This window comes from Miscanthus floridulus, chromosome 12, assembly GCF_019320115.1.
Source record: "Miscanthus floridulus cultivar M001 chromosome 12, ASM1932011v1, whole genome shotgun sequence".
In the NCBI taxonomy this organism is placed as follows: domain Eukaryota; kingdom Viridiplantae; phylum Streptophyta; class Magnoliopsida; order Poales; family Poaceae; genus Miscanthus; species Miscanthus floridulus.
Window position 1 is genome coordinate 83959778 of NC_089591.1, and position 71856 is coordinate 84031633.

The 71856-nt window shown below is 45.5% G+C and overlaps 3 protein-coding genes and 1 long non-coding RNA gene across 5 annotated transcripts; 3 read left to right on the plus strand and 1 right to left on the minus strand.

The window, feature by feature from the left end:
• The first annotated feature begins 5158 nt into the window (after window positions 1-5158).
• Window positions 5159-9283, plus strand: LOC136495268 (WAT1-related protein At1g68170-like). The gene is made up of 4 exons (XM_066491238.1): window positions 5159-5623; window positions 6669-6731; window positions 8076-8625; window positions 8752-9283. The coding sequence occupies exons 1-4, from the start codon at window positions 5442-5444 to the stop codon at window positions 9085-9087; spliced, it is 1131 nt and encodes a 376-aa protein (XP_066347335.1). The 5' UTR covers window positions 5159-5441; the 3' UTR covers window positions 9088-9283.
• Window positions 9284-22242: 12959 nt separating this feature from the next.
• Window positions 22243-26303, plus strand: LOC136497356 (uncharacterized). 2 transcript variants are annotated; one of them, XR_010769284.1, is made up of 5 exons: window positions 22243-22795; window positions 23460-23637; window positions 23960-24152; window positions 24874-24980; window positions 25142-26303. It is a non-coding gene; the product is annotated as an uncharacterized lncRNA (long non-coding RNA). The 2 variants fall into 2 exon arrangements; XR_010769285.1 differs by having other exon boundaries at window positions 23460-23626.
• A 6331-nt stretch (window positions 26304-32634) lies between these two features.
• LOC136495165 (uncharacterized) lies at window positions 32635-33724 on the plus strand. Its single transcript, XM_066491155.1, has one exon. The coding sequence runs from the start codon at window positions 32785-32787 to the stop codon at window positions 33424-33426; it is 642 nt and encodes a 213-aa protein (XP_066347252.1). The 5' UTR covers window positions 32635-32784; the 3' UTR covers window positions 33427-33724.
• A 756-nt stretch (window positions 33725-34480) lies between these two features.
• Window positions 34481-40705, minus strand: LOC136497039 (uncharacterized). The gene is made up of 7 exons (XM_066492827.1): window positions 40185-40705; window positions 39487-39516; window positions 36272-36367; window positions 35950-36070; window positions 35185-35512; window positions 35012-35066; window positions 34481-34865 (listed from the first exon to the last, which is right to left on the minus strand). Exons 1-7 carry the CDS (start codon window positions 40338-40340, stop codon window positions 34791-34793), a joined length of 861 nt encoding a protein of 286 aa, XP_066348924.1. The 5' UTR covers window positions 40341-40705; the 3' UTR covers window positions 34481-34790.
• Window positions 40706-71856: the final 31151 nt, after the last annotated feature.

The window sequence follows — 71856 nt, forward strand, 5'->3', positions numbered from 1 at the left end:
TCCATGCCCTCGGCGGCATCATCGAGGGTGAAGAGTTCCGACGACGAGTCCCACGGACTCACCCACCGGAGCAGGGGCTCATCCCACATGGGAGGGTGGCAGCCCTCTGATGTCAGGACCAGGGACAACTCCCCGCCGGTCTCCTTGACAACCGCCGTGGTGTCCAAGGGTCCCTTGGCCATGACCCCCTCCATCCCGCTCATGGTGGGCGTCGTCTCTAGGGCTGTTGGTGGCATGGCATGTACCATTGCCTCGGGTGCCGCCACCATGACTTCCAACTATGACCCATCCATCATAGCCACCATCACCTCCGCCTTCGTCGGTAGGACCTCATCCGGCTGCGCCGCACCCACCGTGGTCAACGCAATAGGTGTGGCCAATAGCTCCGCCCGTCCCGACATCGGTAGCGGCATCACTTCCATCGTCGGTTGAGCGGCAACCTCCGAGGGTGCCGCCTCAGCCTTGCTGACCGCTTGACCCACCGAGGGCACGGGCACCACCGCGTGCCACGCTAGACCGGTCGACGAGGCTATGATGTCGGCTCTGCTCTCGCCCGAAATGGGAGCGACGTTAGGCAGTGGCCCCCGCCTTGCCTAAAGGGCGATGGTTTTCTTGGGCGCCAGCACTATAGAAGTGCCCCGTCTGACCTGTCTCCTGATGCTGTAGAAGAAACAAAAGGTGTGAGTCACTATGAAAAACAAAGAAAAATAGAGAAATCGGCAACTTACGTTGGCGCAGTTGGGTGGTGGAGATGCTTGGGGGATGAACCCCTAGTTCCCTGCTCCACCTTGTTGGGGCGGTACCATTTTGAGACTATCCCCTGCTCCTAGGCCAAGGGGCTCACCTCCCTCGTATCTAGGGTCATGGCGGCGGAGCCACTGTCCTCTCTCGGCACCTCAGGCACGGCGGTGGATCCACCCGCCCCTGTCAGCTCTTGGGGCATGGCGACGGGTCCGCCCACTCCTGCTGGCACCTTGGGCACGGTGGTAGATCCACCCAACCCTGATGGTGCTAAGGACGGGCCGATAGCCTGGCCCGTCACCTCCTCTGGCCTCACGGCCTCACCTTCCCTTGCGTGGAACAGGAAGGGTCCCTACATTGACGAGTGGGTACCTGTCAGCGCATCCTCACTTCCTAGGTCATTCCACTCAATGTCGGTGACTACCTCGTCATCCTCCTCGTCGTCATCGTCATCACTGTCTGTCTCCTCTCCTCGCTCCCATGCCTACAACTTCAGTAGCTTCTTCTTCCTCTTGAACTCCTTTGTCTTTTTCTGCCACTCGACCGCGGTGCAATTCGCTGCCACCATGAACAGGTCCTTTGGCAGTGGAGCCACGTGGTCCATAAGGACGAGCCTCTTCGGCTAGTCCTGCTATCTCAATATCAGCATCAAGGAGTCAAGAGCTCAATTAAAAACAAGGCACGTGAAAAGAGAACTTACGAAGTCGATGTACCCCGGTTCTGACCGCATTGGGGGTGCCCCGGCTCTGGATACACGAAATCAAGAACGACGCCGACGTCGTCCTTCGAAGGCTCCATCGCCTCCTTGATGTGCTGCGCCACTTTGATGGGGGAGAGCGCTTCATCGGCAAGCGCCGTCCCATCGAGTGATGCTCCGAGCACCATCAGGTATAGGGGCGCGACTCATCAGCGATGCCACCCTCTACGTATAATAGGTGTCGATGATCCTCGACCCCGTCACGCCCCTCTCCTTCAAAATTTGTAGGGCGGTGAGATGGTCCTAGATTTTCTTCTTGTCTTTATTCAGGACCCCCCACATCCTCCATGATTTTGGGACCTCTTCGATGAGGTGCCCGGTGAACGCTGGCATGGGGGTGGCTGCGTCGTTCTTAACGTAGAACCAATGCGAATGCCACCCCTTGTTGGAGGTCAACAGATGCATCGATGGGTACTCGTTGACCCGGTTGTTGCGAAGCAAGATGTCGGCGCATCCCATCGGCACGCTCAGCTCTCGCTTCTTCTCCTGCTTCTTCAAGAGGGTGGCGGCAAAGAAATACTGCCACAGGTCGAAGTGGGGACTAATCCCCAAGAACCCCTCACACGGGGCGATGAACACCGCAATGTGCTGGACCCCATTGGGAGTAAGGTACTGCAGCTCCATCTTGTAGTAATTCAGCAGCCCCCGAAGGAACTTGTGGGCGGGGGTGGCAAATCCCCGCTTGTGAAAGCAAGTGAAGGACACGACGTAGCCTTCGGGCGGCGACGGCACGTCTTCATTGCCAGGCAGCCACCACTCCTTGGTGATAGTTCGCGTGCAAAGAAGGCCACGGCGAACAAGACCCTCCACGTGCTGGACAGTGACATTAGATATGCACCGCTGCTCCATTAGACGATGGGGGTGGTTGGACGCGAGCTTGATGGCGGCTGCGATGTGGGTGTCGGAGGCTCAGGCGATTGGCGATGGAGGTTGTAGATGCAAAGGCGAGGAGGCAAAGTACGGAACCCTAGGGGCGAACCCCTTGGTTTTATAGGGGCAATGGATGCAACAAGGGCAACCGTTCGCCTAGATCTATGTGCCTACCATGATACACTGCCACGTCACATCACGGGATATGTGTCCGTGATATATATCCTTTCCCACTAAAGTCACGTCGGACGTTTCGCCTTCCTGGGCAGACCAGGACTCTCTTCCCGCAGAGGGGATACAGGTCAAAAAGCATTTCTCTGGCCCGTCTGGGCCCAGGAGTTTGAGGGCTGGCCTGATAGTTTCGATGGCCATCCCAACGAGGGATGGGCCCCCGAGCGGCCAAAACTTAGGCGCACGAGCCTCAAGGGAGTCTCGGTCCACAATCGAGTCTCAACCAGGCTGACCCTGGACGAATCCCCGTGAACGGGATACTAGGGTTCCCTTTAAACTATCCAGTTGTCAAAACACCAAATCTCACAACCATACCCATGAAGGGTCTGAATTACCCCCTGGGCGATTCTATCCGAATCACCCGGGGGCTCGAGGGCTACACCCGACGGGTGCGCTCGCGCGCACCCTTTGGTGAATCGAAATACCCCCTGAGTGATTCTATCTGAATCACCTAGGGGCTCGGGGGCTACACCTAACAGGTGCGCTCGCGCGCACCCTCTGACGAATCAAAATACCCCCGGGTGATTCTATCCAAATCACCTGGAGGCTCGGGGGCTACACCCATCGGATACGCTCACGCGCACCCTCTGGCAAGTCAAATCACCCTCCGGGCGATTCTATCCGAATCGCCCGGGGGGTTGGGGGCTATTGTCGGGGACCAAATACCGGGGTACCCAAAGAGGTGGAACTAATAACCATCAAACGCTAATGCTTCCGAACAGACAAGAGCGCAACTACACTTCTTGCCCATACGACCGAAGGTTGGTTGCGCCTCGCCTGACCCCCAAGGGCTGGACTCTGCCTCGTCCGACGTCTAGGGCCAAACTCCGCCTCGCCCGATGGCTGAGGGCTAGCTCCGCCTCGCCCGACCTCTAGGGGCTGGCTCTGCCTCGCCCGATGTTCGAGGGCTGGCTCTGCCTCACCCGACGTCCCAGGGCTGGCTCCGCCTCCCCCGACGTCCGAGGGCTGGCTCTGCCTCTCCCGACGTCCGAGGGCAGGCTCTGCCTCGCCCAACGTCTGCACCCTGCTCCTTCATAATGATGAGCACAGGGTAAGATAGGACACTCAGGTCAACCGCAGTACCGAGGACCATACCCTGCACGCCTGTGGGAAAGTGCCGTCAGGATATGACAGGACTGACGCTTTAAGCCCTTCCAGGCATGACAGAGCCCGAACAGTGTTGTAGGCACCGACTTTTTGTCTTACAGTGTTGTGGGCGCCGCCATCAGCCCTCGGATACGAATCCTAACATAAGCATACGACAACCAATACAATTCAGGATGAAACTCATATCACCCACAGTAACGGACATATGGTCACTACCCCGTCTACTCCCCGTAGGGTCACGGCTTGGCACCCTGGCACGTCGCACCGTCCGCCGGAGTAGGATGGGACGTGACCACTTGCTGAACGAAGCCAGAGCATGGCCCTATCAGGATCACATGGATCAGCGAACGTGCTATCCCTGGCACCGTCTGCCATGTCAGCAGGCAGGCTCAAGAGAAAAAGAAGACCCGGCACCTTCGAAGGAGCTTCTCTACGTCTTGTTTTTTCATCTTTCTCCCATCTGTAACCCATGCTCCCCCTTGGTCTATAAAAGGGAAGACATGGCATCCCACTAAAGGGACGGATCAATCCTACACACCACGCATTGCATAACACACAACTAAGCAGCAACCAAGCTCTTGGCATCCTTTTGGCATTTTCATCAGAAACTTGGGACATGTCCCTCTCTCAACCGTTTGTACCCACTGCTACGAACCTTTCAGTGCTAATAATACGAACAGCAGCAAACTGGACGTAGAGACATTCTGCCCAAACCAATATAAACCTTGTATCTTTTAGCACACTATCTAAATTTAACACATAACAAATATAAATTTATTAGTAAGTATTTATTCGAAATACCGACACCGCTACTGAATTTGGAAGCGGCTGTGGGCATTCCACACCGCCAGTTTCTCACCCGGCAGTGATACTATTTTTTACTTTTTAGAAGAAAAAAAAAAGAAAATGAAAAAAAAAACTGATGCTCGCTCGGCGCTGTCAGCTGACTACCGTTCAACCTACCGAGTCCTGAAAGAAACACGGGTCCAGGCTCCAGCCACGTACGGCTGCCTATCCAAGCTGGGGAGGACGAGCAGGGACACAGGGAATCGTGGACTGGAGCGAGGGCGCGGGATCGATCGGGGCTCGCTGCATGCGCGGAAACGGAACGACCAGGACCTCTCGCTCGCTCTCGGAGAGAGGAAGAAAAAACCGCGAAGCATATATGCATGCCATGGCCATGCCCACGCCCACGCCCATGCCCATGCCCATGCGTGGAGATCTGGACTCATCTGCGGAATAATGAAGGACAAAAACCAGCTAGGCATATGCTGCCGTGCTGTTGCCGCCTTGCCTTCCCGGCCCCTGTACCCCTTTGACGGCGCATGCATGGGACTGCACGAAAACATGTGTGATACACTCCCATCCAGTCCCTATATGCGGATCTCGCTGAAAGCAAAAGCTACCTGGCCTGCTGGCCTACATATACTCTAAACCCCTTGTTCGGTCGCCGGAAAAAAAAAAAAAAAAAAAAAAAAACCCTCTCCGGCCGGCACACAACACGGTAGCCGATCCATCGGCGGCGGCCCAACCGGACGGACTCAGTGCGCGAACGATCGAGTAGTCTCTCTCGGTCCCGGCCACACCTATACGCCCCTCTTCTCCGTCGAGATCAGAGGGCGGGGAAGAAGAGCCGTCGTTCGTTGTTCGTCCAACCGCCGGCGGCCCCGTGTTCTCTCCATCCATTCTGATTCTCCAACGCTCCCAGTCGTCCGGCGGCCGTACGTCCCGCGCAATGGCGGCCTGTGCCGGTGCCGGACCTGTGCTGGGGATGGTCGTGTTCCAGATTCTCTTTGCAGGCCTTAACATCTTTTATAAGCTAGCGGTGTCGGACGGCATGGATCTAAGGGTACTCATCGCCTACCGCTACCTCTTCGCCTCGGCCTTCCTCGCACCGCTCGCCTACTTCCTCGAGAGGTACTAGATAATGCATGGTAGTAGTAGTATTTCCTCTGTTATTACCCTCCAAATTAAAAGAAATGGAAGCTCTCGTGAATCACTCAATTGTGCGCGTTGGAATACATAATATAATATGGTAGGGTCCTCGTGGTTTTCTTGATGTGGACTTGCCTTGTGTACGGCCGGATCAGGCAATTGTGCACGCGCGTTACAACACTAGGCTAACGCTATTCCAGCAGCTTCTTTTAGGCGTCTATTTTTTAGTGACTGTTTGGATTAGAAGCTAGCGAGTTTTAGTCAAACAAGGTTATTTGTTGGAATTATTATAGGAAATCCAGTTCGTGGTCGGTTAATTTGTTAATTACTTCGTGTTTAATGTGGCTGTATTTTTAGCCGTCTCTAGAAATCGATTTCTTAGAACGGTTGGACGGCCGCTTTTAGAAATCACATGTAAAAGCAGACGGAGCGGACAGTCTTTACAAATGCTTTCTATAGTAGTGGATAGATAGTGAGGGAAAGACTCAAATTCGAGATATATGTGGGTTGATTGCTAGATTTGTTGGATGTTGGCAATAGAGATACTGTACATCATCAGGTGATTCTTTGAAAACACACAAAAAAAAACTCATTTTTGTTAATGCTCACTTGTCTAGGTTATGGATAACTTGTTTTAGATAATCCCAAGTTAGTGAGCGCATCCCAACATCGTTTTGCCAGTAGTTGTTGGGCTAAAACTTATTTTCATATAACATGGGATCCAAACAATCTCTAATTTTGTTTTGTATTGGTAACTCTAGTGTCTACTATGTCATGGGGCCGCCATAGAGCCTTTATTTCTTTATTTTTTCACATCATAATTTCCATCTTCATGTATGTATTGTTGGTCTTTTTTCTTTTTTTGGAACCAACATGTCTATCTATCATTCTTCTTGCACTAACCACACATGTGCATGCAAATTAAAACAAAAAATTCACTGACTGATCAGTTACACTGCTCATGCACGCATTGTTTCACTTGAAGCTTATGTTTTATAATATCTACCACACCATTTAATAATTTCAGGAAGAACCGAACAAAGCTGACATGGAGGGTGCTGATTCTGTCGTTCGCGTGTGGCCTCTCAGGGTAGGTTTAATATGTGTTACGTTATGTCCCATAAATGTTACTTTCTTCCAAACAAGAAATTAAAGTATTGATTTTTACCACCCGCCTGATCCTAAACTAAAACTTAATTTTGTTTATTTTAATCTAACTATTCATTGTTCACTTCGGAAACGGTGGTATGGGTTGAAGCTAGCACTAGAGTCAAATGTATAAGGGAGGATGGGACCTAACAATAAAGAGATGGCGGCGATGGATCGAGTATGAGGTGAGGCAATGACGGTGCTACCTAGTGTGTTGTGGAGGACAACCAGTGAGCGAGATAGATAGAAAATTTGTGAGCATCCGAGTGGTTAGTGAAAGGCAGTGGTGGGGGACATGGATGGCACAGTGAGGTCACCCCTCGCCATCGCTGACAATGGAAGAGCCTCGCGAGAAGTTGTGGTGCCGGTGTAGCATATATCAGAATATGTCGTGGCCCTGTTCGCTTCGCTGAAAAGTCAAGCTGAAAAGTACTGTTCGCTGATTTATTGTGAGAGAAAAATACTGTATCAATGGCTGATAAGTTCAAGTGAACAGGGCAAGCAAATTAATTAAGGGCACGTTAGAAACCACTAGTGCTAATAGTTAGCAGCTAAAATTAGTATTATTAGGTCCTGTTTGGATCCATCCAGCTAAATATAAATTGTGTTAGTTAGGAGAAAACATCTCATAGCTAATTATTAGATAGGTGGTGGGTGAGACATTAGTTAGGACTTACTAGCTGATGATCCAAACAGATCCTCATCTAATTTTTAGCAGCTAGCTATTAATTGCAGGGATCCAACAGGCTATGGATCCAAAGAGACCTGCTAATATACCAACTAACTATTAGCTTATGAGTTGCTAACTATTAGTTGTATTAGCGGAAACGGTCCCCTGTTGATAATTAGCTGGCTAATAGTTAGTAGATATTTGCTATTGGCTAGCTAACTATCGGTATTAGTTGATCCAAACAACTCCTGAAACTACCTTTATTTACTGGTATATATCCCTGGCGTGGTCTTTTTTTGGCAACATGTTATACATACATGTGGAAATTCAAAGTTAGTTGGCCGTAGACACCACGTGATATCCAACCACCAGCTGAGATGCTAGCTCCTCACCTCAACATCGTATCGTCGTCCATGCCTGATTTACATGCATTTCTCGTTTAGGTCCAGCATGTCGAGATTCGGTATCGTGCCGTTCCTGATTCTATGCATTTCTTTTATACACTGGCAATGGCATGGATGAATAATATACGATCGTCGAAACAAATAAACCAAGAATGAATGTGATGCTAGCTAGCTCGCTCGCTGGTTGTTGTGCACCCACGCATGCATGCAGGGGCACGGTGGCGCAGAACTTGTACATTGCCGGCATGAAGTTCACCTCGGCCACTTTCGCCTCCGCGACAACGAACCTCCTCCCGGCGTGGACCTTCGTCATCGCCCTCGCCTTCCGCTACGAGAGACTCGACATCCACGCCTTCTCCAGCCAGGCCAAGGTCACGGGGACCTTGCTGGGCATCGGCGGGGCCATGCTGCTCACCTTCTACAAGGGCGTGGACATCACGCCCTGGCACAGCCACCTGAACCTGGTCGCCACGCTCGCCCAGCGCCACCACCACCACCACCTGGACGGGCACGTGGACGCCACGGCCACCACCAACTACGCCATGGGGTCGCTGCTGTGCGTCAGCAGCTGCTTCTTCTACGCGCTCTGGATCGTCGTGCAGGCGAAGCTGAGCAACGAGTACCCGTTCCACTACTCGAGCACCGCCCTCATGTGCATCATGACCTCGCTGCAGTCTGCCGTGTTCGCGCTCTGCTTCGACAGGGACGCCTCGCAATGGCGACTCAAGTTCAACATCAGGCTGCTCTCCTGCGCATACTCGGTCTGTACTTGTTCTGCTAGCTGCTACATATACTGTACAATCTACAGAAATTATAGAATCATGCTGCATATATATGATCTGACTGCCTGGATGGCTGGATGTCGTCAATGGCATGCGCGTCTGCAGGGCATTTTCGCGTCGGGCGTCGCGCTGGTGATCATGGCGTGGTGCGTGAAGCAGCGCGGGCCACTGTTCGTGTCCGTGTTCAGCCCGCTGATGCTGCTGATGGTGGCCGTGCTGAGCTCGCTGCTGCTGGGCGAGAAGCTGCACCTCGGCACGGCGTTGGGCGCGGTGCTCATCGTCATGGGACTCTACGCCGTGCTCTGGGGCAAGGGACGCGAGGCGGCGGCCGAGGCGGCCAAGGTCAGCGTCAGCGACCACCCCGCCACCACCAGGGACAGGGAGGAGGACGACAAGCAGCACGTCAGCGTCCTGGTGCCTCCCGTAGCTAACTCCATCTGATCTGATGTGATCGGCCGGCCGGCCTAGGGACTAGGGAGGACGGCGTGACAGCGCTGTGTTGTTGTTGTTGTTGCCTGTTGGCGCCTTGCAGTTGCCGGGGTAGTCGCCATGGAAGCACATGCACCCCTTTAGTGACGCATGCACGGGGATGAACAAAAATAAATACTACTGAGTATATACGATGATACTTCCTCCATTCCCATCCAGTCTCTGCGCGCGGATCTCGCTGAAAGGTAGGCAGGTACGTATGCACGGCACACGTGGATACGGTTTCCATTCTTTTTTTTTTTTCCGGCAGGTGCATGGCCATATGCGGCACATCTAGTGTCCGGACGTCTAGATGGACGTCCATGTCCGGACGTCCGCGGCTGCAGACTGTTTTCCCGCATCCACGCATGTGCCAGTGGCGGCCCAATGTTACTCGCTTGTGCTTGCGTCTCGCGGCCACGCGGGGGCCCACGCCGTGCGCCCGCGGGGACCGCTCGCGTCCCCTCCACCTTCCCACATATCTCATGTGCAACACATGATCTACTTTAAAATATTCGGATGCAACACTTGCAACATAAAAAAAGACAGATGAAACACTTCAAATATACGTCTGAAACACTTGCAAAAATATTTGAAAAACACTTAAAAATCATTACAAACATACATAATATCTAAATAAAACACTTGATACATATGTGTGAAAACATATGCAACATTCAAATAAATGCGCTTGCAACATACGTTTGAGAAACAGCTGAAACATTAGAGACAAACTCTTGCAACATACGGGCGCGCAGAGCAGCGGGGCAGGCGGAGGAGGAGCAGGTAGCGCGGGACCAGCGGCAGGAGCAATGAAAGGAGGCGGGCAGCGAAGGAGAAGCAGGAGCAACGTAAACGAAAGAGGACGGATACGAGGTTTGTTGGGCCGGCTAGTGCATAGGCCCAGGCCGGCGCACGGTGTCCGGTTGGGATCGATATATATGCTGCCGCAGAGGATCGGATGGGCGTTGCGTTCGGCCGCACACCAACAAGGCAACAACCCAACCATGCATCCCCTGGACGACGATAGCCGATCATCCCAATCACATTCAGTGCCAGAAGAGTCACGTCCGGCTGTGGGTGTGGCAGGCCACATAATTTTTTTCCTAAATAATATTATTTTAATAAATAATTGCAGATCTAGATGTTGTTAAAGATTGCAAAACTAGCATTCTGTCGGCTATCGGTGAATGAATTGCCGACATCCTTCGTGGCAGGCCAAAACTGCACGGCAGGATGCAGTCGGCAATTGGTTAGCCGCCTAGAGGCCTATCGGCAATCAGATGGCCGATTGGTGCCGGCAGTTGCTAGGCCAATGGACCTATCGGCCAATGGGGTCCACCTACAAGGCACGAGCAACTCACGCTTTTTTTTATCCTTTACTTTTATTTTTAGATTTTTTTTGTCAATCCCAAAAAATATCTAAAAACCTCAAAAAAATTATCTCTATCTCTATTCCTAATACCACTAAGAGTTTCTTGGTCCTAGCTAGTCCTTTTCTATCTGTTTATCAAGAATATATATTAAATTATATTAGACGATGGAAAGCCTAGATGTTGATGCAACTTCCGTTAAGAACAAAACTTATATCTTATTTAAACATGGATTAATTGATGGTCCAACTAATCAAACATGAACTAATATCTTGAGGTGTTTGTTGTAAAGTCTTGTCCAAATAAATTTGTCTCTGTACTCTACGCATGCATCAGTGATTCTATATTTGAGTTTTCAAGGAAGCTGTTTAGCCCTAATTTAAAAAAAAATCATGGTTTTAAAAGTAGTATTTTGTCATGTGATTTTTCTATATTCGCAAACATACCCGTGCGTTGTAATAGGAGGGGAAAAGGCTACTCCATTCATTCTAAATTATAAATCGTTTTCGCTTTTCTAGACACATTGTTTTCTATAAAAAATTTAAAAGCTATAATTTTCTTTATGATGATCATGACATCCATAATATAAGTTAATATTGTCCATAATATTACAATGTCCTATTAATTCTATATCAAATTAAATATGTCATTTTAGTATCTTATTATAGTCAGTAAAAAAGTAGTTATTGTCGTGTTAACAATTGTATTGGTCTATGCATATATAACTTGCCAATACATTTATTTGAACTAGATATATGCCCGTGTGTTGCACCGGAATCACAATTTTTTAGACTGAACCTGAGTACTCGAACGTAGACGTGTGAGCTCAAGGACTTCGTATTAGACGTGGGCACGTGGATCCGGTCTTCGTATTGAATCAGGATAAGATGCGAACGCGTAAGTTAATTTCGAGTGGAGGATGATTCGTATCGGATGGGGATACGTAAGCAGGATCGAGATTTGGTATTACCGGATAGATGATTACTTTAGAGTCTTTTATGTGTAGAGATAGAAATTAGACTATACCTATATGTGACCTGGGCTCATGACTCGTACTCATATGAGTTAATACAACTCGCGTATAGCAATGGTACGGAGTCTAACTCTAAGACGTGTCAAACGATGATATGGAGTTCAATTCCAAAACGTATTAAACCATATAAAAAATGTTAAATAATAAATCTGCGAGCTCTGCTAGCTAAGAATCTACTTCTGCTAGCTTCGTGAATGGCTACGTATCAAAATACGTAACCTAAAATATAGTTTTTTTTATAGAACTATCAGTAAAAAAATGATCATAGAATAGAAAAAAGAAAAAGAAAAATACATGCGGACGCTTTGTAGAGATGACGCCAGTATCTGATGGGGTGGAGGGCCTATGGGCCCCTTGATTGCCGATACCCGTATTGGCACAAACAAGCTCCACATGGATAATATCTGCGCCACGTGGGGAGACATGTCGGCAACGCAAATACTCCTATCAGCGCTTGGACAGCCGATATCCGTCCAAATATACAATTTTATTATTACAGCTCTTAATCTACGATTAGTTATTAAAATAATATTATTTTCAAAAAAAATTCGCTGCCCACACGCCCGTTCTCTATCGAGCTCGGCCCACCCGGCCTCCTTTTTCGTCGCTAGCTCGAGCAGGAAAAGAATCCGAGAAAGACAAGGTGGCCTTTGCTCCTCATAAAATTAGCTTTGTGAAGAACAATGGTCGATTTTGCACTAGTTACAATTAAGTTGGTCATAAAAGAGCATGAGTGCAATAACAAGAGCAAAAATACTAATGTATCTTCAATTAAGATTAATTCTTTCTATGTCCTTACCAAGGGTACAAATGGTGTAAAGACTAAGTTCATTGGTGCACCATGGATGGGCTCAAAGAAAAAAACCATTTAGGTACCAAGGAGCTTAGTGACTAACCTTCAAAGATCCAAGTAAGTTTGGGTACCTAAAAATAATTGATCTTCTTTTATATGTCAATTACAAAGCTGGAGGAAGGCATTGGGTTCTTGATAGTGGGTGCACTCAACACATGACCGGTGATGCAAAAATATTCAACTCAATCAACATCAATGGCAGTGATGGTTATGGTAGTATTACATTTGGTGACAATGGCAAAGGCAAGGTCAAGGGGCTTGGTAAGATTGCAATATCCAATGACATGAGCATTTTCAATGCGTTGCTTGTTGAGAGCTTGAACTTCAATTTACTATTTATGACTCAATTGTGTGATCTTAAATTCAAATGTATATTTGGGATAGATGATGTAGAGATCATAAGTGTAGATGGCTCTAACTTGATCCTCAAAGGTTTTAGATATGAGAATCTATACTTGGTTAATTTTAATGCTACTGGAGCTCAATTATCTACATGTTTGATCACTAAATCTTGCATGGGTTGATTATGGCATAGAAAGCTTGGTCATATTGAAATGAAACAATTAAATAGATTGGTTAAGCATGATTTGGTTAGAGGCTTGAAAGATGTTGTGTTTGAGAAGGATAAGCTTTGTAGCTCTTGTCAAGCCGGCAAATAAATTGGAAACACCCATCCTAAGAAAAGCATGATGAGCACTAGTAAAGTATTTGAGTTATTGCACATAGATTTATTTGGGCCAACACAATACACTAGCATTGGTGGAAACAAATATGGCTTTATGATAGTGGATGATTATACTAGATACACTTGGGTATTCTTTCTAGTAGATAAAAGTGATGTGTTTGCAATATTCAAATCATTTGTCAAGGGCATTCACAATGAGTTTGAAACAACCATCAAGAGAGTTAGAAGTGACAATGGTAGTGAGTTCAAAAATACTAGAATTGATGAGTTGTGTGATGAATTTGGAATTAGATATCAATTCTCGACTAAGTACACTCCATAATCAAATGACCTTGTTGAGAGGAAGAATATAACACTCATTGATATGGTAAGATCTATGCTTAGTGAGTATAATGTGAGTCAATCTTTTTGGACCGAAGCTATTAACATGGCTTGCTATTGTAGCAACCGCCTCTATTGTCACCCATTGAAAGAGAAGACACCATATGAGCTTTTAATTGGTAGAAAGCCCAATATTGCATATTTTTTGGTCTTTGATTGCAAATGCTATATCTTGAAGAAATGCACTAGATTGAGCAAATTTGACAAGAAATATGATGAAGGATTCCTACTTGTATACTCAACTACTAGCAAAGCATATAGAGTTTAGAATTTGGATAGTGGTACTCTTGAGAAAGTTCATGATGTTGAATTTGATGAAACCAAGGGTTTCCAAGATGAGAATGAGAACTTGGAAGATGTTAGAGGCATTTAACTTTTAAATGCTATGAAGAACATGGATGTTGGTGAATTGAGGCCTAGGCAAGTGAATGATGATGAAGATGATCAAGCGCAAGTGATCTCTAACTCAAATGTGTAAGATAATACAAATCAAGTTAGTACAAGTGGCTCTCATGATAATGAACAAGATCGAGTGGCTAGTACATCATCTCAATCCAATGATCAAGCAAGTGTAAGCAATCAAGTTTCAATACTCCAACCAGCCAATATTGTAAAGGATCATCCATTGGACACTACCATTGGTGATATTTCAAGAGGTGTGTAAACTAGATCAAGATTGACTTCATTTTGTGAGCATTTCTCATTTGTGTCATCCATTGAACCAAAGAAGATAGATGAAGCATTGAAGGATGTTGATTGGGTGAATGCTATGCATAAAGAATTGAATAACTTTATAAAAAATCAAGTATGTGAATTGGGAGAGAGACCAAAGAAATACAATGTAATTAGAATCAAATGGGTCTTTAAAAACAAGCAAGATCAAGATGGTATAGTAGTAAGGAACAAAGCAAGATTGGTAGCACAAGGCTATACATAAGTTGAAGGTCTTGACTTTAGAGAAACATATGTCCCGGTTGCTAGATTGGAAGCAATTAGAATCTTGCTAGCCTATGCTTGTGCCCACAGCATTAAACTCTATCAAATGGATATCAAGAGTGCATTTCTCAATGGTTACATCAATGAAGAAGTATATGTTGAGCAAACTCCTAGTTTTGAAGATGACAAGAAGCCCGACCATGTGTGCAAGTTGAAGAAGGCATTGTATTACTTGAAACAAGCACCTAGAGTATGGTATGAGAGATTGAGGGACTTTCTACTTTCTAAAGGGTTTATGATGGGCAATGTTGACACCACTCTTTTCACCATGAAGATTGGTAAAGACTTATTTGTGTTGTAAATCTATATTAATGATATCATATTTGGATCAACCAATCAAGACTTTTGTGAAGAGTTTGGAAAGATGATGACTAATGAGTTTAAAATATCCATGATTGAAGAGTTAAGTTACTTCCTTGGTCTTCAAATCAAGCAATTAAAGAATGGTACATTTGTGAGTCAAGGCAAGTACATCAAAGACATGCTCAAGAAGTTTAGCATGAGTGATAGCAAAGCCATTAGCACACCAATAGGGATAAATGACAACTTAGATAGTGATGCAAGTGGTAATATGGTGGATCAAAAATTGTATCGATCTATGATTGGAAGCCTACTCTATATGACCGCATCAAGGCCGGATGTCATGTTTAGTGTATACATATGTGCAAGATTTCAAGCCTCACCAAGAGAAAGTCATTTGAAGGCTACAAAGAGAATATTGAGGTACTTGAAGCATATACAAAATATTGGTTTGTGGTATCCCAAAGGAGCAAAGTTTGAGCTACTTGGTTACTCCGACTCGGATTATGCGGGATACAAGGTTGAAAGGAATAGCACCTCAGGCATATGTCAATTGTTGGGAAGATAGCTTGTTTCATAGTCATTAAAGAAGCAAAATAGTGTTGCATTATCAACCGCCAAAGCCAAATACATATCCGCCGGTAGTTGTTGTGCATAAATACTTTGGATGAAGGCCACTTTGAGTGACTTTGGAATCAAGTTCAAGAAAATGCCATTGCTATGTGACAATGAGAGTGCAATCAAGTTGACCAACAATCCGGTTCAACATGCAAGAACAAAGCACATTGATGTCCGTCACCATTTCATAAGAGATCACCAACAAAAAGGGGACATTTGCATTGAGAGTGTAGGTACCTAAGATTAACTTGCCGATATATTCACCAAGCCATTGGATGAGAAAAATATTTTACAAGCTAAGGAATGAGTTGAACATATTTGATTTCTTAAATATATGTTGATGCACCCCCCACTTATATGACATGTCTCTCCTTCGAGTAATCCAAGGTAAAAGTTGATTGACATGGCATACATCCTTGCTAAGGACATGTTTAGTGCATCTAGACATCTTTCACATTTAATAGGCTCATTCATGAAAATCAAATGAATTTGATGATTATATGGTACCACTATTGCTTCTATACTTATTTTGATCTAGTGGTAGTATATGGCATGTTTATGGGCTTGTAAACCTAGTGTTTAATCTAGAAAATGAGCTATAAGTGTTTAACTCAACATGGTGCAAGATAACCCTTATTTGAAGATGTGAAGAAGTTTGTCTTTGGATCAAATCGAGTTAAATATCTTTGGCAAATAATCTAAATTGAACCAAATTTAGGAAAATGATCCTCATCCCATTGATTGACATTGATAATCTCAACCTATTTAAAATTAAACCTTTGTGGTCATTGATGACAAAGGGAGAGAAATAGTGTACAAAGATAGTGAAAAGATAATAAAGGAGGAGAAATTGACATAGGAGGAGAGATATGACAAAGGAAGGGGATCAATTAAAATTTTAAGCATACAAGTAGGGGGAGCAAGCTCATGAACTTGTATGGTGCATTTGAATGTGCATTTCATATATTTGCTTACATGGCACAAGTTTTTAAATTTCAATATCCATGCTTGTGTGGTGTATGCTAATTGTAGGTTTGAATGATGAAATAAAAAATTAGCATACATAGGTTAACTAGACTCATGCTCATATTATGAAGACTAGACCCTTACTTCTAATGTTGATCTCATGGGGTATTCTAGTTTTTTTTTGATGTATAGTTACTCATGGTGCTAAGGATGGTATATTGGTGCACTCTGTTTACACCAAAATTTAGGAAGAAGAATACAGGAACTCGAAGCTCCCAAGATCGTATCATCAAGGAATCGATTGCATAAAGGTCGATATTAGCTAATTCAAATACAACACTAGAATCGGCTCTCTTTGGATGACGCCAGCAGATAACGACAAAAAGCTACGGTTGGCGTCAGGAAAAACATATCGAACTCTACAAAAAGAAAAAGATGAGGGTCCAAATTATCTTAAATTAGGAATGTTTTCTCTTATGTCAAAGATTATAATGAGTCGTACTTAGGTAGGATTCAAGCTTGGGTTCCGGGTATAAATATTGGACCCTGGTTATTGTAAAAGACATCTAATCAATCAATACAAGTTACTTTTTTTGGCTCCGTGCCAACCCTTAGAAGTAGGAGTAGAGTAGATTTCGACGAGTTCTTCAACAAGCAGGGCTGCATCGGTCCGGCCGACCTTCAGCTTGTCTATAAGTACCGTCATGGCTTATACTTTTTGTTTGTATGGCTGTATCGGTTAAGTTCAACCTCCACTACTTACTCTAGTATAAGCTAGTTATCGACTTTTATCTAGTTCAAGTATGGCTACATCGATCTGGTTGACCTCTACTGCTCGAATTAGATTAAGGTCAAGTTATCGGTTCTACCTAAGGGTGGCGTCCTTTGGGTAGATTTATTAAGTTACCGATCTTGCTGGTGTTCTTATTGCTATTAGTCTGCAACAACATCAATCTGCCCGGTCGAGATCGATCTAGATTGGCCTCATATCCTTTTAACCCCTCGTTTATCTTGTTACATTGCAATGGTCCTTACTTTAGGCGACATGTTATATTTTATCGGTTGTTCTACTTCAATCTTGATCGTACATAGTACATGGTCAGGGCATATCTGATCTTGAGGAGGTTTACTAGCTAGTTGAATCTAGTCTATAGCTCACTATCATGGTTGTATCGATCCAATCGACCCCCACTGATGGCCCTATAGATTGGAGGATGTTAGTTAGTAGATTTGTTCTTGATTAGGCGTGACCTTAACTGTTTGTTATGCCTGCATCGGTTAAATAGGCGATTGCCTATGCTCTAACGCCTACAGTGTGTCTTCATGATTCTATTAAACATGAATAGATCTGTTTACTTTAAAGGTTTGATTTGTTTCTTTTATCACGGCTGCATCGATTCGGTCGACGCCCACTGTTAGAGATAGCATGTTAAGTCTTATGAGTTCATAGGTTTGTCCGTGTTAAATAGTCGATTGTTCACATATTGTAGTCCCTTTTCACCCGAATCGGCTATTTCAGCCGATTCGCTCTAGCTTTCACATATATAGCATGTCTTTCGGAAAGCCTATCGATGTATAGATGGTTTTACGAATTCTAAGGTTTTAGTTTGTTATTATCATCATAGTTGCCATCGATCCGGTCAAACTTCACTATTGATGGTAACAGATTAGATTCAGAATGTTTGTAGATCCATTCATACTATACAGTCGATTTGTTCGCATGCTATATCATTTCTCATTAAGATTCATCGGCTTAATGATCCATACTGGTAATATCCACCTAGCTGATGATTTTGCTTACATCTGCGCGCATTGTACCTGTCAACATAAAATCAATCGCGACCCACGAGCTTCATTGTCCGTAACAGCCGATTTCTTCGCGTATCGGCTATTTAGTTGATTTTTCCGTCTGGCTGCTACTGAAGCAGCACACTTGGAACTGTCTGGGCAAAGACTAGCATATTCCACCTTAAATTACTGATAATCTTTCTCTCCTTGTCAATTTAGGTCAAATTGACTAGCATGCTTCGGGAGGAATTCGCAGGATCGGTTAACCCTGTGTTGAAGCCAAATGGATCTCCGGGCTCATCCTAAGTAGATCCTTCTGGCTTACTGTGTGCCCGGCGCATTGACACGTTTTTGCGCCGACACACTCCGATTGGTATCACGCTTCAAAGATCCATCTCTTATACCTTAGCATCATTTGATAGATATTGACTCCTATATTTCTTATCTAAACATATGTGCAAGCTACTATCCAAACTCATAGCATATATGTAGGAGGAGCAATTGCTACCATATGGGATTCATGAAACTTGTCCATATCCTTTTACACATGGTAAATATGATTAGGCAAGCAACATGGATTCAAATGAATTTCAATTCATATCTTTGTGAAAGGGTTGTCATCAATTATTAAAAAGGAGGAGATTAAAAGCTCTAGTTTAGTTTTGATGAATTAATAAAATCCTAAGTGCTAACCTAGTTTATCAAAGTGATTATGAGATAGGTAGCACTACTCTAAGTGATGAAGCAATGGTGAAGATCATGATGATGGTGATGGCATGGTGATGATCAAGTGCTTAGACTTGGAAAAGAAGAAAGAGAAAAATAAAAAGCTCAAGGCAAAGGTGAAATTGATAGGAGCTTTTCGGTTTAGTGATCAAGACACTTTACGAGTGTGATCATATTTAGGATCGATAGCCGTACTATTAAGAGGGGTGAAACTCAGATCGTAATGCGGTTACCAAAGTGCCACTAGATGCTCTAACTCATTGAATATGTATTTAGATCTAGTGGAGTGTTAACACCCTTGGAGATGCTTCTAAAAAAATGCTAACACACGTGCACAAGGTGATACACTTGGTGGTTGGCACATTTGATCAAGGGTGGTGAAGTATGTGGTCAAAAGGAGAAGTTTCATATTGACCGGACTCAGCCTTGGGCAGTGACCGGATTCTAACCCCGCATCCGGTCAGTGCCACATAGTGAAGACCGCCCTCGGTCCCTTGACCGGACACTAAAGAGAAAGAGGGACCGGATGCGCAGGGGGTGCATCCGATCACCTAGTGACGTACGTTGACGTAAGCAACAGAGAGCCTGAGTTGATCAGACACATGCCTAGGTCCGGTCATGAGCCACCGGACGCGTCCGGTCGTGAATTTCTACCTCTGGAACCTTACTGGAAGTGATCGGACGCTAGGTTAGGGTGCGTCTGGTCCTATACTGCAACTTAACACGTGACGCAAAGCCGACTAGCCATTAAGATTGGGTGCTCAACATTTGAGGCTGATGACATGTGACGAGCATTGGGCGACCGGACGCTAGGGTCCTACGTTCGGTCAATCTGACTGACACATCCTGTCAGCCCGAATTTCAGAGGACTGAGGAGCCAACGGTCTATTTCGGTGGGGGCTCTATTTTGAGGCATGTGGCCGGCTCAAACTCACTCTCTTAGCTATTTGCATTGACATAGCAACCTTGTGAGCTTAGCCAAATTCCTCCCATGCATCTCCATCATTGATTCATCATCTTTATGAGATTGTAAGAGAATCTAAGTGCATTGCTTGAGTGTTTGCATTTAGAGGCACTTGGTGTTCGTGTTTTGCTATGAGATTCACTTGTTACTCTTGGTGGTTGCCGCCACCTAGACGGCTTGGAGCAGCGAGGATCGTCGAGCGGAGGTTGGTGATTGTCTCCGGCTCCGATCGTGGTGATTGTGATGGGTTCTTGACCTTTCCTCGACAAAGAGCCAAAAGGTACTCTAGTAAATTGCTCATGACTTGTGTGATCTTCATCTTGTGTTGGTTGTGCGGCACCCTATTGAGGGTTTGGCGTGTGATACCAATTAGCGCGTGAACGTCTAAGTGAGTGAATCGCAACAACGAGGACTAGCTTGCCGGGAAGCAAGTGAACCTCGATAAAAAATTATTGTGTCATCATTTGATTCCGAAGTGATTGGTCTTTATTGGTATTCATTCTTGTGATTAATTGGTTCATTCCTCGACTCGGTGGTATAACCATCTTGCTCTCTCTGTTTACATTACCGCAAACTAGTTATCAAGCTCTTTAGTGTAGCTAGTTGTGAAAGCTTGTTAGTTTGGTTAGTGTGGCTCTTTAGTTAGCCTTTGAGAGCACACTAACTTTGTGTAGTGACATAGCTATTGTGTGGATAGAGACTATAAAAACTAGAATTATGGTAGGTGGCTTGCATTTTTAGTAGGCTAGCGCAACACTCGCTTCGCCTCTTATTTGTCTAATCGGTTTGATAAGTGTTGTTGTAGAAATTTTAATAGACTATTCACCCCCCTCTAGCGATTAGGACCTTTCACCAGATTTGGGCCCTGCACGTCGGAGGGAGGGAGGAGACACGCGCCGCCATGAGCGGGGCTGCCCTCGCGCCGTCGAGAGGATGAGGGGCCACGGGTCGCGCGCTGCGCCGGAGGAGAGGGAGGAGAGGGCCACACACCGAAGGGAGGGGAGGCGCGCCGCTGTAGCCGTCCTACGCCTAGCGCACCGCCGAGAGAGGGAGAGAGATTTGGCATCGGAGGGAGAGAGAGGAGGGCCAGTGAGGGAGAGAGACGTGTGCGCCGTCGGATGGAGAGGGAAGAGCTGAGAGTGAGATTGGAGAATAAAATCTAAGTCTGAGTATATATAGTCCGAGCCAAAAATCGGGCTGGACTAGGCCTGTATTTTTAGGCGGGCTTTATATTGTGCCTGCCTTCGGAAATCGATTTATGGAGGCGGGTAACTTAAGACAACTGCCTCCAAGAATAGACTATTTTTTGAGACGGTCGTCTTAAGTTGCCCGTCTCCGTAAATCGATTTTATGAGGCGGGTAAATGATAAATAAAAAGTGCTCGCCTTCGTTAATCGTATGCATTAACCGAGGCGGTTGGATTTTGTGATCGCCTCCGTTAATAAAAGGGCACCGTCTTGTAAAATCATTTGTATAGCAGTGGGATAAATATTTTTGTGCTTTACAACCAGAGAAAAAAGTATCTAGATTGTATTTTAAATTTGATATAGGATTTATGCGACATTGTTATATTATTATCCACATTAATCTATATTATGCATGTCATAGTCATCGTAAAATAAATATATCTTTCAAATTTTATAGAAAGGATAAAACAACAAATAGATACATATCATTCTGGTCGTCATAAATGTGTGATAGTTTTTTACAATGCATAGGCATGTTTACTAGTTTAAATTAAAAGTTTGGGAAAAACTTGAGCCACGATTGGTTCTCGTATAAGAATGATGTACATATATAATCATGTTTGTTATTACGTACCGTTTTGCATAACAATGATGTGCATAATCATGTCTATGTACGTCTCTCGTTCATTCACGTGTCCTCACGCACGTCACGTCTCTTTCTTCTTGTCGATTTCTCAAAAAAAAAAAAAAAACGGCCGCCTCTTCTCTTCCAACCCTTCTCGATAAGAATGGTGGCAGGGGCTATGTCATTCGTGATGAAAGTGGCGAAGTGATTCAATCAGGGTCTGGAAGGGTGCCGTTTGCAATTAATCCGATACAAATGGAGCTTATTGCAAGCATTGAAGGAGTGAAGGCAGCGATATCCCTCGACGTCAACAATACCATCCGATGCACAACCGGTGGAGTGGGCGATACAGGGTGATGATTTCAGATTTGCAGTGGTGGGTGGCTTAGTCCATGAGCTCAAAGATTTGCACATGAACTTGCTTCTATAGGGAGTAGGAGCCATGATTTAGCGCCCTCGGTGTTGGCCGGTGTGCCAAATTGTATCATGGTTTTGGTGTCAGGTGATTTAGCCGACATGCTGGAGTAATGGAATGAAAATTCCTATAAATAAAAAAAAAACTCTTCTCCTTCTCCGATTCCTCTCTGAGGGAAAAAAGAAAAGAAAAAGAAAACGGTGGCCTCCTCCGTCTGCTCGTTGGACCTGGCGACGTACCAGCGCAGGCGGCCCACCTCCGGCGCAAAAGCCCCGGCACCGCAAATGCGATTATGCGTTCGTTTACCCGGGCATCCGTTTACCGCTGCCGTCCATTCCCCACGTGTGGACTGGATCTATTCTATCACCCTATTGCATACAGTAGCTGTGTCGGATGAAGGAGACGGGGAGGGAGATCGCTAGCGGCGGCCAGATCCCCGTCTCCGCAGCTGGTAGTCTTTTACCCTCGTCCTCCCGGCCGCGGAGGCTGCGGGCAGCTGGCCGAATAGCCGTATCCTTGCCTCCATCTCCCTCCCTCCCCCGATCAGTTCCCGCGCCCAAGTGCGGGCACCTGCGCCGTGGCCATCGGCGTGTTCTCCGCATCCCGGTCGGCCACCTCTACGGCACTGCGCCTGGTGACGGAGGCCGCCGGCGCCGGAGGAAACCCGCGATCTGCCCCGACTCTGAAGGTGACCTCGTCCGTGTCATCACCGCACGCAGCTGGACCTCCATTCAACAGAAGTTAGCCTGCATCGCCATGATCCAGCACAAGGTAATCCCTCTGAGGCACTCCGATACCCAACCAATCATATTGCTGTGTATTTAATAAAAAAAAAACATGCATCTACATCGGGAAAGAAACATAAGCAATTTGCTTTGTGCTAACTTGGTCTCTAAATCACAGTGTACATATACCGAATAGATGTTGCCTACTTGGATATAGGCATATAGCAAACGTAAAAAATTACAATGTCAATACTTGGATATAGGCGTGTAGCACAAATTGCTAGGTTCTTGCTGCTGCAGCAATTCTTTTTCTACATCAGTTGTTGTGCTGCCTCTTCTTACTAACCTTGTAGATTGTAATGTGATGGACAGAATCATTGAATCTGTACATGGGTATCCAAAATCATCTAAAGTAAAGTCTGCACTCATGTTTGGAAAAAAATGTTGCATGGCCCAAATCCTGAATTCATAAACATATTCTTCTAGTTTTATTTTTGGAGATTGGGTTCAGCAAGGCATTATAAAGCCACATTATTTTACCATTTCAATGTTTTCATTCTTTACTCCTTTAGTCCTTCAACAATGTAGACAATAAATATGTGCATATATGAACTGTACTACTTGTAGTTCCCCTAATTTATTTGTGCCTATTCCATGTATTTAACAAAAAAAAAACACTTTGACATTAATTATTATCATGCATGAAGCAGGATGAGTTGACGATGGAATCATAGACCTATGTCATCATCAAGGTCAATGGGTTCCATATCAAGTGCTGGAAGGGGAACTAATGGTTCGGTCTCAGAAAATTAGCCAAGTGAGGATAAGAAGACTGATATTTGTGAAAGACCTCCGGAAGAAGATGGACCCACCAAAGGTTGTTGTTGAGTAAGTATAGTTGTATTGTATGATTGTATGAAGATGCTGTACAAGTTCTGTAACTGTTTTGGATGAAAATAATAGGAGCTATGCATTTTGGAAGCTAGATAGAAGTTTTTATTCAATTTAATCAATGTTCAAAACAAATGCTTGGACTTATTAAGGACAGTTTGAGACTGGAGGCCAATAACAGGAGTTGTAGCCCTTGATATTATTTAGCTCCTTGTAAAAATTTCATGGTATTTAATTGGAGTTATAGTTTGTACATGGTAATCTACTGAATATAACTGCTAGAAGTCTGAATGTAAGTGGATGCCACCTCTTTCTACAGGTATATATCGAGATATTGCATTGATAAATCACAACAGCCACATGCATATGTTGGACTTATATTTTGATAATATCTGCATCCCCGTGCTCTGCACTCCTCATTATGTGCTCGGTGCTCCCGAGGATCAACACATTTCGCACAAATACACTGAATCACAACAATATCAAGTGATGATGGATTTGAGCACTATGAAGTAAGTTTCTCTTATTTTCGTGAATCCATTATATATTTCTTTTTTCGCACCTGGGGCACCATGGAAAAACTTGAGTAGTTACTACATTGTTAGCAGCAATGGATAAAAAAAAATAAAGACTTAGTCTGATATGTTAAGTGTCAAATAATGACATAATTAAATGATTTCAAAACTTTCTAAATGCCTGCACGTTTTTATTGTCATTGGTGCCTAGCTTAAGGGGAATCCAGAGTGGGAGGCATAAGATGATAAAAATATCCAATGAAATCATGGAACCTTAATGAGAATCCAGAGTGGAAGACCGGCAGGCATAATATGATAAAAAATATCCGATGAAATCATGGAACCAAACCATCTCGTGAATGGGATGTTTTGGTAATGTTGTTTATGCAGGAAAGCATGACTGCTTGGGCCAGAGATTGAGCAACAGGCGTTAAGAGGTAGGTGTAGGTTGGAAATAGTGAGTCAGTTGTGCTGATGCATTTCCTGACCTTATTTTGCTGACTTAAATGTTAAGCAAGCTGGTAAGAAAAAACTCAAAAACTATAGCACACTGGAGTAGGCTGAAAATGTCTACAACAAAGCGTCGACCAGGAAATGAATCAAGTGATGCTTCATGTGAATTGGACTAGAATTTAAATGTTTTTGACCCTATTAGAAATTTCTTGAATTTTCGTTAGGCACAAGGGTGGGAGACTGATAATGCTAGAATGGCATGCAGGGGCTAAGGAGGAAGAGGATCGGCCTCTGTGTTGGGGAGGGCCAACTGAAGGCATGAAGATATCCATTTATGAACCTTGGTGGTTGAATACTTGAAGGACTGGAAAGGTAAGAGCTACTAGTTGGAACTGATTATTTGATATATGCGTGGGGGATTTCCTCTCACCAATTGAGTTTTTTTTTTTTTTTTTTTTTTTTTTTGCGTGTGTTTTTGGAAACGGATTCTGTCGCTATGGAAAAAATAATTTATTGGCGTTTCACTTCTGTAGATGCAGATGGTGTAGGGAGTGGCAAGACTAGGGATCCTCGGACTGCGTAGAATGGAACCTAGACCGCCAAGAGTGTTGCTGGCAATTCTTGCCTTGGACCTGCCAAAAAGAACAACCTACGGCTCTGGAGTCTGGACTGGAAGATGAAGGAAGTTCCAGCAGAGTTCTCAAACCTGTTGGTGGACTACTCGCCTCATGGCTTTGCTGAAGAGGGAAAGTGGATTTGTTTTCTTCAGTGATGAATGGTGTCTGTGTAGCTACCGTGTTTGGTGTCTGTGTTGTGCCGGTTGGTTGCTGTAAGGGTGGTGTTACCTGAATGCTTAACTGTTTTTGGTCCTTGTGATATTTTTTTTGAGGAAACTGGAGGAGCCGTAGCTTCTACATAGATTTTTAATAAAAGTAAAAGAACAGGTCCGTAGGTCTGCAAGTTACAACAGGGTTCAAGAAACAAAGAAAGAAATAAAGAAAATAAGGAAGAGAACTGCAATTACAACAGACTCAGGCACCATGATTCAAAGGAGTGAAGAGAGCTTTGCTTTGCCCTGAAAATGAGCAGACGAATTTCTTTTTGGAAAGTATTCAAACTAGACTGAAAACTTGGTTGCAGCCTTTGAAGATGAGATCATTCCTAGCAGTCCAAATTGTCTATCCCATAAGGATTATTGAGTTCATGAAGAAAGGAGAGATCATCTGTAATTTAAAACTTTCCAAGATGTCTGCTAGGCTCCCCTGCGCTTGCACTGTCAAGTTCAATATGCTCCAGCAGTCCCTTGCAAAGGGGCATCCAAAGAAAAGTGAATCAATGTCTCTTCAACTGACTGCTGACATAACACACAGTTATAAGAATCTAAAACCATGTGTCTTCTTCTCAAGATGTTTCTTGTACTTAACCTGTCCTTAATGAGCAACCAAAAAAATACTTTATGTTTAGGCTGACAGAAGGAATCCCAGATCCAGTTATGCATAGGGGGTACGTGTTGTTCACCTACCGAGATTCTATAAACCACTGAGGAAGAATAGGTGCTTGAGGTAGATCCAATGTGCCAAACATCACTGGTTTCTTCCACCTCACCAGCTGACAAGATCAGGTTCAAGTCATGTAGTTGATCAAAAGCAATCGCTGACATGGGTAAGTGAAACAGTTGGTGCAGGTGCTGTTGTTGAGAGATAGCCTTGCCTACTGATAGGGCTTTGTTTTTGGCAAAAGAATACAGTTCTGGAAAGTGGTTGGAGAGCAAGTCATCTTTCCAAACATCTGTCCATAGAAGGCAGTTGTCCCCATTCTTGACAGTTACCTTGGCAAAACTTTTAAAAGTTGTCAGCAGCCTTAAATTCTCCCTCCACCAGAAGGACCCTTCATGGTATGATTAGGGAGCTTGCCATTTGGGTACAGCTTGTCCCATACCAGAGAGACCCAAGGGATGTCATACTTGTTGAGGAATTTATGTAGGTTCTTCAATAGCAGTGCCTCATTTTGTTTTTCCAGGTCAAGTACCCCCAGTCCCCGCTCCTCCTTTGGTTGGCACACTAATTCCCAGGCAGCCTTTGGTTGTTTCTTAGCAATGACCGGGGCATTTGCCCTGAAACTCTACAAAAAGAAGATGGCCTTTGTAATTTTTTGGATGTTGCTGAATGATTTGTTAACTCAATTTCTTAATTATATTAACTATATGCCCCAAATGAAGTACCCATTCTCCTTATTTCTCCATTGAATCAAGAATTCAAGAACTGAACCTAGTTCTCACTGGATTTTTGCAAGAAAGAATACACCAACAAAACCTTCAGACGAACTGAACCTTTAGAGTTAAGACTGAACTAATAAGGAAGAATACAATGCAAGAAAGAATTCACCAACAAAACCTTCAGACGAACTCAGAGTTAAGACTGAACTAAGCAAGAATACAATGCAGAGTTCATCAGAGTTAAGATTGAACTAAGCAAGAAGTTCAAGAACTCAAACTCCCGAGGGCGCGGGCTCGGGCTCACCATCTCCAGGACTAACTGACAAACTTTCTCCCGAGGGCGCGGCCTCGGGCTCACCATCTCCGTCTGCAGCGACCCGATACAGAACCCGCAGCGCGGACAGTGGTGCAGCTGCGCTGCCGCAGCCGGAGCGCCGGCGCCCTTCCCCGCCTCGGCCGCCAGCTTCTTGCGCGCGCGCGGCAACTCGTCGTCGTCCGGGTTCTGTTGGGTGTTGGACGCCGACGCCGCCGCGGCCGCCGTCTTGTTCGGCCGGTCCGGATGATGGGCTTCCGGTCCGGGTGGGCCTGTTTGGTGCTCGCTACCGTGCTTGTCTGGCAACTCGATCGATTGGTGATGGCAGGAGCAATTTGTTTTGGCTGGACGTTTGGTGGCTTGGTGTGGTGAAGATGCGCTAGCTACCTTAGCTAGCGGACAGGTTCCCTGCTGTTCATTCTATTCAGTCACTGTAAATCCAAGGAGGCGGCACACAGTACAGCGTGCACTCGAATCAGGCTTATTACAAGGTGTGTGCCCTTCCGTTTGGTGACTTGGTCTGGTGAAGATTGGGATCTCTTGCTGTCAATCACACAGAGAGCGAATCAGACAGAGTTTTGAAGGAGCACGCAGAACATTGTGACCACGCCGGCGGTGACGCGGGGCTGAACCCCGTGAGGCAGCTGCAGAACGACGTCGACGCCGCGCCAGCGTCGCACAGCCCGAACGCCCCGCACTTGGCGTAGGCGTCGCAGACGTCTCTTGGCCCCTGCCCCTTGAAGAAGGTCTGCCACGTCCGGGTGCCCCTGACCCTGGTGCAGCGCGTATCTGGGACTGTAAGCTGCCTGGAAAGGTTAAGTTCTTTGGTTGGCTCCTATACCATACAGGGTCAATTCTGGTGTAAATCTCTTCCACTGGAACATTCGACCGCTCAAAGACGCCTTCTGCAGAAGCTAGCTGCCCCAAAACTTTGGAGACGTACTGGGGATCACATCTTCGTCACTTGCAGCCGCACCCGCGGAGTCTGGGGTTGTCTCAACATCCAACTGTCGGCTGGGGATCAACGGCAGCCCTGGCTTAGCGGTGAGAGCACCACCTTGTCCCCTGCCGTTCGCATGGACATTATATGTGTTGCTCCTTTTGTGGCGCCTATGGAAATGGAATGCTCGGAATGGCTTGATCTTGAATGATAAGAATGACAGCCCTCAAGATGTGCTTCGTGCTACGGTTCGGGATATTGACTACTGGGCATGCAGGTACAAGAGGCAGAAGCCGGACATTACAGAATGGAGAAACTACATCTCTCTCTGCTGTAATTCTCTGTGAACCTCACCTTTTGTGTTCGCTGTAAGCCGTGATCAATTTTCGTTCAATGAAAATTAAGTAGGTGGAGCATGCTCCCCCGAATTGATCGAAAAAAAAGGTTTACAAGGTGCTTTTGCCAACAGAATGTCACAGCAAGCTTTGACTGACCTTCAGTCAGTGCACCCTATCATGGATGCACAGGAACCTCTCTTAATGACAGTCCGGACAACCTTCAGCCAGGGGCCGGGCTTTGGACCAAAAATCATCTTTCATATGGAAGAATGCAGCTCCACCTCGGTTACAGCTGTTTCTATGGCTGCTTATTGCTTACTCAGAGAAGAATACAATGCCGTTCAAATCTACTCAAAAAACATATACTGTAGTTGACAGGGCAACCTGTGAAGTTTGTGGCCAGGTGAAAGAAACACTGGAGCATATTATCAGTGGCTGTGACTTTCTGGTCTGCATTAGGGTCGGAGTCGACATGCCAGTTGGAAGAAGCACTGGTGAGCGCGTGTTTAGTTCAGGGAATTTGGGAATTTGGGATACTGTAGCACTTTCGTTTTTATTTGACAATTAGTGTTCAATCATGGACTAAATAGGCTCAAAACGTTCGTCTCGTAATTTCCAACCAAACTGTGCAATAAGTTTTTTTTTTGTCTATATTTAATGCTCCATGCACGTATCGCAAGATTCGATGTGATGGATATTGTAGCACTTTTTTAAAATTTAGGGTTGGAACTAAACACGCGCTGACCTCCGTTCTACTGAATGCCCGAGTCACCTTCCCAAAAAACAGTTCAGCATGCTCCTAGGGCTGTGTTGCTGCTTGCTGGCAGCTCTGGAAAAGAAGAAACGCTTTCATCTTCAGAAACGAGGTGCTAGACCTACGGCAAGTGTTGAATTAATTCCTGCAAGAGAGACGCTGAACTCTGGCGGTTCCGTTTGCCAGCGAAAGATAGGATGCTATCTCATGCTTGGGGTGTAGTTTTTGATTCGGCAATTTAGGGGTGTTTGGGACTGCTCTGCTCCACGTTTTCGAGCTCCGCTCCATGTTTTTTAGTTAAATGGTTTAAGCTCCACGCACTCTGTTCGAGGAAAGATGGTGGAGTTGTGAGAGCACCTAGAGAGGCGCTCCAAAAACACCAGTTTTTTGTGGAGCTACTCCACGGTGTAGTTTGTAGAGCAGAGTTTGTGAAGCAGTCCCAAACACCCCCCCGCTTAAGGCCATGTTGTAACCCTCCGTTTGCTAAACCTAATGTTCTAGCAGCGGGCTGTAGAAGGGGCCACAATCATACTAAAATCAGGTGGGTTCCGCCCGTTGATCGTCAAAAAAAGAAATCCACGACGTCCCTGTCGACAGCGAAGCACTTGTGGTGACTTCGTGAATCTCGAGATCTACCGGCTCGATCCTTCGGAGGTGCTCATAGGGCTAGGGTTTACGTACGTGTGTTCATAAGAGGTGAGTGTGCGTGCGTGTGTGGATGTCTACGTTGTACTGTGTAGTTCTAAAAAAATGTTTAAATTAAATGGCAAAGGAAAGAAAGTGAGTCATGATATTTTGAAAGGGAAAGTGAATTACGATTTGTTGGTTGTCATATAAGATTGTTGTACATAATTCCTTGTGTCTCTAATGAGGTTAGTATTTTTAGCTTTGGGGGCAAGGGTAGGGTAAATCCTAGACATTTCCTCCCCTAATTCCATTCCATTTTTGCATCTGAATATTTCTTAGTAGTAGTATTATCGTTTATAATTCTTGGTTAGCCATGATGGCAGAAAACTAGCCGCCATAGGCGAGAAAGGCGATTGACGCCATTTACCGCAAATTCTTTTGGGCCGGCTCAGAGCAATCCGTCCAGGGCAAATGCATGGTCGCATGGCCTACTGTTTGCAAGCCGACACACTTGGGCGGGCTGGGGATCAGCGACTTGAAGCTTGCAGGATACGCCCTTCAGACCAGATGGTTGTGGCTACAGCATTCGGATCAGGATCGGGCTTGGAGTCAATTACCGATCAAAACCGTTCCACAAGTCCAAGCCTTCTTCGAAGCGTCGACCTTCACTCAGATTGGAGACGACCGCCGAACGCTGTTCTGGCAGGACCGATGGATCGATGGTGAATCTGTTAGCGACATTGCCCCATACATTTACCAACTGGTGCCTAGGCGCGTCCGCAAACTACAAACCGTAAGAGATGGGTTGAACAACCGGACTTGGGCACGCTGCATATCCGGGGGACTGTCAATACCGGCGATCTTTGACTACCTGCATCTTTGGCATACGGTGGAGAACACCCAACTCGATGACAGACAGGACCGGATCATCTGGCGCTGGACAGCGGTGGCAACTACTCAGCCAAATCTGCTTACAACATGCTGCATGCCGGTTCCATGCCGTTCCTCGGCCACAGACTCATTTGGAAAACCTGGGCGCCGCTAAGAATCAAGATATTCCTCTGGCTCATCTTCAGACGCCAGCATTGGACCGGGGACAGATGAGCAAGGCATGGCCTAGAAGCTCGGCAACTCTGCTACCTCTGTGATCGAGGACATGAGACCATCGACCACATCCTGGCGGCCTGTCCATTGTCAAGAGAGGTCTGGTTCTACATTTTGCAGGCTCTTGGTCGATAGCTACCACAAGCTGCTGCTACAACAGTGCGCTGGTGGCGGCGACTACGCTCTCTCTTCGATGGTGAGCGGCGATCAGGTTTTGACTCCCTGTTCGCTCTTGTCTCTTGGTAAATCTGGAAGGAGCGCAATGCGAGGTGTTTCAGAGATTCAACAGCGACCATCAACGACCTACTGCAGCTCATCAAGGCCGAAGCCGATCGATGGATTGAGGCCGGAGCAGGAGGCCTGGCAGCCTTTTGGCGCAGACCTAGGGATGCAACGCTCCAACTTGAACTCATGATTGTTAGCTTCAAAACGTAGCGCTAAGAGAAAACTAACGGCCGGCAAAGGTATTCTTGTAATATAAACTCTTCATCTTCTAATATAATGAAAAAAATAATTCTTGGCTATACGTTCAGCAGGGTAGAAACGAACGGTGTGAAAGACTGAAAGTGGTAGAGGCACTGTGCACGTGCACAGGATGCGTAGTCGCAGTGTAGAGAAGACAGAAGAGGTGAGGGTGACGTCTGACACTGTGATTGACCCGGAGCCGGAAGGAAGGGACTAGCGGACAAGGCATGGCACGAAAGAGATGCTTCGCCCACGCGCCGCGCCCGATTTTCTGTTTACCATTTTACATCCCGACGGGAAAAACGGCTGATGCTGATGCTGATGCCGAAGCTGATTTGTTGTGAAAGAAAAATACTGTTGTTTCGTTGAAACGGTACGACTGATAAGTTCAAGCGTAGTACTGACTCTGCCAAGCACTTTTGCTTGCTTGATTTGACGAAGGAGTACACTGTAGTATCTGCAATTCAGCATGCATGATTGTTGATTGGTGATGGAAGCTCGCCGTGCATTATGCCAACTGAGGCCCTGTTTAGATCCCACCCAAAATTCAAAATTTTTCAAGATTTCTCGTCATATTAAATCTTTGCGGCACATACATGGAGCATTAAATGTAGATAAAAAGAATAACTAATTGCACAGTTTGCTCGTAATTAGCGAGACGAATCTTTTAAACCTAAATAGTCCATAATTGGATAATTTTTGTCAAATACAAACGAAAATGCTACAGTAGCCCAAAGCCAAAATTTTTCGCATGGCCTGATCTTGCTTGACCTGGGGAGGATTACGATAAGACTAAGACTGATGGGCAGCAGTAGCAGTGCACTTCATAGGATCTCACGTCAAGCACAGCCATTCTCGTTCACCATGACCATGAGGCAGGCAGGCAGGCAGCAGGCTTCCACTGTCCAGAAGGGACCAAGATCCAGAGCTGAGGCCTTGTTTAGCTAGATGAATTTAGATTTTGGGGCTACTGTAGCACGTTCGTTTTTATTTGGCAAATAGTGTTCAAATATGGACTAATTAGGCTCAAAACGTTCGTCTCGCAATTTCCCACCAAACTATGCAATTAGTTTTTCTTTTCGTCTACATTTAATGCTCCATGCACGGACCGTAAACATTCGATGTGACAGGTACTATAGCAACTTTTTAGAAGTTGGGGTGGAACTAAACAAGGCCTGAGATGTTGTTACCATCCATGCCATGCGTCTCATCCCCGATGGCCCGATGGGGATGGGTGGCGATGAGCTGAGCTGGTGCGTGCTGCCAAAAGCCCAAAACCAACCTCGCCCCCCGTCCTCACTTCCACCCGCGCTGCCTGCCTGCCTGCCTGCGTCTGCATTGTCCACGCCCGTCCATCCTCTTCCTCCCGCGCCGTGCATCTGTCGCGCGCAGCAATTACCAAACCAAACCGAGTCTCGTCATGGATCTGCACTACGGCGCCCGGGTCGGGGAGGCCATGGCAGTGGGCGAGGCGGCCTACATCGCCACCGCCACCGCCACCGCCGGCACCGGACCCACCACCGGGTCCACCGGCGCCGTGGTGGACGTGGTGACCCGCGAGATGGCGGCGCAGGAGCTGGGCACGGTGGTGCAGCTGCACTTCGACAAGACGGTGGAGAAGAAGCGCGCCGCCGACGCGCAGAAGCAGGAGCTGTGGCGCCTCTTCCTCGCCTTCTTCCTCCTCCTGTCCCTCGTTCTCTCCGGCGTCGCGGCCTCCCCGCCCGCGCGCCTCCAGTGCCGCCACCTCTGGGCGCCCGCGGGCCTGCTCTCGCTCGCGCACCTCGCCTTCTACGCCGCCGTCGCGCACCACCTCCGCTGCCTCAACGGATTCCGCTACCAGCGACGATGCCACAAGCTCACGCTCGCGCTCGCCGCCGACAGGCTCAGGATGCTCAAGTCCGCGGCTGAGGTCGTCCCGGCGGCAGACGTCGAGGTGCCGTACCAGGAGCCGCCCGAGGCGTACCTCGCCAAGTTCAGGAGGAGCTGGGCCATCCACTTCGCCTTCCTCATCACCACATTCGCCTTCTCCGTCGCCGCCTCCGTCGCAATCCTCTGCTTCTAGCCATGTAGCCTTCTGCTACTTCTTCTAGTTGTTTTATCTATCTAGGAGGGAGATCCTAGATCGATCTATCTCTCTACCTCCATGCATAATGCATCTAAGTAGAGTAGAGTGTCAATCAGATGACATTTCAGTTTCAGAGGAGATTACCTACCATTCCATTATTTCAGATGACATTTCAGTTTCAGAGGAGATTACCTCCATGCTACAGAGTGTTCAGCTGAGCTGGTTATTGACTGTTCATGCTGAAAAACACTGTTTGTACTGAAATGTTGTGAGAGAAAAATATTGTTTCGGTTGGAAAAATAAGCCGGCTTAAAGTGTAGCCCAACACTGCCTTGTGTAGCAGGACAGGATCTGCAGCAGCTATGAAATGAAAGAGACGTTCAGTCTGTTCGTATATGATCGTGGATTATAAGCTGAAACAGTATTTTTCTCAAATACCAAATCAGCTAGCAGTAAATAATCCATGATCGTTAGATGGCTAGATAAGATAATCCTCTCCTAATTGTGTGTCAGAATCAGAATGATGCTTTTGCTTGGCCCCTGCTATGCTATACTATCAGAGTTATCAGTCAATGTGCAAGTTTCGAGGCCTCTCTTCTCTCTTCTTTCCTTCCTCCATTTTTGTCTTGGGCATTCCTTCCAGAGTTCCAACTAGATTTGTTTTGATTTGATTTACTGTGATTGTACGTGTTAGTACTATAGTAAGCACCGGTACTTTGGACTAAAGCTGCAAGATGGCTGCCACACCGGCCAGCCTCGCTTTATCCCGGCCAAATCATCACAGTACCCTGTACCCACAACATGGAACGGCACATCACCTCTCAGATGGAGCATCAACAAGTTTCCGAAAAAAAAATGCAGGACAGAACAACAGCTGAAAAATAATAACAATACCACACCACAAGTCCACAGCTAACAATCCCATATGCAGTAGGCCTCACATGTTTGTTTCTTAGTATTTTATTTATTTCACTTTTATGAATCAAAGACCCTGTTCGGCTGGCTGAAAAAACGGATGATACTGATGCTGATTTGTTGTGAGAGAAAAACACTGTTTTTTCGTTGAAACGGTACGGCTGGCCAAAATGAAGGAATCAAATGGTACATTTGACATTAGTGTACAAGTTAGTACAACAACACTGGCTCCCATCCTTTCGACGTCGGAGCTTGGCCCTTGGCTATGTAGCTATCTATCTCAAACGAAATGGAAAGTGAAACAAAACAACAGCCGCAATCACCAGTGCCTTCCTTGCTCAGGTGTTCATCCCTTGAGCCTTTCAAAACTGATACACCAAAACAAGTTAACATCCTCCAGTGATAGAAAGATGCAATCATCGTCCGTGCGTAAGGCAGCAACGACACTAAGCAGCCTTGAGGACACTACAGAGTGAATTATACGCATTCACGCACAGCTTAAACTTCTCCTCAGCCATGGCCTGCGCACGCAAGCAAAACATGTGGTATGCCCTTGTTATCATCTGTGCCTTTTTGTATTTATTTGCGAATGGACAACAAACACGCATAATGACTGCATCAGTTTCTGCTATTAACTTTCGGGAACTGAATTTGGTTGCATACACACCTGTGATGACCCTGGGTGCCTGTCAGGGTGCCACCGCAGAGCAGATGCCCGGAAACTGCATGCCAAAGGGGTAATTCAGGTGAGTCCTAGAGTAGGGGTACAACTTATGCATACATACAAAAAAAACATGATAACAGTAAGACAAACAGCAATTTCGGGAAAGGACAACTTACGCAGTTTTAACATCTTCTAGAGTCAGTGGACCACATGGTGGTAATCCAAGGATGACCCTGTGCGCATGTGAACCAGCGCTGGTTGTTTCCCTGCTCTCATTTCCCTCGTTTTCTTCATCTTCGCTGTCACTTGGAATTCTCTGCCTGCGTGATTCACCACCACTCCATCTAAATCTGAACGATTTGTCCCCGAAGTGAAAACCCTCCCACGATATGTGAGACCAAGTAAAACCATGATGTGCACCGAAGATGGCTTCAAAGATGTCATCAGGGTGCACATAATGGTCCTCATGGAAGAAGTTGCAGAACCTTTCCTTGTCCTTTTTACCTGCAAAAGGCAACTGCTCGTCTAAGTGCCATTTTTCATGATCCGCTGCCTAACATGAAGTGGTTCACATGGACAAAGGTGCAAAATCCATGGTAATTTGTACATACTCAATAAATCATGAAAGCTCAACAGGTTTTTGCTAGTAAACAGCACCATAAGACGCATTAACTATCAGTGATGCAGAAGTGTTAGGCAGTATATGATCACACCAACACCGTTTCCATGCCATGTCACTAGATCATATACCAGTCTGAACATAGGAGCAGAGTGAAGGATGCAGGAGCCACCAGAGTAACATATGCATGACTCATGAATGTGCTACATACTGTACTACAGAATAATCCAGAAATGCTAAAAGACCACACGAGTAGCTCCAAGGCAACAAAGCATCAAATGCAAAACAATCATTGGCTTTGTTTCAGTTTAGAGAAACCTACTCTTTCTGTGATTGTGTACACCTTGCCGAGACTTCGATGACCAGTGAGTTTGAGGTCCTTTCCTAAACGTTTTGAACCTCGGAATTGCATGTGAGTTAGCAAAGCTACCTGTGCTTCCATCCTGGAGGGAACACATCATAGGTACATAACAGATTTTAGAAGTTAAAACTGATGATGATCTACTTCATTTGCTAAGTTATATAGATACACACACACATCGCTCCCTTAATAAGCTCATGGAAGAGTGAAAAAAAGTTGATTTATCCCTGAAAAATGAAGGACTACAACAGTCCAAATGACAAAAGTGAAGTAGAAAGTTCACCTGTAAATGAGGTGATGGCTTTCCATAGAGAAGATAATCTTTTAGGGCCTTCTTTCCTTCTGCTCGTTTTTGCCGAACCACATACCTCTCATAATTCTGTTGACATGTTACTGGTCAGAAAAATCTCCTTACCATGCCGAATAACATCACAAAAATAGGAGCTGTTTGTATACATTAGCAACATTTAAGACTAACACCAACGTGGTTCGTGTACATGTAACTGGAAATCTGGCATAAGACACACATGTAAGCTGGTTTGGCATTCGTCAATTACTATATACTATGGCCTGTAAGATTATTACACCTACCGTTCTGTTCTAGTCTAATGTACAAAAAATGCCTATGCCAAAGAACCCTAAAACAAATGCAAATTATGCACCACTAAAACTGTCAAGATAAATGCTCCAGTTCCGCTAACTTTTGTTTTGCAAGATGAGATTGTGGTGAAAAAAACAGAGAGGAATTTTCCCTTCGTAGGAACTAGAGGCACAAGAACCTCCTGCTTCCCATACACATAGAAACTGGTTTTCATGTTTTCATACATACGTCAGTTGGAACAGGAAAGGACTAAGATACTAAACTTCTCCACCTACAGTGCATCAAAGCATGTGAAATTAAATTAATTGATATCCCACAAATATTCCAGATAACCATAGATATAACTAGATGCTCCAGTTATTATATGTAAAGCATGGAAGAAACCTAAGGCAAAAGGTCTAGCTGATATAATAGTACATTATAGTCCTGTTACTTAAAGTCCATTGTCTAAACGAGCATGCATGAACTGTAAGGTGATACCTGGAGAATGTGTGGTCTCTCAACACAAGCTGCTGGTGGCTGACTTCCGCTTTCTGGTGCAAGCTCGTAGGAACAAACAAGCTAGGGTTGCTAGAACGAAGTGGTGGAAATTGGAAGGGGAGGCAGCAAAGGTCTTTAAGGAAAGGGTTATTGATGAGGGCCCTTGGAAGGATGAAGACGATACAAACAACATGTGGGAGAAGATGGCAACATGCGTTCGGAAGGTTGCTTCAGAGGTGCTTGGAGTGACCAAAGGGAGTGGATGCGACTCGAAAGATGCTTGGTGGTGGAATGAAGAAGTGCAAAAGGCTATTAAGGAAAATAAGAAATGCTATAAGCGCTTGTACCAGGACAAGTGTGCAGACAATATAGAGAAGTACAAGGTGGCAAAGAAGACTGCAAAACGAGCGGTGAGTGAGGCAAAGGGTCGTGCCTATGAGGACATTTACCAACGTTTGAGTACGAAGGAAGGGGAGAAGAACATTTATAGGATGGCTAGGGCTCGCGATAGGAAGACAAGGGATTTCAATCAAGTTAAGTGCATAAAGGATGAGAGAGAGCAGCTCTTGGTGTAGGAGGATGAGATTAGGCATAGATGCCAAGAGTATTTTGATAAATTATTCAATGGTGAGAACGAGAACACCAACGTTCAGCTGGACGACTCGTTTGATAACACTAATAGGCGCTTTGTACGGAGGATTCAAAAATCGGAGGTCAGAGAAGCCCTGAAAAGGATGAAAGGGGGCAAAGCGATGGGCCCGGATGGTATCCCAATCAAGGTGTGGAGATATCCCGGGGATATAGCTATAGTATGGCTAACCAAGATGTTCAACAATATCTTTCGATCAAACAAGATGCCTGAGGAGTAGAGAAGAAGCATATTGGTACCAATCTACAAGAACAAGGGAGACATCCAAAGTTGTACTAATTATCGGGGAATTAAGTTGATGAACCACACTATGAAGCTATGGGAGAGAGTCATCGAGCAGCGCCTGCGAGGAATGACGTAGACATCTACGAACCAATTTGGTTTCATGCCCGGAAGGTCAACCTCAGAACTACAGAAGCAATCTTCCTAATAAGACAAGTTATGGAACAGTTCAGCAGAAGAAGGACATACACATGGTTTTCATTGACCTGGAGAAGATTTATGACAAGATACCAAGAAATGTTATGTGGTGGGCTTTGGACAAATATAAAGTCCCATCAAAGTACGTGACCCTCATCAAGAACATGTACACTAATGCTGTGACTAGTGTTCGAACAATAATGGTAACACAGCTTACTTCCCGATTAAAATAGTACTTCATCAAGGGTCAGCCTTGAGTCTGTACCTCTTTGCTTTGGTAATGGATGAGGTTATCAGGAACATTTAAGGGGATATCTCTTGGTGTATGTTGTTCGCTGATGATGTAGTGTTAGTGGACGAAAGTCAAGCAGGAGTAAATAGAAAACTAGAGTTGTGACGGCAGACCCTTGAGTCTAAAGGTTTTAGATTAAACAGAACTAAAACTGAATACATGAGATATGACTTTAGCGGAGCTGCACAGGAGGAGGGAGATGTGAGTTTGGAAGGTCAAGTAGTGCCTAAAAAGGACACCTTTCGTTATCTAGGATTGATGTTACAGAGAGATGAAGATATTGATGCGGATGTTAGCCATAGAATCAAAGCAGGGTGGATCAAGTGGCGACAAGCTTCTGGCATTCTTTGTGACAAGAGGGTACTACAAAAGTTAAAAGGCAAGTTTTATAGAACGGCGATTAGACCGGCTATGTTATAAGGAGCAGAATATTGGCCTACAAAGATTCGTCATGTTCAACAACTGAGTGTTGTAGAAATACGTATGTTGCGATGGATTTGTGGTCACACAAGAATGAACCGAGTTAGGAACGATGATATACGTGACCGCCTAGGGGTAGCACCAATTGAAGAAAAGCTTGTCCAACATCGGTTGAGGTGGTTTGACCATGTCCAAAGAAGACCTTCAGAGACACCAGTGCATTGTGGAGTCCTAAGTCAAGCTAATAATGTGAGGAGAGGTAGAGGTAGACCGAAATTGACATGAGGGGAGGCAATAAAAAAAGATTTATAAGCTTGGGATATACCTAGAGATCCATGTTTGAATATGAGTGCTTGGAAAGCAGCTATTGATGTGCCTGAACCGTGACTAGGGACTCTTGGTAGATTTTAATTTTAGTCTACCCCAACTTACTTGGACTGACAGGCTTTGTTGTTGTTGTTGTACTTAAAGTCCACTGTCCTTTAGTAATTGAGCGTCACTCCTGTAAATGCTAGTAATTTTCTTGCATAAGGCATTAAGTTGAAGTGCTATATTTTGGTTCAACTGTTGTAAGATAAGGGATCGCATAGGCTTCAAAGCTGATATATCTTAACAGAGGGAGGAGTCAAAACATACCCTGGATGCCTTCCGTGCTCCTGTTACGCTCTGCACAACGTTTTGGCAGCAGGAAATCTGTCAGCATGTAAATTATATGCGTAGAACTGCCCAGGAAAAAAAGGAGATTTTTTTTTTTTCACATAGCTACTAATGATATGCATACCCCTACTAATGACTAATAGAGAGAAGTGTCTGATGAAATAATATCTCATGGTATGAAAGGAGTGTCATATCAATCATCATGTATTAAGTTATTTCACATTTCAGTGTCTAATGAGTGGCACCGCTGAATGAAATTATGGTGTAACAAATTGAATGTGTGATCATCGTAAGATGAAGGCAGATATGTAAAGAGTGGAGATTCATGGTTGACACGTAGTAGAAGCCATTGGCCATAAGGAATCATGACCGCTGGCACTCGGTGATTTGGAATTTGGCCACTCGAGATGCTGAACTATTGTGATTTTGATGCATCCTGTGCTGATGCTTGGTTTGGAAATCCAAAACTACTTTGTCTGGTGGAATAAGCATACGCGAGCAACAGTTTGGAGCACATTAGGCACATGATCAGTGAAAAAACACCCAAATTATAGCAACGAATAGCATTGCTCTATGGAATCTTTATCTTTCACTTAATTATAATAAATTAATTAATGTGAGATGAGGATCGTGGAGCAAAGAGAGAATGGCGAGAAGCGAGGGAGGGAGGGAAGGACCTTGTGGCAGTCCCATTTGTTCCTCCACTTGGCGAAGGAAGCGGGCGTGCTGTGGAAGGACGAGGAGGCGCCGGCGAGGCGCGTGGGGTCGCGGAGGTGGTTCCCCAGCATCGGCAGGGTCTTCATCGTCCATGGGGAGGCGGCGGCGGCCTGCATATCGTGCCCGCGTCTGTAGTTTGTTTTGCCGGTTCCCCTCCTTGGCCTGGCCGCACGCAGAAGCAACCGGAGGCGAGGAGAGGAATAGGATCTCTTCTCTAATAAAGGTGGTGACTTTCTCCTGTCGCCGCCATCGCCATCGCCAGGGATAGCGTATTGCCGGCCGGCCGCCGGAAGGAATGGAACTTTAGGCAGCGCGCATCGCGGGAGTCCGCATCTTTCCCTTGGCTCGCTTTCTCCGCTAGTATCTATGAATCTATCTCGTCCCTCCCTCCCTCTCGCCGGTCGCCGCCGCTCTCGGTTCTCCCTCCCTCTGTTTCTTGTCTGGTGCGGTGCGCTAGGCTGGCGCACGGGGAGGGAGCGGAATCTCCGCAACCGACGAGGCGACGACGAGCCGGAGCCGGAATGGTTGGATCCGGTTAGGCCTGTATTCGATCGAGTAGGCCCAGATTCGTCGAGGACCAAGGGCAACATCACTGTATTGGCCCAGATCTAGTGTAGAAGTTCCATTCTTGGGCCGAATTTGTCTCTGTCTTTGTTTTGTTGTTCCTTTTCCAGCGGAAAGAGTCTATTTTTCGTTTCTCAAAAAAAAAAAAAAAAAACTATCGCAAAAGTCACCTCCGTAAGCTAGAAAACCGGACATAACTTCTCTCCACCTTTTCAAACCGAACGTATGACCCTAGGTGGTTTTTCTTTTATATTTATTTCGACCAAATCTTTGAAAAATCATAATAAATTACAGAAAAAATCATAAAATAAAAAATCCAATTTTGTTGGACTCCACATGAGCATATCTACACATTAAACATATGATATGGTATACTTTAGTATAAATTTTTGCTCGAGCTTTAGATCTATACTTTTCTGTGATGAATTCATAGCTGTAATTTCTGTGGTCCTATTATGGTGAATTTTTTTATGGTGGACTAAAAATTGTATGCTTGAGATGTAGTAAAAATTTCATACTCATTGGATCATGTATGACTGAGTTATAGATTTATTCAGATTTATGCTTATTAAATAGTTTTTAAATAGTTAAAAGTGTGTAAAAATAGAAAATATGTGTTCTCTATGTAATATTACTATTGTTATATCTTATGAACACTTAACATAATCATGTTTTCACCGAGAAAATTACACAGAGAACATACATTTTCTATTTCTACACACTTTTTATTATTTTAAAACTATTTAATAAGCATAAACCTGAATAAGTCTATAACTCAGTCGTACATGATACAATGAGCATAAAAATTTTACTACATCTCAAGCATACAAATATGAGTCTACCATAAAAATTTCACTACAATAGGACCACAGAAAACTACAGCTATGAATTAATCACATAAAAGCATAAATCTAAAGCTAGAGTGAAATTTTATACTAAAGCATACCATATCATATGTTTAATGTGTAGACCTACTCATATGGAGTCTAACAAAATTTAATTTTTTATTTTATAATTTTTCTGTAATTTACTATGATTTCTCAAAGATTCAGCCAAAATAATTATAACTAAAAAAAGAAAAAAAAAGACCTAGAGAAACAGTCAAGGAGGTCATATGTCCGGTTTGAAAAGATGGAGAAGTTATGTTCGGTTTTCTACTTCAGAGAAAAAAACTAACTTTTACGATAGTTGAGAGAGGCAAAATAGATTTTTTGCCTTTTTCAGCTCATGCTCGACCTACATGGGCCTCGCCTCCCTGCCGCGCGCTGCAGCCATGTACAGCCTTTCACCGCAGCGTATCGCTGCATCTCTCGTGCCTCGCCCTACTGAACTAATCTATTACCTAGCCTCTCTTCTCTATATAAGGAGACTGTAGATTCATAAGAAGGATATGGGCTGAGACCACGCCTTGGACCCGAAACCACAATCTGCACCGAACCACTTGGTCTCCAACAAGATTGGTCGAGAGCCAGTGGACAGCTATATATGTTGAACATACAAGAGTAAGAGCGGACTTTGCATCCTAGTTACCTAAGAGATACGGAAAGTGTGAAACAACAAGATTTCCAAACATCATGATGAAGCGACAAACTTCATAGCTGTGCAAAAAATTAAAGATGAGGCAGGCCTTTGGATCGTGGCGGGAGCAAACATAGCTCCTTTCTCCATGAACATTTTTTAGATTGAGTTTTTCACTACTACAGAAAATCTTTTACACAACGTTTCACTTTGGGGCTCTGAGGCGGTTGGCCTGGTTGCCCACCTCAGTTATTCGAGACAGGGCAGCCAGACCAACAACCGCCTCGGTTAATGCTTATTAACCAAGGTGGTTGCCCTAACACAACCGCCTTGGTTAATATATTTACCGAGGCGGTCACATTATAAGGTTCGCCTCGATAAATAGTGGCCCAAACAGCCCATCTAGGCCCGGTAACGGGTTCCTAGTATATATACCATGACCACACCAAACCCTAACTTCTATCCTCACCTCCCTCTCCCTTCAGTCGCGCAGAGTGTGGCACCCCTCACCGAACGCTCTCGCACGTGCGACCCGGTGCCTCTCTCTCTCTCTCGCACACCTCTCTCTCTTCTAGCACCCGACGCATGGCGCCTCCCTCGCACTCTCTCTTGCGCACACGCGGAGCACGGGGATTGGTGGCACAGCACCTCCCTCTCCCTCTCTCTCGCGTGCGTCGCCTCCTCCATAATCCGGCGGCCGCGGCGGTGCCCCTCCTCCACAACACACCGGCGGCGGCGGCTCCCCTCCTCCACAACCGAGCGACGTCCCTCCTCCACATCCGGCAAAAGGTGCGGTGATGCGGCCCCTCCTCCACAACCAGGCGGTGCCCCTCCTCCAGCGACCATGGTTGTTGGATTCATTGCTAGCGGCCGGATCCATGACCGTGGTGGCCGAATCCGTCGCTGGTGGCTGGATCCACGCCCGTGGTGGCCGAATCCGGCGAAGGTGCGGTGGTGGAGGTGGTGGTGTGGTGGCCCCTACTACGGCAAGGTGGAGGTGCGAGCAGTGGTGGCTCTAGGCTGGTGCGGCATGGATCCAGCGTGGGGCAGCACAGATCTCATCCTCTATGGCGGATCTAGCGAGCAGCGGTGTGGATCCGACGAGCGGCGGTGCAAATCCAACGAGCAGAGCGGCGGCACCCCTCCTCCACAACTAGGCAGTGACAGTGGTTGTTGGATTCATTACTAGCGGCCAGATCCATGACCGTGGTGGCCGAATCCGTCGCGGGTGGCTGGATCCACGCTCGTGGTGGCTGAATCCGGTGAAGGTGCGGTGGTGGAGGCGGTGGTGCGGCGACCCCTACTACGACAAGGTGGAGGTGCGAGCAGTGGTGGCTCCAGGCTGGTGCAGCGTGGATCCAGCGTGGGGCGGCACAGATCTCATCCTCCATGGCGGATCCAGCGAGCGGCGGTGCGAATCTGACGAGTGGAGCGGCGGCACCCCTCCTCCACAACCAGGGGGCGACCGTGGTTGTTGGATTCATTGCTAGCAGCCAGATCCATGACCGTGGTGGCCAAATCCATCGCTGGTGGCCGAATCCACGCCCGTGGTGGCTGAATCCAGCGAAGGTACGGTGGTAGAGGCAGTGGTGCGGCGGCCCCTACTATGGCAAGGTGGAGATGAGAGTAGTGGTGGCTCTAGGCTGGTGCGGCGTGGATCCAGCGTGGGGCAGCACGGATCTCATCCTCCATGGCGGATCCAACGAGCAGCGGTGTGGATCCAGCGAGCAACAGTGCAAATCCGATGAGCGAAGCGGTGGAGCGTGGATGGGCTCGGCGGGCCTATGGATGGGCTCACCAAGATTATCCATGGGTTTTCCTTTTTTTGTTTTTTTATTCGATTAACCGAGGCGAGCAGGGCAACCGCCTCGGTTAAGGCCACGATTAACCGTGACCTTTCGACCGAGGCGGTTGCAAAAGCCCTTTAGATAATCCTTTAGATGCCCTAGAGAAGACTCATTGCACCCCTTTGTGCCTTGCTTTTGCTCTCTCATATCAACAATGTTTGAGCAATCAAGGTGTTCTACAAGTCAATTTGTGCCATTGTGAGTCAAAAACAATTTGAAAAGTGTCAAAGAACATATTTCAGATTATGATTTTGAGTTGTTGATTGACGTTAGAAAGGAAGCTTCAATGTCAAAAGTAGTTCAACAAGTAAGCTTTGTTGGATTGTAATTGTACTATGAAGGAAAGTTGTACTCAAGCTACTTTGGTGGAGGACTGCTTTTCGGACCTTGTGAACAAACATGGAACCATTGTAATGAATAACCTTCAGAAGCTTGTGGTCTAGTGCAAAGTTCATATGGCCTATGCTATATTCACTAGAGAAATATATATTTGTGAGTAGTTAGTTTATGATCCAAAACACTCTCCGTATCCCGAGAATGAAGTATTGTGCTGTCTTAGATTCCTCCCAAAGTAACAATGCTTCATGGAAGTCAATGAAGAAAATTCTTCAGATGAAATTTACTACGAAGAGCAAGTATCAGGAAGTTGTCTTGACCAAATTAGCCTCTCTGATGCCTGAAACTAAGTAGCCTAATGCTATCGCTAATGTTGGAAAATGGATGACATGCTTATCTTCCCTTAAAAGTCTTTCGCACCGAATCTTGGGGCGAGATTCTCATAAGGGGGAGGGCTGCAACACCCCAGGTGTTAGCCACTTTCTAAGTAGTGGGTTTGAGCTCAAATATGACAGGTTAAGTGGTAATTAGGGGCTTTAGTTCCTTATCTCGGAAGTGGTGATAAAGGTGTTGAGGTCAATTTATAGGAATGATCCCAACTTGAACTTTTGGGAATAGACAGAACACTCTTGTGTTTAATGGTAAACCCTTTTCCAAATCTATGCCTGAGTGATGTTGAAGGTGCCCCTTTCATGTGCCTCACATCTATTTCCATCTACATTGACTATTAGAAAAGTTTCATGAAGTTTAGAGCCAAGAAGTCACATGAAATGATAAGTTATAACCTTTATGGAATTGCTTCGTCAGTGGATGGAAACATGTGATGTCGACCAAACCTTGCTACCTTGCCCAAATAACCCTAATTGAACTCTATAACAAAAGTCATGAAGGGTTCGTGTTGAGCAAATATCAAGAAAATTCCTCAATCGGTCGATAACCCTAATTTTTAAGGTTTATCATGATACCACGTTGACCAGGTTAAATAATAGTTTGGAAACAAGGTATGAAGTTTAACCTTTAATAAAATTTGTAGTTTACTTTGTTTGCTACAAACTTTATTTAAGTACCAAACCTAGATTCAACTTTGAAGTGGCTCAAACAGAGGACTCAAGACTGAATCTGCTGCTATTTTCTGGGCTCAATAATTCTAAGTCTGGAATTCATCGTCGTTGGCATTAGCATTCCGCGTTCCACAAAATTTGTTAAGCAACTTGAGTTGGTCCAAAAGTAAAAGTTGGAGATAATTCCATGGAGAAGGTCTGGGAAAAACTTGGCTTGAGTTTGACCTCGTTTTGATCATCAAGTTTGAGTTTCCTTAATCGCTGTCAATGCGCTGACATTATCAGTTTGAAGCTTAATTACCCGCTGATTTAGAGCCTATTGACTAGGACCCCTTAAGCAATCTTGTAGGCCATCAAGAGAGCAGCAACTTTACTATAGGCACCTGAATCCGAATATGCCCGTAAGATGCCAAAAATCGGATCCCAAGGAGGCCACACCATCGCTCGCCACGTGCTCGATGAAATGCCGATGTGTCCTCTATGCAGGGCAGCGCCCCCCACCTCCATGTCATGTGCCCCCATGCCCCTGCAGCGATGGGGAGTCTCCCGAGCTCGCCCTTAGGCTCTCCCACTCGCTCTCACCTCTCTATCGCTCGCCCTGCTCTCTCCCTCGTCGCTCTGGTGCACAGCACACATAGCAGCAGCCATGGCCGGCGAGCTAAGCTCCTACCACCCATGTTCCTCACTGCGCTAAGCTCCTACCGCCCATGTTCCTTGCTGCTTTGTGCCTCCTCAGCCCTAGCCACCAACCCCAGCGCCCTCACCATCGCATGACGCACCTCCAGCGCCTCTTCCTAGGCCCCAACCATCGCTGGAGGTCGCTGCCACCATGGCCGCCCTACCATGACCTTAGGTGCGCATGCGGCCATGCCACCTATGCTGCCTCTGGCTAGGCCGAGGCCACCCATGGGCACGGCCCACCATCATGCGACTGTGGACCCTCCCAGCCACTGTCGGCCACCGCTCGCCAAGGCCAACCCCGAGCCTGTCCTCTCCTCCGTCTCCTCTGCTCTACGTCCGTGAAGAAGAGAGAAGGAGGGGAATGGAAATAGAAACTCTTCTCTAGGTCTAGATGCAAAAGCGCCAGCGAGAAGGTTTTTTAGATATGGGCTTAATTGATTCCTGAAAAGTCTAGGGTTCCCAATGCAAATGTGTTTTTCTTTTATCTTTTCCTTTATTGCATTTAATTGGCTAAAACTTTAGGAAATCATAGTAAATCATAGAAAAATCGTAAAATAGCAAATGAAGATGTTTTGGAATCCTTAAGGATAGATCTATGCAGTAGAGTCATAATATTAGAAGTTTGTTGTTAGGCTTTGCATGCCCTCTGAACATATCTGAATGATTGTATTGTTTGACCTATTTACATATGGAATCACATCTTGATGATAATAGAAGAGTTGTAGTGCTTTTCATAGGATTTCCAAAATATTAAAGAACACATATTTTGGGGGTTTGTAACTCCAGATATAGTTGTCCTAAGTTTAATGTCAGAATATGTCCAAGTCCGGATAGAAATGCTTGTTATAATGTTTGGCCTTGTTGGCTGTTAAATCATCTTAATATGATAATAAAAAAGCTATAGATAACTTAATAAGATTTCTAGAATGTTAAGGGCCATGTTTATTGGATGATTAGAACTCCAGTTATGCATTTCTGAAGTTCATATCAGTTTTTTATCCTAGTTTGTGCAGATCTGCTTGTTAGTGTTTTTAACCTTTTTAACCTTTGAATCAGCTCTAGGTGTAAATAACAAAGTTGTAAACAATTTCCTAAGCTTTCCAGAAAGTTTAGGATCACCTTTGTTTGATTCCTATAACTCCAGTAATGGTTGAAACAAGTGCCTTCTGTGTTGCTATCCAGATTCTAGGCATGTGCTAAGTTAATTGCTTTAGCTTAGTTTTGTTTAGCTAAACATGTTTAGTTAGTTCTTGATTGATTAATGCTTATAATAGCTAAACTTAAGTTAACTTGTGTGCCATGCTTGATATGCTTGCTATCTTTCTATAATAGATTGTGTGATATTTAGTAAAATAACTCTAGGTGCCTATACTTATTTGGTGTGATCTTGTGCTTGTCTTGAATGCTTTGTGATACATCATGTTTTGCCTCCTTTCGATTTATACATTTGCATCGTGCATCTCATTTAGGTATGCTAGATGAACCGCACGTGGACATGAAGCACGGGATGTTGGAGTCGAACCAGAAAACAGTGGTGGTGGATAAGTCCCGAAGATGGTGTGTTGGTGGACGGATCCAGAAGATGAAAGGACCCTAGGAGTACATGTCTGAACTGGAGATGCTCACCAAGTGAGTATCGTCTAACAAGCACTGACCTAGTGTTGGATCCCAGGCAAGCCCCGGAGCATTCTAAGTCTCCTTCCCTCTCTTTTTATAAATGCACACGAGTATAACTTTTGTATGATGCATTAGGTGATAGGAGTTGGATGAAACCGTTGGTGCATATTTCCTACCTTGTCCACTATATATAAATACCTGAACCCTTACTAGTATGAGTAGGACGTTCTATGCTTAGCCATGTTTAGACCGTTAGAAGTGGGTGATCCCCTGTCACCTGCAATATAGGTGGATACCTGGTCACAATTGGCTATATTTGCATCGTGAAAAATAACCATTTGGTGATAAATAAATGGAGACCGGACGAGATCTGGTGATTGAAAGGCAGCAAGACATGGAGGTCTTGTGTGCATGTTTTATCCTATCTTTGTTGGTTAAGGACCTCATTGTTGTTGGTCCTTGGTCATTTTGAACACAACCTCTCACTTAGCTGTCCGGATAACTCGTTCCGACCGTGAAGCCAAGTAGCTCAACTTAGGCTGGGAGTTGTTTTGTCTAAGGGTGCACACTGGAGGTACTAAGGATGTGTGGGGACACAAATATGAGACCAAGGGCAAGCAAGGCCTGAGCATCCTGGCAGCTGGTTGGTCCCTAAGTGTGCGACGCTGATCGAACCCGCGAAGTTGAGTCCTGAGTTGTACCAAAGGTGACCTGACGCGACCTCGACGGAGGAAGTGTGGGTTTGTGTTAGGATTTTGCCCCGCTGGTTGCAATCGATTCGAATCACCGTCTCTCCTGGATAGTGAGAAATTTGACCAGGCTTTCTTCATTCGTAGTAACACTAGATGGAACATGATGGTTATGATAATTATATGATAAACCGGATATGGTTACTATTGTGATGCTTATTAATCAAGTGATTCCTCTAGAATAGATGCAAAGTTAGCCATAATAAGCTTCACTAAACTTGATGCTAAAATATTGACTAAAATATTGAAAGTAAGGACTCATGACAGTAATGCTCTTTTTGCGAAGTTATGCTATCCAACCAGCTGCATGAAATAAGCCTTGCATATCATTGAGAGTCTTTTTATTTCTCTCCTGATAGGTAAGTCTAGCTGAGTACATTCGAGTACTCAGGGTTTATTCCACCATGTTGCAGGTGAAGTTCTCGGCCTGCGAAAGATGGTGGCTAACCGTCGGTGGGCTCGACGACACTATATTTATTTCTCGTCTATATGCTATTATTGGAGGATGTTACTTATGCTAGCAGTGTATTTGAAACTTATGTTATTGTAACCATTTTAAAGCTATGTTGTTTTAGCTATCATATTTGTAAACTTGGCAACATATTATTATTTGTGAACTCAATTGTAAACATTATTTCTGCTGCACCTCTGTGTATGTGATGTGTATTTGCTTAATCTATTATGGTCTTGGTTGTGACGTGGATTTACCGAGGTCCTTCGTAACACTCGACGGACTACTAGGTTTATATAAGTGATAGTATGTGCGCGTCAACGTGTTAAACGGGGACGCCGTACTTGATCTTGTATAAATTGGACGGTTCTGTCACAGCTTATCTTGTTCTTACATGTCTATTGATAATTAAGATTTATCTTTTTCATAGTAATTAAATTATAAAATCTGAGCATGTGAAATTTGTGCAGTAGCCATGTATGGATAACATCTACCACTCATAAAAATCTCAGCCCCAAACTAGTTGTTCTTGCATAGCACTAAAAATAATATATATGTTGCATTATATAAGTAAAGGATAAAAGTTTGTTAATAGATGCATGTGTTTATGCTATGTAATACTTCTAATAATTGGTGCTAAGTAATGTGATTGCTTGGTTATGATTAGGAGTTGCGTGGAGCTGCATATATAGCAATAAAATATTAGTTGTTAACAAAATAAACGAATGCATATAGTTGTATCTCTACTGTTGTGGCTGCCAGAGCAGTTAGCAGTGTGGTGATGATTTCGTGGCCTAAATGATGTTTTCTGTAGATATGTTGAATACAAAAGTTGTAAATAATTTTCTTATCTTGTTTATCCTAAAATTTTATGATTTTAGTCTTGATGATTTGGGAGTTATAGATTTTAGAAGTTTGTTGCTAGGTTTTGCATCTCCTCTGAATAGATCTAAATTATTGTATTGTTTGGCTTATTTAAACATGGAATCATGTATTTGTGGTAATAGAAGAGTTGTAGTGCTTTTGTTAAGCATTCCAAAATATCTAAGAGCACCACTTTTGCTGGCCTAGAACTCCGGTTATAGCTGTTCAAAGTGGAATGACAGGTTCTGTCAGAATCTGGATAGAGATGTCTTTATTGTGTTGTTTAACCCTGTTAGCTATAGAATCATCTTAAGATGATAATAAGAAAGTTATAGATAACTTAATAAGATTTCTAGAAAGTTAAGAATCATGTTTGCTGAATGTCTAGAACTTCAGATATACAATTCTGAAGTTCATATCAGTTTTCTGTCCTAATTTATGCAGATATGCTTGTTAGTATTTTTCAACCTTGTTAACCTTCGAATCAGCTCTAGGTGTAAATAACAAAGTTGTAGACAACTTCCTAAGCTTTTCAGAAAGTCTAGGATCCCATTTGTTTGATGCCTATAACTTCAGTTATGATTAAAACAAGTGCTTTTTGTGTTGCTGTCTAGATTCTGGGCATGTGCTAAGCTAATTGCTTTAGCTTGCTTTTGTTTTGGATAAACATGTTTAGTTAATTCTTGATTGATGAATGCTTGTAATAGCTAAATGTAAGTTAACTTGTGTGACATGTTTGATGTGCTTGCTATCTTTCTATAATAAATTGTGTGATGTTTAGTTAAACAACTCTAGGTGCTATGCCTTCTTGTGTAACCTTGAGCTTATTTTGAATGCTTTTATGTGATGCATCCCTTGTGGCCATTCTTTGCATTCATATCTCTGCATTGTGCATCTCATTTAGGTACGCTAGATGAACCATATGAAGGGTGGAAGGACATGATGTTGGAGTCGAACCAGAAGACGGTGTTGGTGGATAAGTCCTGAAGATGGTGTGTTGGTGGACGGATCCAGAAAATGGAAGGACCCTGAGAGTTCATGCGTGAACTGGAGATGCTCATCAAGCAAGTGTCATCTAACAAACACTAACCTAATATTGGATCCCAGACAAGCCCCGGAGCATTCTAAGTCTTCTACCCTCTCTTTTTACAAATGCACATAAGTATAACTTTTGTATGCTGCATTAGGTGATGCTTTTTGCTCGCCTCGGTTTACACAGAGAACTACATTTTCTATTTCTACACACTTTTAATTATTTTAAAACCTTTTAATAAGCATGAACCTGAATATGTCTATAACCCAGTCGTACATAATCCAATTAACATAAAATTTTTGCTACATCTCAAGCATACAATTATAAGTCCATCATAAAAATTTCACCACAATAGAACCACAGAAAACTATAGCTATGAATTAATCACAGAAAAGCATAGATCTAAAGCTAGAGCGAAATTTTGTATTAAAGCATACCATATCATATGTTTACTGTGTAGACGTACTCATGTGGAGTCTAACAAAATTTGATTTTTTATTTTATGATTTTTCTATAATGTACTATGATTTTTCAAAGATTCAGCCAAAATAAATATAACTAAAAAAAGAAAAAAAGACCTAGAGAAACAGCTAGGGAGGTCATATGTCCGGTTGGAAAAGATGGGGCGGACTTTGCATCCTAGTTACCTAGGAGACACGAAAAGTGTGAAACAACAAGATTTTCAAACATCATGATGAAGTGACAAACTTCATAGTTGTGCAAAAAATTAAAGATGAGGCAGGCCTTTGGATCTTGGCGTGAGCAAACATAGCTGCTTTCTCCATGAACATTTTTTACATTGAGTTTTTCTCCTTCATTTTTTTTCAAGAGAAGCTGGTTGGTCAAATTGACAATCTATGTATTGCTAAAGAAGGAGCAATTTGAGTAAACATGCCGTGAAGCATTTCCCAACTGCCGGCACACCGCTCGGACCCCTCCTCTCTACTAACCGGCGATCTCGTCAATGGACAGAGAAGCAGGGACCAGTTTCCCTTCTCCTTCATAGTTATTGTTTAGATATGAGGATCCTTGTTGATGTAGTTTTGGTCTCTGGTACACGGTGTTATTGACGAGGTGGTGTGATGATGATACTTTGGAATAATGTCTTCTAGTCGATCCCTATCTCGATGATGTTTGATCTGGCGTCAGGGAAGGTCTAGTGATTTGGTTGTCAGATCTTGGCATTTGGTGTGCTTATCAAAAGGAGCAGTTCGTTGGCTTTCGATGGGGCGATCTTGACCTCTTCTTTTGGTCTGTTTTAAAGCAAGGTCCGACATCTTCAATACACTGTTCTGATGGTGAAGGATTGTTCTTTTAGTGGATAATAGATCTCGTTATCAGCAGTGAGTGGCTTTTTCGGTCTTCAAAGCCTTGTTTGGCGAGGGTGTTTGCAGGTGTCCCTTTTCTTTGCTATCTTCACAGTGTGATCTTCAAAATCCGACAGACAATGGACATTCGAAGGAACAAAACTACCGATTTGGTCTTTGATGTACTCTTATTTTTTTAGAGCATTTGTTTTTCTTAGATATATCATATGTAACACTCCTTTGAGTGTCTTTATAGAAAAAAGTAAAATGAGTTTTTTTTTTGTTATTGTTAGGCTTTGAACGTGTTTGTAGCGTACCAGTCTGAGCTTGTTTTCTTCTTTTTAATACAAATGGGATTATGGGAAGCTCTCCTGCTGGCTGTTTTTTTTTTAAAAAAAAAATTATAGCGACCTGACCCGACCCGACAGATGGAATAATAATCCTGATCGACCAAAGGCAAAAAAACTAGCAAAAGCAAAACAAATTTTTGCCTAACAAGAAACGTCTTGCAAGCTAATAAGAGGCATCATCCAGCGGCATATTGTTCGTATATATATGATCCTGTTCTATCTTACTATATGGAGTATCCCTATCAATAAGCTATGCAATAGCAGGTGATGAGAATTGACACCAGACAGAGAGTGATCTCGTCATCTTTAGTTTCTTTATCCAGCTCGGAGCACTACAGTTTCCCGGCCGGAAACTGGCAGAGAAACAAAGATGCGAGACGAAGGGCTATCTAGCTAGGAACGATGGCATCGTCGTCTATGGCTGGCCTGGCCTGGCCTATATGGGATCTAGGAATCGGATCACGGGAGTCGATGGAATGGATGGATGGGGAAGCAACGCAAATCGTCACGTGGGACATGCATGCCTGCCTAATCGCGCCAGATATATATGTACCATGGTCCATGGAGCTCCAAAAAGATGATGAGGTAGCTAGCCCGACTGATGGAGAACTAACTCAGTTGTTTCTTCATTCAGTCGCCCAAGTAGTGCTCCATCCACTTGGCAGTTGGCACTAGCTAGCCACGTTAGGATACAACCAAAAAAAGCTCGACCCGGGGAAGAAACACCCCCATGGTATTGTTCGAAAGGTCTCAGCTTCTTTTCTTTTTCTTTTCTTTAGGTCCAGAAAAGTCTCTGAATTGAATACATGATGCGTACATTGCCGGTGTTTTCTTAGGTAGCGATCCACTGAGCACACAACTGAACTGGGGGCACCGCTACTGGACGAGAACCCAAAGCAATGAGCAATTTTTGCGCACCTACATAGGTATCGGACTGATGCTCCCGATCTGTCACTATCTCCCAAATAAATCAAAACATACACCTACATACCAAAGGTTTTCCTTGTACGCCCCCAAACTTGCCTTGAGTATATGCAATCAACAAGTAATTAAATAGAGTGCCATCTCCATCGTGTGTCGAGACAGTGGGGCAGTAAGAGCTATTTGATGAACCTGATCTCTGTCTCAACCTATCCGCTACTCAAACTCTATGTCGTACAACAAGCTGTCAAATGAAGAATTTACAATTTTGCGGCACCTAAGCTTTTCACACTACATAGCTAGGAGGATTTTAGGATACGTACACCTTATTTTCTTCTCCACACCCCTTCCTCTTTCAACACCAATAGCCCCTCCACTTCCTCTCCTGACACTCCTCTCCCTAAGCCACCCAATCCGGCAAGGGCAATGCGGATTCATGGGGCGGGGGTAGATGCGGTGGCGCAGACCTTCCACCAAGGCCGAGCTCAAGGAGCCGCAGCACAAATCTCTTCCCACCATGGCGCGAGGAGGTAGCGGCATACCTCCCGCTATGGGCGAACACGAGGAGTGGCAACATGGATCTCCTCACCATGGCCAAGCACGCGGATCCATTACTATAGATAGTTTATCACCATCGGCTCGAAAAACTGACATCACCATCGGGTTCACGAGTCAGTGGTGAAAGTCGGCAGTGATGTGGATCGTCACCATCGCCGGTTTGAAAGCCAGCATTGAAAGCTAAACAAAAGCACAACCGCACCCATTGCCGCCCATCCACGCTAGCCGAGCTCACATCTCCAGTTGCCCTGCGATCTCACACTACCGACCAGATCTAGACTACCCTCAAGTCGATCGGCCACACCCGCATTGCCGCGTCATGCCATGCATCGTCATGTCGCGCCCTAGGCTATGTCACCGCCCTAAGTCGACCGGATCTGCCTTTGTCTAGACATGAAAGACGAGGGGCTGGAGGTGTGGAAGAGGATGAAGAAGAGGACAGAGGCAACACTAACAGGGGGAGTGGGGAGAGAAGGTGGGGCAGCGTTAGGGAGGAGGAGGGGGAGGAGGAGGAGGGGATAACACCAGTGGGATAGGAGGATGAGGGGGCGATGGTGGGGGAGGAGGAGGGTCTGAGACGGAGAGAGAGCCAGGGTGGGGTGAGTGAGATAAAGTGAGTCGACGGCTAGGGTTCATGATTATATATACTTGAGACTGGCTCGAAGCACAAGTTTGTGGCTTGAACTAGTGATGAAAATCATTATCACCGCTGATTTTAATAGAACAGACGATGAAAATAGAGTTGGTGGAAAATAATTTTGTATTAGTGTGCAGGGGTAGGCGAGGTAACGGGTGGTGCGGATCTCGACCATGGAGGTGAGCCTTCATCCTCCCCGTCCCTCTCTGCCTCTCTCGGATCTGGCGGCGGTGGCGGGGGGGGGGGGGGGGGGGGGGGTTGAACACGGTAGAGGCACAAATTTGACGACACAGAAGGTGGCATGGTCCACGACGCAATAGCAGGCTCGGCACCAAGCTTTGACCTTTTTTGTTTTTTAATCGATTTTCACATGCATGCAACACCGCCTCTATTATCTTTTTTTGTGAATTACACGAGTCCAGACGCAGACGCTCAAACGCACTCACACTCACGCCTGTGAACACATGTACGTAAACCTGGCCTACCCCTATGAGCACATCCAAAAGACTGTGCCGGCACATTTTAAGATTGACGAAGTCACAACAGACGTCTCGTTGTCGATGGGAACGTCGCTCCTACCCCTATGAGCACCCTCCGAAAGGTTGTGCCGTCACATCTCGAGATTGACGAAGTCACAACAGGAGTCTCGTTGTCGACGGAAACGTCGTCTCCCTCTGAAAGGACAACGCTGATAAAATACTGGAATATATCTAGGAAAATACGAGCACCCGTACAAAGTCGAGGATTTAAACCCGGGTGGATAGGTTCCACCACAAGGAGCCTAACCAAATGAGCGGCTCAGTTCGCCGCCTCTGTTATCTTTGATTAACATAGATGCCATGATAGAGGCAGGCGTCACTGATAATGTCTTTTATCACCTCATCAGAAAACTAATCCTTTGTGTGCTAGTGAAACCAGGGTCTTTGTGTGCGGTCTTTTGGCAGTTGACGCGGTAGTATTAGCTCTCACGTCAAGTCAAGGCATCTCGGATCTGTACGTGGAATCTGTTGTCTATCGAGAGGCATGAGAAGTGGTGCCGGCCGGCCGCTGCCTGCATCTGCATGCCCTGTGACGCGCATCCCATGCACGATTGCCTGCTGCGTGCTCTCCGTCGTCTCGATCCTATCACTCTGCTAGTGTGTGCTAGCTTAGCTTGCTAGCTAGCTAGCTATATATATCACCAAGCTAGGGTAAAAAGTTGGTTTAGGACTTTAGGTTTGTATAGCCGGTACTGCGATATGATATGGTCCACTTTACCTTGTTTGCGTATGGCTTTTTCCTTTCCTTCCCTAAGCTTGTTTGTGCTTGTGCATAGGAATTTCAGTTGGGGTACGTGCGCACAGGCAGTATCCATGATCGATTGCATGCCTCGAAATGCATGCATGCATGGATACATGGTGCTGGTGCTGGGCACCTAATCAATCTATCGATGGAACGCCAACGTACCCAACTCACTGCCTCTCTGTCGCTGCCTACTATATATACGTGTGCTAGATCGTATGCTACGTAACATACGTACTTCTAGCTGCTCGATCGATCGCATGCATGCGAATGCAATGCAACAATCGTATCAATGCATCAGTTAAAGCAAGCTAGCTCACGCCACATCGATCATGCATACAGTATATATCTCGCTCTGTCCATCTTCCATATCGATCTCCATCGACCGTCGTGATCTTCATATCAAATCGACGATGCATGAAATAAAGCGTGCGGGGATGGGATCGGATATGATGGACATGCACATGCATGGATTACTCATCACATAAATCATTCGTCCTTAGCTGCCTACTACTCGATCGATCATCTGTATGCACTATTGATCGATGAAACAATCCATGCATGACACACACACGATAGTTGATATGATGCAGCATATGCATATCATTTTACAAATCCAATGATCAGCAGCTTCAAATTACTTGTTAAACATCGTTCCTGCGGATCAGGGTCGTCACTCCGTCCTTCCCAAATTATAGGTCATTTTAGTTTCAAAGAAGCCTATTTGAAGAGGCGATCGTCTTAGAATGCTCGTCTTTTTAAATCGATTTTCAGAGACAAGCGTCTTAGAAGCCCGTTCCTAAAAATCTATATTAACAGAGACGGCCATCCTAAACGTCCACCTCTAAAAATCAATTAAGAGAGTCTCTATAAATAGTTTCATAAAAAATAACTCATAACATTTCCGTATAAAATCGGATGAAGACAAATTTTATATCAAGATTACAGCTCCCGACGTGATCTATATCTTTGTACGTGAGAAGTTTTTTATTTGAAACTGTTTAGAGTCCCAAAATATTATTTTAAGTATATATAATTTAAAAATTTTAAATAACCTTTGGATGTTGACATAGCCTATAGGTAGTTGTAGTTCTCAATACAGTCTACAACTATGTAGTTGGAATTTTTTATTAGTCATTTAGAATCCCAAATGTGTGTTTTAAGTTCATAGATTTTAAAATTTAAATTTTACAATTTCTAAACGGCCATAAAAGTTCACATAGTTAATACCAAAGTTGTAGTGGCCAACCTGATCTATATATTTGTTTTTGATAATTTTTTTACTTGAAGTGTTTTCGTGTCTCAAATATTGGTTTTAAACTCATTGTCGGTGTTTTCGGACCACCGATGAGTAAATTTGTATTTGTGCGTATGGCTCGGATGGTGTGCTCGGAGGACACAAGGGTTTATACTGGTTCGGGCGGAACGTCCCTTCGTCCAGTTTGTTGCTGCTCGTGTTACCGGCACTTGGTTTACAGTAGGAGTTATAAACAGGTGAGAGAGGGAGAGGATCCTAAGACTCTGGTGGAAGAAGTGAACGGGTGCTGAGAGCTTGCTTGCCGCTCAGCCGTGTGCTCGTGTCATGCTTTTGTGTTTAGATTCTCCTCCGGATCTCGCCCCCATTTCATGGGGCGCTCTGCTTTCTCTTTTATAGGCGAAGGGAAAGCACGAGTTACAGCGGAGGAAGATGAGAAGAACAAGAGAGAGAGAGGAAAGAAGGCTTCAAGGGTCGTCGGGTCCTTCTTCTCCTTTATGCGGGTCCCGCCGATCCTATAGACGTCAACAGGGACGGCTCCACGTCGTGGCCCTATTCGTCACTGGTGCCATACGCAGGCGTCATCTGTCGGTCATGGCGTTCCACCCCGTCCCGGTGGACGTCGTGGTGAACTGACATGCCTGTCAGCGTCCGTACGAGGGTTAGACAGAACAGCATCAGCACGTCCGACATTATTCCTGATGTGAATACCCATGTATGGCCCATCATGACCATGTGTTACATCGAAGCGTGCCAGTCTCTGGTGTCAAAGTTCTGACACGGGTCCATACGCTTGGACCTAGAGCGGTTGGCGGCGGTTTGGGTCCCCATCGGACGAGACGAAAATCACATCCTTGGGGTCAGGCGAGACGGAGCCCGCGGCCTTGGGGTCGGGCGAAACAGAGCCCACGGCCTTGGGGTCGGACGAGACGGAGCCCGTGGCCTCGAGGTCGGGCGAGACGAAGCCTGTGGCCTTATGGTCGGACGAGACGGAGCCCGCGGCCTCGGGCGAGATGAAACCCGTGGCCTAGGGGTCGGGCGAGACGGAGCCCGCACCTAAAGGGTCAGGCGAGATGGAGCCCGCACCCAAGGGGTCGGGCGAGATGGAGTCCGCGGCCTTGAGGTCGGGCGAGACAGAGCCCGCGGCCTTGGGGTCGGGCGAGACCTTTTAATACATCTTGCTTCATCTGGGGAAGTCAGCGTGGGCGTTAACTTCCTTGCTTTGGGTATCCCTAATATCGATACCCGACACATATATTTTGATATTCAATTTTTTTTTATTTTTTCCAAATAATCTTGAATGGAGACACATCGTATAGCAAAGTTGTAGTCCTTGATAAGATTAAAAAAAATTATAGTTAAGCTTTTTTCATTTGAGTTCATTTAGTAGCCAAAAGTATATAGAATTCTATATATATTATGGTGGTAAGAGCAACTCCAAGAGACTCTCTATATCCTTCGTAATTTATAGGAATATAGATTTTAGTGAAAAATATTCTCCAACAGTCTCTTTAATTGGATCCCCAAATATAGACATCTTCTATTCTGAATTATCCCTAGCCAAAAATGGAGAGTGAGAAGAGTGAGCAGCAAGATATAAAAAAGTTGTTGGTACAAAGATATAAAAATTGATTTTTACTTAAAATAACCCTCCATATGATGATTTAGAGAGTAAATTTTAGAAAAACTCTTGGAGATGCTCTAAAGAGGTGTTATTGCTGAGTAGTAGGTCGTGGGTTTAAATTCTAAGGACTTTATTGTCCATAAGGTGTCTGGCTATGAAAATGTTTTTTTGTACTAGATAGTGATCTTTGGTTAGAGTCTGATGGCTTGTCCATCTTCGAAAACGTTCTGTGTACTAGTGTGCATTATATATCGTTGCGCTCAATCTCATCGTGTCTCCCGGAACAAACGATGTTGCTTGTTGATTTGATCCTACCTTTTGTCCCCGGTTCATGCGGGAGCGGGAAGCCATGCACCACCTCCGATAGTCCGATGTGACTACTGAAACCGACTACCCCAGAAAAGGAAACCACGCCGTAACATTATTGGAGTACTACTCGTCACTCCTGTGAAGTGTGACGCCATATCTAGGTAGCACACACTCATCAATCTCTTATATATAACTAAAAAGAATAAAGCGTGTATATTTTTTTATACGACTTTTGTTTCGTCGCTCTACCCCCGGTCCGTGCGTTCCGCGTCGCGCGACGATACGGGAAAGGAAGGAAACCTCGCGCGGCGTCGGTCTGCCCCATGCGACGACGACGCTCACGCGTCCCTCCCTCCCCTGTGCGACAATTCCTCTGGTAAAAGTGAAACAAATCAGTCAAACAACGCAGGAATCAATCAGTCAATCAATCGCATGACTGTTATCCGTGCCCATGCCCTCGTGAAGTCACGACTAACGCCGGCCTCGCGAAGTCGCGATCCGCACCGCGCCCTTCGCAGGAACCACCGCCGCCTGCCGCCGCCGAGGGAGACACGAGGAGCAAGGATGTAATCCTCGCACCGCGCACACCCTCTTCACGCACGACGCCAACGCCCGGGCCCGCTGCCCTCCCCCACCGGGACTCCCTCCGTGCCTCCCTTCGACCGCCTGCCGCGGCACGGACCGTCCTCCGCGCCGCATGGGGCGGCGCCCTCCGGCTCACCTGCTCCCTCACCCTCCCGTTCGCCACCGTCCATCGGCGCCACTGCACCGGCTGGCGGCCGTCCAGCAGGGTCGTGGTGCCCTGTGGCCTACTAGGCTCTCCTGAGTGCTTGTTCTTCTTCATTCCACTACTTTCCCCCAATTTCCAAATCTCATTCTCAGTGTTAGGGTTTGGACATCATTAGAGAAGAAGAAAGATTGAACTGTAAAGGCTTAGGGATTATGGATCTGTCATCTGTGAGTCTATAACTGAATGGAATCTATTGTTATTTTTCAGGAATCACTACTACAAAATGTTTATCCGCGGTGGCCGTTTTTGGTTTTCCGCGGCGGGCAAACTGGTCCGCCGCTGCCGGGAAGTCACGGTAAATCGTGGCCTTCCTGCGGCGGGCTGCTTTGCCCGGTTAATCGATTTACCATGGCTGGCACCTAAGGAAGCCCGCCACGGTAAATCATTTGGAAAAAACAAAAAAAGAAGAAAAGCCCACACGGGCTTGGATCTGGGCCGCACTGGACCTAGATCTCGCCGTCGACGTCGATCCGCCGCCATCACCTGGATCCGCCGCAGCTCCAGCCCGGTCGCGCCACCGTCAGATCCGCCGTCGGCGCCTCTGCCCGGACCGCCCCCGCCTGGATCCGCCCGATGTAGAAGAGGAAGGAGGCGCTCGCAGTAGATCAGGCCTCCCAGGCCACGCCACCGCTGGATCCGCCGTCGGGGCCTCCACCGGGGCCGCCCCCGCCTAGATCTGCCCGCCGGCACCTGGATCTGCCCGGTGGAGAAGGGGAAGGAGGAGCTTGCGGCGGATCCGGCCTCCCCGGCCGCGCCACCGCTGGATCCGCCGTCGAGACCTCCGGCAGGGCTGCCGTCGCCTGGATCTACCCAGCGGAGAAGGGGAAGGAGGGGCTCACGACGAATCCGGCCTCCTCGGCCGCGCCACGCCAGATCCGCCGCCAGGGCCTCCGCCAGGGCTGCCATCGCCTGGATCTGCCTGGTGGAGAAGGGGAAGGAGGGGCTCGCGGCAGATCCGGCCTCCCCAGCCATGCCACCGCCGGACCCACGACCGTCCACGCCTAGATCCACGGTCGGCGCCCTCGATCCACACCTAGATCCACGTGAGTCCACACCGGCGCCCTCGCCTGGATCCACGGCCACGACGCCGCGCCACCGCGTGCCTCGAGCCACCGTCCACCGCCTGTTGAGGGAGGAGGAGAGGGAGGAGGAGGGCCGCCGGTTGAGGGAGGACGAGGAGGAGAGGAAGGGAGGAAGAGGGACGTCGTGCCTTGTGCGAGAGGACCGAGAGGAGTGGTGGCTACCGCCAGTTGAGGGAGGAGAGGATCGGAGGAGAGGGAGAGAGTGGCTGCCGGTTGAGGGAGGAGTGGTGGAGTGAAAACCCTAAAACCCCCGTATATATAAGCCCGATAAATCAGAATTGGATACGGACCTCGCTGGTGTGCCTATTGGGCCGTGGCCTTTTCCGTGGTGGGCCTTATAATGTGTCCGCCACGGAAAATCGATTTACCATGGCGGGCACCTTAAGACGGCCGCCACAGTTAATAGGGTATTTTCTGTGGCGGGCATCTTAATATGCCCGCCATGGTAAATCATTTTACCGTGGCGGGCAAAAATGCCGGCTGCGGAAAATAAAAAGTGCCCGCCGCGGTAAATCGTGGGATTTACCATGACGGACAAAAATAGGAGCCCGCCACGGAGACCTTCGGGACGACGCTGCGCAAATTGAATTTTGTAGTAGTGAATCTGTTGTATTATCACATCACCACGGAACAACGCCCATGCTCGTCGCCCTGGTCAACTAGGGACTCAACGCCTTGATAGATGGTGTCTCGGTCGCCAATCACCATAGCAGCAACACATCACAGGAAAGAATTGATCGAACTGCAATTCTATATTAGACAAAGGTGATGTGTGCTATTGCTTGTTTTAATCAGGAATGCAGCAGCATGTGTGCCAATAATCAGTTTCCATGCAGAACCACTGATCTGTCCTCTGGTATTTGTTTGACGAACAACCACTAATTTATTCTTGGTATCCCCTAATCTCACGGGCATTATCATGGCATTATCAAAGGGCCACAGGCCTAGAAAATTTCCATATGACTGCTATCTATTGAGTTCATGGCATTATTCATTTTGTTCTTAATTCATGTCATTAGCCATAAAAAAAGGTTATACAGTACTCTATGCAAGTAGTACGATATGCCTATCTTTTTTAGCACTTTTGAATTTTTTGTAATGAACTTTCAGATATTATCTAAAGATGGCTCAACCTTGTTTCTCTCGTAGACTGATGCCAATAATTGTTGATGGTTATTTCAGGGTAGTGGTTGTGGACAGACATTTAAGGTAGCAAGCCTAATGTTTTGTGTCTATGGCAAGTTATGGAATAATAATGTTATATGGAACAAAAAATTGATAAACCTTTTACTTTATATCAGGTGTGTTTCATGTTCTGATGGAGCAAAGAGTCCATTTTAGAAAAGTAGTGGTAGCAAGCCAGTGCGAGTCCTATTAATGGCTTTGTGATGGACCAATACAAGTTGGTAATAAACCTTAGAATATACTCAGCACACCAGCAAGGACTCAACAACCGATTACTAAACCAATGATGCTGTGACATTGGTCACTTACATATTTGTCAAACAATAAGTATTACTAAACCTTAGAACTAAATTGATTTTATTTGGTTGACGACTTGGGTTTACGCCATTAGAACACAAGGGTCAAGAGCTCAGGGCTGCAAATGACTTGGATGTGGCTCAAATTTTCTGCATTAGCTTACAGTTATTATCATATAAAAGTGTTTTTGAGCTTTCCTTTCAAGGATATCTCATGGTTGTGCTGCATATTCATAATATAAGGATTTGTGATATACTGCTTGCCAACACCCACCAGGTATTCGCACCCCTTCTCTTCCCTTCCTTCTGTCTAAAACCGACCAGCGAGCACCCGAACCCTATTAGGATATGATCTAATTAATGTTTATATATGTATTTGCCTAATGAATATGATTTTTTTGCAAAAATTATTGGGTGTACATGTGACCGCCATGTTCTTTACTGGGTCTGCCCCTAGTTGCGATGATTGGTTGATATATTTGTTGATTCTTTCAGGTTCATAGATGGCAGAGACAAGTGTTCATCCCCTCATTAGAAGGGATGGAGCATGTCAAGGCAGAGAACAGAGTCGTTCTAACCGAGCCCTTCCTTGATGTCTGCAAGCAAATCTTGCCTGTCCTAGGTAACTCATCTGCTTCGCTGTCAGCTGCATATAAACTTGGAGTTTTGGATGGTTGTAAACAGTTCTGTGTTCCTTTATGCTTATTTGGGATGGAATATGCAGGGCACATTAGTACTCATTTTGGTTCTTTTATTTAGTTAAATTAGATAAAAAAAATTAAAATAGTTGACATTGGTTTTATGAATGAAATTTATTTGCACTTTAACTAGACCAACAGTCATCATAAGCAAGTGCCGCAAGCATGTGGTTATCATAGAGGTTCACATCCTTTGTTCAGATTGTGACAATGAAGATTGGTAATTATTTTCTTTTGTAAAATTATTTGTCATAGTTTTGGTTCATCCTTTTATTTGATGCTTCATTTGCCATAGCCTTGTGATGTCTAAGTGTATTCAAACTGATCTTTGGCCAACTTAATGCAGGTGTTGGCAGCTGTTGATATTGTTCGTCAAGGTGTTGATGTTATGCTAAGGAAGTAGCTAAATTCAGTCCTTGATGCCGAGCTTGGTCCTAACTCCTCCAAGTTGAGGAGTTTCGACTATGAACTGCTAGCTGCAGCTAGCATCGGTCAGGTTGGTTCAGCAGAGAAAGTTGTCTTATGTATGCTAAAAAAGGTTCACCAATTCTATTTGTATTTGTGAGTTTCGACTAAAAAAGTTTGATTTGCATTTCTTTGTATTTCTAATTCCTACCTCTTCTTTATTGTATTTGTGAGTTTTGTTCAAAAAAGTTTTGGTCAAGGTTTAGCATGTGGCACTGGTATATGAAGCAATGGCGAGGCCAGAAAAGGATAGACCCAATTAAATTCAAAACTTATTTGTTCTCCTGAATCAAAATTACACAATGGGTTCAGAAAATTTAGTGTTTGCTTAAGTTATTTTTCTATAAATCCTTTGACTGTAAATGAGGTCTGATATTTTCAGAAAACTACGGGAGAATTTAGAATATTCAAGGAGTCAATTTCATGATTTTTAATTAAGCTTTAGGTTTTATTCATGTCAGTGTTTGCATTTGTTTCAGAATTGTTCTATCAACCAGCAAGTGCCTGGTAAATTTACTTCCCCTAAGAAATGTATCAAGTAGTGAAACCATGTAGGCCCCTAAGTTTCCTGCATTCCAATTTCAGGCTGAGGGAATCTTTCGCATTAATCCGGAGAATGACCAAGAGGAACACGCGAGGGACCAGCTAAACAAAGGAGTTGTACCTGAGGACATTGGTGTCAGCTTGAAACAACCATGAAACTATGTTTAAATTAGACATTTAAATTGGACAAGCATGGTTCAGAGAACTAAAACTTCTGTACATTTAAATTGGACAGGCATGGTTTAGGAAACTTCCAGAAGGAGTCCTGGATGGCCTCTCCCTTGAGCAAGTGCTTCAATGCAATTATGAAGGGAAGTTCCTTGAGCTTGTGATGATGGCCTCTCCACATTTTGAATTGTAAACATGAATGTTTTGTAACTTATTGATTTAGTGATCATGGTGCCATAAAACTTTCTTGAAAATGCCTTATTTTGTGAATCCGTTCTTAGCCTCATAGCTACTTGAACATGCATCGTAGTCTTGAACATGCCTCATAGTCATTATGCGACATTTATTATGTGATAAAAATATTTGGTTATATAATATATGAGATGTGAGTTTTAATGAATTTGATCGTTTGTTTATTTTTTTATAAATTTTATCTTGCTTTATTTTTACGAACTTTGCCTTTTGGATTTAATGTCACTTTAACGTCGTATTTAATTTCACAGTATTGTTATTTTATTGTGTCATCCGTGTATTTTTAGTATAAAAGTTTAGTTGTCCAACGGTAACGCACGAGCACGCTACCTAATATATGAAAAAAAGGAAAGAAAGAGGAGAAAGATGCTCTTTTGTTTAATACAGTATGGGAGGACAATTCTGTTTACTACTTTATTTCTCCAACCATGAATAATGAATGAAATAGTACATCTGAATTAATTGCACTGAGACATAAAAATTGTTTAACTTCATTATGAAAGCTGCTTTACTAATATGATAATATCCAAAATATTACTAATTATTATATAGACCGACAACGTGTGGTTGACTGTTGATCACTATAGCAGCATTATAGCACAGAGCCGGTGGAGCTAGAAGTCGTAGCTCTGCCAGCTTTTCTTCTTCCTGGTTCTTTTTTTTTGCCTTGAAAACCTCAAAACAGTATTAGTACAACATTTTCATGAGGAGCCAGAGCACTCGGGCTATATCAAACAAGGCCATAGTATTACAATTGTATATAATTAGTCAAACACTATACTCCTATTAATTTAGTCAAAGTTAGCAAAAAAATGACTAACAGAGGCTAATCGAATCTGGATCACTAATTATATTTATGATTGGATAAGAAGTAAACAATTAGCCCCTGCTTTCAAGGTGCTAAAGAATCACATGGCGCAATGCAAGAAATTAAATTAGTATAGTAGTGTACTACCACAGATAATTGGGAACGAATACTACTTTAGTTATTGATTGATAATTATAATACCTGTTGCACATCTAGCTCCGTACAACAAGCATCTGATATGGTCCAAATGTTACTTCCTCCGTCCATGAATAAATCAATTATAAAATTTAGATATTTTTAAATTTAACTAAACTTATAGAAAATGAGGACAAGATTTAAAACCAAATTAGTATTATTAGACACACAATAAGATATATTTTCATAGCATACTTATTTGATATCATAAATATTAGTGTTCTTTTCTATAAACTCCATCAAACATAAAAATAATTTGACTTATTAATAAACCAACTCTAATAATTGATTTATTCAGAGATGATGGAAGTAATTTAAATCGACAAAAAGAAAACATTACTACTCACTAATGATATAGGCAATGATGAAAATTTATAATAAATGGTCAAATATAGTATATAGTAAGCTAAATAAAGCAGTGCTCGATCGAATAAATTAAAGAAAATGCTTCAAAAGCAAACGCTACCGTACCGTGCTTTCGGATACGACTCGTCAATCATCAATTGCAAATTCGCTAGGAAATATTTAGAATCTGACTCAGCTAATACTAATTTATTCGTCATCAATTTGCACCTATGACCTCTCAGTAACGCAAATGGCTTTTTTTAATTGTGGAATATAATAAAAAAAAATTCTCCTTTCAAGATATTTGTTCTACTGGAATGTGGCATCTGCGCACTTGTGCTTTCTTCCCACCAAAACTTTAATCATAGTGGAGTACTATAAAGTCCGAGTGTTCCAAACATGGCATATGTCTGTTCTTTGTATGCGCAACTTTTTCTCACTTTATCATGATGAAATGTTTTCCACTACAAATTGGTGTCTGTTTCCTTAAGCTGACAGATGCCTGTATACCATAATGGCCCTCTCAAAGCCCGCATCAAGGCTCGCATCATTTTACATACATATATTCATATATAATATAAATAAAGTAGTGACCTATGGGAGCTCGGTTGGTTGCTTTTTTTAACATATCCATCTGAGTTCAAGTTCTTGATTTGGTGTCGGTGTTTTGAGTAAACACCAACGAGTGAATTTGTGTTATTACGCGTCTGATCCGGATGGTATGCTAAAAAGACACAAGGTTTATACTGGTTCGTGCAGAATGTCCCTACATCCAGTTCGTGGCTGCTGCTCGTGTTATTAGCACTAAAAATTCATAGTATGGGTTACAAATGGGTGAGAGAGGGACAGGTTCCAAGTCTCTGATGGAAAGATCGAAAGATACCGAGAGCTAGGTCGCTGCTCAGCTATGTATTCGAGGTTCGATGCTAGTGGTTCTGCTATGATGTGGTGAATCGATCCCCTTAGTGGGGTGTCCGGCTTTCCCTTTTATAGACCAAGAGAGAGCAGGGATTACAGATGGGAGAAAAGAAGAAAACCAGAGGCAAAGGAAGTCCTTCAAGGACGCCGGGTCTTCCTTTTCCTCTGTGCGGGCCTCGCTGAAATGGCAGGCGGTGACAGGGACAGCCCCACGCCGGGCGCATGTCCGCTGACCCTGAAAGGGCCGCGCTGGGCGCCTGTCCGCTGACGATGCCATGTCCTGGCATTGTCAGCGAGTTGTCATGTCCCATCCCGCCCCGGTGGGCGGCGCGGCAGACTAGGGTGCTGATCAACGACCATATAGGGAGCAGACAGCACAGTGACTGCACGTTCGTTACTATGGATGATGCGAGTTTCCTTCTGGACCGTAGTAATTGTCGTGAGCTTCCGTAAGGATCCGCGCCCGAGGGCAAATGACGGCGCCCATAACACTGTAAGGCAAATGTCAGCGTCTACAACACTTTTTGGGCTGTGACATGCCTAGAAGGTCACAAAGCACCCTTCTGGCATGGCCTGACGGTACTTTCCTGCAGGCGTGTAGGGTATGGTCCTCGGTATTATGGTTTACTTAAGTGCCCTGCCTTATCTTCGCACGTCGTTATAAAATGAGTCGCGCGCAGACGTCGGACGATGCGGAGCCAGCCCTCATACATCGGGCGAGGCAGAGCCAGCCCTCAGACGTCGGGTGAAGCGGACCTAGCCCTCGAGGGTCAGGCGAGGCGGAGCCAGCCCTCAAAGATTGGGCGAGACAGAGTCAGCCGAGGTAGAACCAACCCTCGAGGGTCAGGTGAGACAGGGCCTGCGGCCGTAGCGCCTACCGAGGCGGAGCCAACCCTCGGGGGTCAGACGAGGCAGGGTCCACCGCCTCGATGGCCGAACGAGGCGGTACCCGACAAGCAGTGTAGTCGCGCTCTCAATCGCGCAGATGAATCAACGTTTGATGGTCATTAGCTCCTCCTCTTTAGGTACCCTAGTATTGGTCCTCGACAGTAGCCCCCGAGCCCCCAGACGATTCGAGTAGAATCGCCTGAGGGATTTTCTGATTTGCCAGCGGGTTCGCGCGAGCGCACCTGGTGGGTGTAGCCCCCGAGCCTACAGAGGAGTAGAATACTCCTTTAGAGGCTTTTTAAAATAGGGGACTCTGAGGGCCCTGGCCCTCTATTGTTGCCCACGGCGTGTCCTGAAGATGATGATTCCTTTTCGCCGAGGTCGGACCCTTTGCGGGTATGGTCGTGAGATTTGGTGGTTATTTAGCTGGATAGTTTGATTGGGGTCCCAGTATCCCATTCACGGGGATCCAGTCAGGGTAAGCCTGGCTGAGACTCAATCATAGGCCGAGATACCCGTGGCGCTCGTGCGCCTAGGCACTGGTCGCTTGCGGGGCCCAGCTCTTTCCATCCCTTGTTGTAGGGGTGCTTGGAGCGGCTGTTGGACCCATTGATGGGCCAACCGTCAAACTCCTAGGCCCAGACAGGCCATAGATGCATTTTTGATCCGTATTCCTATTACTCATAATGAGTCCTGGTCTATCCATGGAGGAGAATTGTCCGGCGAGTTTCTCAAAGGAAAGGATAGGGATTGCGTGCACATATCCCGTGGCGTGTCGTCGTGATGGATCATGGTAGGTGCGGAGATCTAGGTGGACAGTTGGTTTTCTCACATCCATCGCCCCTATAAAACTGAAAGGTTTGCCCCCCAGGGTTTCATACTTTGCCTCCTTACCTTCACATCTGCAACCTCCGCCACCAATCGTCTAAGCTCCCCGCATCCACATCTCAGCCGCCATCGAGTTCGCATCCACCCACCCCCCATCTTCCAATGGAGTTGTGGTGCCACTCTAATATCACCCTCCAACGCATGGAGGGCCTTGTCTACCACGGTCTTCTCTACGCACGGACCGCCGTCGAGGAGTGGTGGCTACCCGGTAAGGAGGATGTGTCATCACTACCCGATGGCTATGTCATCTCATTTATGCACTTCCATGAGCAAGGGTTTGCTACCCCTGCTCACAAATTTCTCTAGGGGTTGCTACACTACTACCAAATCGAGTTGTAGCACCTCAATCCCAATGGAATCTAGCACATGGCGGTGTTCGTCGCCCTATGTGAGGGATTCCTGGGGATCAATCCCCACTTTGATCTATGATGGTACTTCTTCGCCATCACCCTTTAGAAGAAGCGGGAGAAGAAGCAAGAGCTGAACACGTCGATGGGATGCACTGGCATCCAACTCTAGAACAACCGGGTCAGCGAATACCCACCAATGCATTTGTCAACCTCCAACAAGGGGTGGCATTCGTATTGGTTCTATCTCAAGAATGACATAGCCTCCCCCTGCAAGAGTTCACTAGGCACCTAGTCAAAGAGGTCCTAGACTCATGGAGAAAGTGGGGTGTCCTGGAGAAGGACAAGAAGAAGATCTAGGACCACCTCATCACCATCCGAATCCTAAAGGAGAGGGGCCTAAAGGGGTCGGGCATCATCAGCACCTATCATGCGAGGAGGGTGGTGCCACTGATGAGGTGCGCGCATGCCCTATACGCGATGGTGTCTAGGGCGTCAGTCGATGGGACGGCGCTCGCTGAGGGGGCGCTCTCCCCCTTTGAAGTTGCACAACGTATCAAGGAGGCGATGGAGCCTTCTCGAGATAGCGCGAGTGCCCCCCTTGATTTTGTGTACCCGGTGTTAGGGCATCCCCCGATGTGGTCAGAACCAGGATACATCGTCCTTGTAAGTTTTCCCTTCCTCATGCCTTCTCTTCAATTGAACCCCCAACCCCTTGATACTAACATTGAGATTTGGGGACTAGCCGAAGGACCTCATCCTCAGGGATCACCTAGCTCCCATTGCCGAGGGATCCATCCGTGAGGGTAGCAAACCGTGCTGAGGCCAAGAGGTAGAGGAAGGTGAAGGAGGATGAGAGGAAGAAGTGACAGCAGAAACTGGTGGTGCAGGAACGAGGGGAGGACACTGACAGTGATGACGATAATGAGGAAGATGATGATGAGGTAGTCAATGACACCGAGCGTGATGACGTGGAGAGCAAGGATATGCTGATAGGTACCCGCTCATCCTTACAGGGGTCGGGACCCTTCTCGTTTCATGGAGGGGAAGGTGTGTCCATGAGGCCAGCGGAGATGGGCCGGACTGTCAGCTTGCCCCAAGAGCCAGCAGGGTGGGCGGATCTGCCGTTGTGTCTGAGGCCCCAATAGAGGAGGGTGGCTCCACCGTCGTGCCCCAAGAGCCAGCCAGTGCAGGCGGATCTACCGCTACGCCCATGGTGCCAACAGAGGAGGGTGGCTCTATCGCCGTGCCCCTAGATGCAAGGGAAGCGAGCCCCTCTGCCCGGTGAAGGGACCGTGACGCCTAAGAGGGGGGGTGAATTAGGCGACTTAAAATTCTAACTCTAAACTATGGCCTCTTTTTCTAACCCTAGCAAAACCTATGCAATAGATAAACTATCTAGATGTGCAACTATGGTTTTGCTAGTGTGTTGCTATCTCTACCACAAACGTAGTAAAGTAATCAATGTAAATGCGGAAGCTAAAGAGCAAGGTAGAGATATGCAAACTCCCGTCGATGACTCTGGTATTTTTATCGAGGTATCGAGAAGCGCACAAGCTTTCCCCTAGTCCTTGTTGGAGCCCCTCGCAAGGAATCCCTCGCAAGGGCCAAGCTCCCGGTTGGGTAACTCCGTGGATAGCCTCGGGCCTTCCCCACACGCAAGTGGGTCTCCGATGTGCCTCTCAGCAAGCCTCTCCCGGATGCTCCCCGCCGTCTTCACTATCAAGCTTCCGGCCGAAACGCCACAGGCCTTGTTCCCTCCAGTACACGGTGGCGGCCACACCACAAATGCGGTTGGTGTGATCTCGCAAGACTTCAAGCCCCTTTGATGTACAACACTTGTGCTCGCAAGCACGGGGTGGCAAGAGGTGTATAAGCCTCACTAAACACTAGGCAAACACCTAGAGCAAGCGCATAAGTGGTGGTCTAATCAACCTAAGCACTTCGCAAAGCACTTATGCTAATCACCTAATAAAACACTAAGCACTATGCAAGTGGAGATCACTAAAATGGTGTATCAACACCCTTGGTATGTTTCCTCAGCTCCACACCCCTCAAATGGCCGGTTGGGGATTGTATTTATAAGCCCCACTAAGAAAGTAGCCATTGGGGTCGAATTCCCGTGAAACTGCTACTGACCAGACACTGAATCGTCCTGACCGGACACATCCGGTCGTCCCGACCGTTGCAGCCACGAACCACCGATCGGACGCTGCCAGCGTCCGGTCGCCTGCCACTAGACGCGTCTAGTCATAGTTTCACGCGCCTGGAACCTCTCTGTACTCGATCGGACGCTGTGTTTCTGCATCCGGTCGGTTGCCGCCAGTGTCCGGTCCTCGCGTCCGGTTGCCTATCTACTGAGCCACCGGTCCAGCGTTCGGTCGCCTCTGTGAGCTCGTTTCTTCGCGATCTTGCGTACGGCTTGGTTCCTATCTTCATGCTTGGACTTTGCTTGATATCTTGGGTCTTTTCTTGTGCTTCTAAGGTCTTTCTTAAGGTGTTGATCATTGGATCATCACGTCGCCTTCGTCCAAGTCATGTCTTGCACCCTGTTGGACTACAAAACAAACACTTGCAAATTCATTAGTCCAATTTGGTTGTGTTGATCATCAAACACCAAAATCCAAAGTAAATGGGCTTAGGGTCCATTTTTCTTACAATCTCTCCCTTTTTGGTGATTGATGACAACACGACCAAAGCAAGCAAATGATAGAGATTTTGAAATTTAAAAAATACCTACTTGCTAGGATGCAATGCAAAGGGCAAGGTTATATAATGCTAGAAAAACCTACTCAGATACT

Coding starts and splice junctions, on each gene's coding strand:
- LOC136495268 (XM_066491238.1), top strand. CDS start 5,442: ATGGCGGCCTGTGCCGGTGCCGGACCTGTGCTGGGGATGGTCGTGTTC. Junction 6,732..8,075: donor TTCGCGTGTGGCCTCTCAGG/GTAGGTTTAATA, acceptor GCATGCATGCAG/GGGCACGGTGGCGCAGAACT. Junction 8,626..8,751: donor TGCTCTCCTGCGCATACTCG/GTCTGTACTTGT, acceptor GCGCGTCTGCAG/GGCATTTTCGCGTCGGGCGT.
- LOC136495165 (XM_066491155.1), top strand. CDS start 32,785: ATGGATCTGCACTACGGCGCCCGGGTCGGGGAGGCCATGGCAGTGGGC.
- LOC136497039 (XM_066492827.1), bottom strand. CDS start 40,340: ATGCAGGCCGCCGCCGCCTCCCCATGGACGATGAAGACCCTGCCGATG. Junction 36,368..39,486: donor GAGCACGGAAGGCATCCAGG/GTATGTTTTGAC, acceptor ACATGTCAACAG/AATTATGAGAGGTATGTGGT. Junction 34,866..35,011: donor GGCACCCAGGGTCATCACAG/GTGTGTATGCAA, acceptor TTGCGTGCGCAG/GCCATGGCTGAGGAGAAGTT.